At 37.4% G+C, this 72,089-nt stretch overlaps 3 protein-coding genes across 3 annotated transcripts; 1 reads left to right on the forward strand and 2 right to left on the reverse strand.

The window, feature by feature from the left end:
- Positions 1-16,000: 16,000 nt before the first annotated feature.
- On the reverse strand, positions 16,001-16,495 carry LOC115213223. The gene has a single exon (XM_029782157.1). It carries the CDS (start codon positions 16,493-16,495, stop codon positions 16,001-16,003), a length of 495 nt encoding a protein of 164 aa, XP_029638017.1.
- A 17,376-nt stretch (positions 16,496-33,871) lies between these two features.
- LOC115213092 (collagen alpha-6(VI) chain-like) lies at positions 33,872-46,004 on the forward strand. Its single transcript, XM_029782013.2, has 3 exons — positions 33,872-33,972; positions 42,970-43,533; positions 45,203-46,004. Exons 1-3 carry the CDS (start codon positions 33,906-33,908, stop codon positions 45,775-45,777), a joined length of 1,206 nt encoding a protein of 401 aa, XP_029637873.1. The 5' UTR covers positions 33,872-33,905; the 3' UTR covers positions 45,778-46,004.
- A 14,245-nt stretch (positions 46,005-60,249) lies between these two features.
- LOC115213224 lies at positions 60,250-60,969 on the reverse strand. The gene has a single exon (XM_029782158.1). The coding sequence runs from the start codon at positions 60,967-60,969 to the stop codon at positions 60,250-60,252; it is 720 nt and encodes a 239-aa protein (XP_029638018.1).
- Between the last annotated feature and the right edge of the window lie 11,120 nt (positions 60,970-72,089).

The raw sequence follows: 72,089 nt of genomic DNA on the forward strand, positions 1-72,089 counted from the left end.
TAGACCTCTTGCTAGCTTTTCATCAACAGAATTGTTCTCTGTTACATTAATTGAATGAAGAAAAAATAGAAACAGAAAGAAAAGAAAACTTTCTTTTCACTTACAGAAAAACAAAGGCTCTCTATTTTAGATGGTAATAAAATGTTGCATTTACACCTTTCTCAGGAAGAGAAATATGAGCATATGTATGGTAAGTATTAGTGCATTGTCAAGAAAGGTTGGTGGAAGAAGACAAGAAAGGTTGATTGTGCTAGTATACAGATGAGATTTTTCTTAGTTATTCTGATTAGTTTTGGTTTGTAGCATAAATTGGAAATAAGTACTGTTTAGAGAATGATTGTTTTTAAGCTAGTCCAAGAACTTGATACTTCTCAGCATTCACCAGTTGTGTGCTATCTTTATACATGCATGAGTGGTTGGACACAGCTAAATACAGACTACAAAAGGAATTCTTTTTAATCATTGTTTGACCAGACAGTCTGAATAAGTTATAAGCAGCTAGAATCCTAAGATCTTGCTAAGCATTTGGTATATTTTTCAGTTAAGTTTTTGCTTTAAACTGAAGATGTATAAAACTGTGGTTGTTACATCTATCCCAAACCATTGTGAAATCTGCATTCTGAAATTCCAGAAGCTATCCTGTGTCTAGGATACAAACACATTTGCAGTCAGTCAGATAAATATATTTACAATACCATATTCCCAATAAAGTCTTTGACAGTGCTTGACCTACAAGCATTGAAAATAAAATTCTCTCAGTGAAATTTCATAGGTGTGGCCATTTTATTTGTATGAAATAAGAATTCAGAATCTCTAGACAATTTGTGAAATGATTAATAGAAACTATTAAGATACCCAAGAAAGGGACAAAAGCAACATCGAGAAAGTAGGCCTTAAACGACAAACTTTTAGTATGTCCTCTGAAACAGTATCATTATATCATGAGAACAAAAAGCTAAAGCCATGTCATTTTCAATATTACTGATCTATACTTATTCTACCTAGAGACTGTTTATGCTCATTTCAAATTGCCTAAACTGAGATCCACTTAACCAAAGCAAGAAGTGTTACTACATATGATTATTCGTCTCAGTAAATGATACACTGGGACTGGCTCCCACTGTTTGGAACTTTAAAATTTTATAGAAATTGGTGAAATTTTGATGCTTTCTTTCTTCTGGATTGTGACTGGGTCAAGGAACTACTCTCAATGGTTTTAGTCAATCAGCTTTACCTCCAGTATTTAGCTGTTTGATAAAATAAATACCAGAATGAAATACTTTTGATATGGAAAGATGTCAACACATACACACACAGATTCTGTTTTCCAAATTATACTTCCAATATATTAGCCAACCTGGACTTAAAGTAGAAGACATTTACAACAGGTGCCATACAGTAAGATGAGATTCAAAACTACATGGTTACATGCAGACTTCTTAATATATGCCTGTATGTTTAGGGCCTATTTTTTTCCTTAAGTACATTGCTAAGAAAGTAAAGCAGTTTTAACTGAGGATTGAAACAGCTGTTGTGGAGATTAATTTTAGTATGTTTGTTGAATTTGCTTATTTACTATAAAGCACTGTTCATTTACTCCTCATCCTGATGACTGTAACAACTCTACCAAAGAGACCAAGTGAGATATACAGTCCAAAAGTAATACTATGTATATGAAGAATGAATTGGTGTTGAAAAAAATGTCAATGAATTAGAGCCAATAGTGAAATGTAAGGGTATGTAGTAGCACTTTGGATATCAAAATAATGATAAGCATTTTAATGCAGGAAATAAAAACCAGTCAGAGGAAACTAGTTGTGATCTACATTGGCAAGAATCATTTAATAAAGTTCACATAAATTTCTATGCCATAGAGAGACATGAATATTGACTATTGCTGTAGGGGGACCTGAATATTTGAACAGAGTATTTCTTCAATTGAAGAGAGTTATCTCTTCTATTTAGGAACAATATGTTATGTTAAGTATATTATGCAGAAAATGTGAAATATAGTGTAACCATGTTCAAACATTTTGAATGCATACCTAGTATGATTATATTGATTGAGCATAAATTGGAAGCAAACTAGAAATATTTAATTGTGCCTTAGAGGGATTTAGTTAATGTCTTGTACTTTTAGGGTTTTCCCTTTACTATCATATTGACTTGGGCATTAATGTTGATATACTTTATTATCTTTCCATTTAATCTATTGTGAAATGATTCAATCTTGGCACTATTAACTACCGAGTAATGTGTTCATTTCCCATTAGGTTCAATGAATTATTTTCTCTTATCAGCTGTGATTCTAAATATTTGGTCAGGGCATGTTCAATGAGATATGAAAGTATATGAATGTAAACCTCTTTAGCTGATTCAGACATTGACTCTTTTTCCCAATCACTAAATCAGTGATGCCAATTATCATTGTACTTTCAACAATCACATATCCAGAAAGTTGAGTTTTTTTCATTATGGTATACTATTTTAAATTTCCATCAACTTCTAAATTTTCAAGAAATTTTTAAAGTGAACTGTGTTAGAATAAAAAGAGTGCATTTTTATGAGATTTTTAGTTCTAAAGGAGAGGATTAACCAATTGTCCTATGAAGAATTTCTTACCCATTTATATTAGAAGTGTTCTCCTTGTTAAATATCCCAAGCACACTTAACCAGCTCAATCCTATAGAAAACTGTAATATTGTTTCTATTATTACTCTACAAATATACCCCTTCAGATGGCCAATATTTTATAGGGACTGACAACTGGAAGAGCCAAGTCATTAAGAGCTCTGGTTCACAATATTACTTGGAAAGTAGCCCAGACATTGTTGCTGAATAAAGACATAGGTCTGTTTGAAGACCTTTGCCATGCTGGAACTGATAGGATCTGAACCTGGGATACAAGGGACTAATGTTTTTCAGTTGTATTGTTTGAACATGTTCTTTTTTTTAGCCAATGAATGGCTTAGGCATTGATACCATATTGTTTTCAAATGTAATCTAATGTTGCAATGAATACTTAGATTTAATTGCAACAAATATTGGCTACATGAAGACTCATCAGCATCTTAGAGTGATAACTAATAATATGATGGCTGTAGCATGCTAAAGGCTAAAAAAATTGATCTTATTGGTTTTATAAAAGTAACATTAAAGATATTCATTTTACCAAGCATGCAGGTAATATGGCTGATAAATTAATTACTTTCACATTCTTTAAAAAATATTGTTAAAAAAAAAGTAAAGCTCAATGTTGAAAGGAAGAAACTAATCTAGAGTTAAATATAACAAGTGCCTATGCTGTTTTATTCTGAAGTACAAATTTCTATTGAAGAGAAAACCTTGTTATTATGACAAACAAAAGATTATTTAGATAAGACATTCTAGTTTAACTTTTAATTGAACAGATATGGTAAAACTGGACTGTATCAAATAAGTGTATGAAGAAGTTTTCTGTAGCCAAGATATCTGAATAGTTTGATTACACAAGGATAATATCGACAGCTAAACAAATGAAACCTTACACAGTATTGGATTAAGAGTATGGCATGTAATATGTACAGACTTGAAAATACAAGTTAATTAGCTTTTGGTTTTTCCATCTCTGTCTCAGTGGTTAAGAACAGATAAAGTCATTAAATTACAAGCTAGATAGCCTGTACATGTAGTCAGATGTTCTCTGCCCACAATGATTATGATAAGATAATACACTTGTTGTTTTGTTGCGATGCAATTTGCAAAGTAAATGTAAAAGATTGAGAGGTGACTATAAAAACCATTTCAGTTGCCAGGCACCATTAAAATACAATAAATATTTTGGATTTTTTGTAGACCTTATCACCATAGTTTGATTTTGGGAAGTTAAATTCATGCAAAACCAATGGATAAACAATTCAAATGCAGAGTATGTTAAACTGTCCGAATGCTGATAAGTAGCTACAGGGAAGTTTAAAAATTCTGTTTTAAAAGTTTTCAGGTTAAATCAGTTGAGTTGTATGTACACACACAGCATGATTAAGGGATCATACATTCTATGTTTATTTCTCTAGAAGTAGTTGATAGCTTCCGTTATTTTGGTGACCAAGTCAGTAGTGGGGGTGGGTGTGCTGAAAGTGTAACGGCTAGAGTAAGAATAGCCTGGGCAAAGTTTAGGGAGCTCTTACCTCTGTTGGTGACTAAAGGCCTCTCGCTCAGAGTAAAAGGCAGACTGTATGATGCATGTGTACGAACAGCCATGCTACATGGCAGTGAAACATGGGCCGTGACTACTGAGGACATGCGTAAGCTCGTGAGAAATGAAGCTAGTATGCTCCGTTGGATGTGTAATGTCAGTGTTAATAGTCGACAGAGTGTAAGTACCTTGAGAGAAAAGTTGGACCTAAGAGGCATCAGATGTTGTGTGCAAGAGAGACGATTGCGCTGGTATGGTCATGTGGTGAGAATGGATGAAGATAGGTGTGTGAAAAGGTGCCACACCCTGGCAGTTGAGGGGACCTGTGGAAGAGGTAGACCCAGGAAAACCTGGGTCGAGGTGGTGAAGCACGACCTTCGAACTCTAGGTCTCACCAAGGAAATGACCAGAGACCGAGACCTATGGAAGTATGCTGTGCGTGAGAAGACCCGGCAAGACCAGTGAGAACAATCAAAATCAAATCATATATCAGAAAGCAGGGGTTAAGTGACCCATCCGTTCGTGTCCGCTGTCAGCCTCGTCTGGCACCCGTGCCGGTGATACGTAGAAGCACCATTCACTCGTGGCCGTTTGCCAGCTCTGCCTGGCCTCCGTGTCGGTGGCACGTAAAAGCACCATCCGTTCGTGTCCGTTGCCAGCTACGGCTGGCCCCCATGCCAGTGACACGTAAAAGCACCGTCCGTTCGTGGCCGTTTGCCAGCTCTGTCTGGCAACCGTGTCGGTGGCACGTAAAAGCACCATCCGTTCACGTCCGTTGCCAGCCTCGGCTGGCCCCCGTGCCGGTGACACGTAAAAGCACCGTCCGTTCGTGGCCGTTTGCCAGCTCTGTCTGGCCCCGTGCCGGTGACACGTAAAAGCACCATCCGTTCGTGGCCGTTTGCCAGCTCTGTCTGGCAACCGTGTCGGTGGCACGTAAAAGCACCATCCGTTCGCGTCCGTTGCCAGCCTCAGCTGGCCCCCGTGCCGGTGACACGTAAAAGCACCGTCCGTTCGTGGCCGTTTGCCAGCTCTGTCTGGCCCCGTGTCGGTGGCATGTAAAAGCACCATCCGTTCGTGTCCGTTGCCAGCATCGCCTGGCCCCGTGCCGGTGACACGTAAAAGCACCATCCGTTCGTGGCCGTTTGCCAGCTCTGTCTGGCACCTGTGCAGGTGGCACGTAAAAAACACCCACTACACTCGCGGAGTGGTTGGCGTTAGGAAGGGCATCCAGCCGTAGAAACACTGCCAGATTTGACTGGGCCTGACGAAGCCTTCCAGCTTCACAGACCCCAGTTGACCCATCCAACCCATGCTAGCATGGAAAGCGGACGCTAAATGATGATGATGATGATACACACACATATCATCATTTAACGTCTGCTTTCCATGCTAGCATGGGTTGGACAATTTGACTGAACCAGATGGCTGCACCAGACTCCAATCTAATCTGGCCGAGTTTCTACAGCTGGATGCCCTTCCTAACACCAACCGAGAGTGTAGTGGGTGCTTATATGTGCCACCAGCACGAGGGCCAGTCAGGCAGTACTGGCAACGGTCATGCTCAAATTGTGCTTTTTATGTGCCACCTGCACAGGAGCCAGTCCAGCGGCACTGGCAATGACCTCACTCGAATGTTTTTTCACATGCCACCAGTACAAGTACTTGTAAGGTAACGCAGGTAACGATCACGCTCGAATGGTGTTTTTAATGTGCCATCGGCACAGAGGCCAGCTTGTTGCTCTGGCAACGATCTCACTTGCATGGTACTCTTAGTTCTCCACTAGCATGGATGCCAGTCATCGAATTTGATTTTGATTTCACTTGCCTCAATAGGTCTTTGTAAGCAGTGTTTAGTGTCCAATGAAGGAAAGGCACACAAGTAGACTGGTTACACCCCTGGCAAAGGCCACAAGGTTATGGTCTCATTTGCATATATATATACATACATATATATATATATATATATATCCATTAGTGTTGTCAACACTTCATGTGTGCATACATACAGTCAACCTGTACCAGCAAGCAATGTGTAATCTGATGTCAAATTTGTTAATCCAATTTTTTAAACTAATTTGGGGGGGGGGTAAATAAAAGATAATACTGAATAAATTCAAAAATACCATACATCTTTTGAATTCTTGGATATAGCAATTCAAGAATATTATTTCTAAAAAGATCAAAAGATGAAACTACAATTAGATAGCATTGGATTTATTCAGTGTTGGCTTTTATTTACTCAACTATTGTCCTCTTTTTAGCACTGTGTAAACTGTTGTCTGTTTAGACATTGTATAATTATTTCTATTTTCTTTTTCTTTTTTGTCAGTAATCATCACCATTAAGAGTTTATAGTGGAGGCACATGGCCTAGTGGTTAGAGCAATGGACTCGCGGTTGAGGGATCACAGGTTCGAATCTCAGACCAAGTAATGTGTGTGTTTATGAGCAAAACACCTAAGCTCCACATGGCTCCAGCAGAAGGTAATGGTGAACTTCTGCTGAGTCTTTCACCACAACTTTCTCTCACTCTTTCCTCCTGCATCTAGCAGCTCACCTGCGACAGACCAGCGTCCCGTCCAGGTGGGGAACCTATCCGCCAATGAAACCAGCCCTTATGAACCAGGCATGGCTTGAGAAGAAATAAACAAGAGTTTATAAGTTTCAGATGCATTTAGAGGATAATTTTCATTCATTGGTTCTGTATGAATGTAACATGACCAAACATGAGCTATAACTTTATTTCCTATTGAAGAGGAATATTTATAATAACATGGCTGTGGAATAGTGTTATAAATATTCCTGATCAATGGGAAATATTCATGGATAGGGAAGAACAAATAGTGTATATCTACAGGTGTTCTTTCCTGGAAAAACATCCTTCCAAGGAAGATACAACAAGCTCCTTAAAGTATCAGACACTATTAGAGAAAGAAGAATTTGCTTTGCTGAGTATTAGAGAACTAAAAAGGTGTTGGTTAGTGACATCCTACTGAGAATACTTTGAAATGGTTGTCCTACAAAGACACCAATCAATTTAAGCTTGATGATACTCAGTATCATGAGAGGAATTATCAAATACCTTGAAAGAAAGTGAGTGGGTATTAGGGTCATGAAAAACTCCAAGCAAGCTTGACCTACTCATGAGAATGAAATCAACAGAAGCTTTTCACACCTTCCTTAAAGTTTTGATAACTTTTCTCACAAGAATTAGGTATTCTTCAATTTTGCCTATTCATACAAACCAGGGGAAAAAAAATGAAAATTCTTTCAGAATGGTGAAAGAAGAACATGCTAATATACTAAAGGTTACCAGTCTTTCACATCAAGCAATATCTACTTTGCACTTCCAATAAGTTGGAATATTCAGAATACATGTACAGAAAACAACATCGAACCACACTGTGTAATAGACAATGAATCTGGAATGGTAAGAACTAGAACACTGAAGCAGGCAATGATTTTGATGAAATCTACAAATATAGTGAGAAAATGTGTTAGATTGATGATTTTAGCTTCTACTTAGCTTCAACTGAATTTTTACTAGAACCTGTCAGCAGAAACTGAATTGGCTTTTGTCATACATTTTAAAATAATATTAAGACCAGAGGTTGAGTTGATTAAAGGTATTGATTTGTGTGGAAACACCTATTAACACGTTATTAGAAACACTGATCAAGTGGTTAAGACATGTAACTAAAACCCTTCTCTTTCCAAAGACTAAGTCCTTTGTTGATGATGGAATGTGAAGCTATCCACAGAAGCCAAGTAATAAGGGAGTTGAAATGAGTTGTGGGCACAAGTTGCACACTGAAAACTAGCTTATTTGTATGGGGTATCTTAAATACAAATGGTATTACAACAAATGATCCAACTCTCAATGCCTTCCTTATAGTCTAGTGGAAAACTATGCAACTCATACAAAATTTAATCATAGTTTAACTCTTGATACTAACTCGGGACCACCTCTCATTCTCTGGTACCAACTCTCTGTTTTAAAGTGATCTAAATTAAAAGTTTCAAATTTTCAAGTTAATTCATGTTCCAAACAATGTTCCAGCACAATTATGACTGCCATTTTACTAAATTCTTCATAACTTTCAAAATTAATTGAAACAAAAGTAGTATATTTCAACAAAATATGGTAACAAAATGTTTAAGGAAGATCTAGAGAGAACCTTTCTTTTATTCTTTTATTTGTTTCAGTCATTTGACTGCGACCATGGTGGATCATCACCTTTAGTTGAGCAAATCGACCCCAGGACTTATTCTTTGTAAGTCTAGTCCTTATTCTCTCAGTCTCTCCTGCTGAACCGTTAAGTGATGGGGACATAAACACACCAGCATCGGTTGTCAAGCGATGTTGGGGGGACAACACAGATACACAAACATATACATACATATATATATTATATATGACCAGCTTCTTTTGTTTCCGTCTACCAAATCCACTCACAAGACTTTGGTCGGCCCGAGGCTATAGTAGAAGACACTTGCCTAAGGTGCCACGCAGTAGGACTAAACCCAGAACCATGTGGTTGGTAAGCAAGCTACTTAGCACACAGCCACTCCTGTGCCTATACCTATCAATGTTATTATCAAAGATGTGACAAAGACTCAATGTTAATAAGTTTATAGTCTAATAATTGCATATGTTAATCATCATACATAATAATTTCTTGCATAAGGCCATCAATTTTTGTAGGGAAAGCATATGGTTGATTGCATTAACCTCTCTACTTACAATTTCTTAACTGGCTAGCAGTATTTAATTTCAGTCTACAATCCTATGCATAATGAGTTCAAATTCCACCAAGATCGACTATACTATTCATCCTTTCAAAGTCAAATAAATAAAGTACCTTTCAATTATTACGATTGATTTAAATTCCTGCAATGCATCCCTAGATGAAAATGGAAAATATAACAGAAGAGAAGCTGCGAGATCAAAGTTAATCTCACTCAGAACATTGAACATGCACGTTTGGGCATCCAGCTTGTCACTTTGTTTCAAGTTTAAGTTTCAAACACATACAGACGCACAGCAACATTTCCAACACAGTTCTCTTGATATCAATACTAACAACATAAAAATTATAAAGGAAAAAGTAGGAGTGGCTGTGTGGTAAGTAGCTTGCTTATGAACCACATGGTTCCAGGTTCAGTCCCACTGCATGGCACCTTGAGCAAGTGTCTTCTACTATAGCTTCGGGCTGACCAAAGCCTTGTGAGTGGATTTGGTAGACGGAAACTGAAAGAAGCCTTCGTATATATGTATGTGTGTGTGTATTCGTTGTGTGTCTGTGTTTGTCCCCCCAACATCGCTTGACAACCGATGCTGGTGTGTTTACGTCCCCGTAACTTAGCGGTTCGGCAAAAGAGACCGATAGAATAAGTACTAGGCTTACAAAGAATAAGTCCTGGGTCGATTTGCTCGACTAAAGGCTGTGCTCCAGCATGGCCACAGTCAAATGACTGAAACAAGTAAAAGAGAATGTTTGTTTAGTTGTTTTATTTGGCTGAATCATTTCCAGTGGCAACAAGAAACATCAGTTTTAAACATTTAATACATAATACATCAAAATTTATCCCTGCATACCTTCATTTTGAGTTGTTTTTTTCTTTTTTTGACCAAGAACATATTTCTCCTATTTTCACATCTTACCAGACGATCGCTTTCCCATTTTCTTTTTCAACATTGATCTGAAAACCTTCGTTTCGTATTTCTCGATATATAGTTTGTATTACGCATTATTTTTACTTAATACTTAATTTTAAAAAATAAATACGAAAATTAATTTAATGTTTTTTTCTAAATTAGAAATAAGCAATAAAAAAACTTATAGTGATAAGAAATATGAGCGAGTCTATATTCACACGTCAATACAGTCATCCGAATTCCACAACACTATAAAATGACAGCATTCCGATTATAGCAATTCAATTAAACACTGTTAACGTTTTCGTTACGCCTATCAGTTTTCCATAGAAGAAAAAAAACTCTTTGGTATTCTTTCGTTACAAACAGCTAGTGTACCTTGGACAACAAAATGCAGTTCCCTCTTTTTAAAGATGGTAGATATAATTTCAAGGAGATTAGGATTGTTGTTTCTAGCAGAGTATATTAAGAGTACTTATTCTATCGATATTAACGACAGCTTTTATTTTCTCCAGTTTAGAAGTCGTGTGTCACTAGATTCTGTTTAAAAGTTACATAGCGTCTTGTTTCGTACAAAATGAATTATAAATGATTCACCGAATTAAAAAAATTTATGGAAGATTTAATAAAATCCAAAATCCAATGAAATTCGTTACTGTGTGTATAGGAAATAATTCAATCAATTTGAGGTCTCGATAAGAGCAAGGAAGAGTGTATAAAGAACTTCGAGGAATGTCACTCGGAAAATGGTTGTTGGATATCAGCTTCAAGTATCGGGAACCTTTACCTAAGTATGGAAATAATCATTAATCCAATGAGTTTTCATTGTTAAAAAAAAAAGGTTTAATTCTCTTAAAACTATGTTGGCTATGTGTTATTCGACGGACGGATGAGCGCATATAGCGTAAGTCAACGTAGCGACCCAGCACTAACGAAACATTTATCGATTTTACTATGCCCAATTTGTATTTTCCCCTGACGATAGATGAACAAGTTCATGAAAAATTGAACTGAGTAGTAACATTATATGAACCGCTGGTTTTTACAAGCTCGTAATATGTAATACAGGTAGTAAACAAAAATAAAATTGAACAGAGTGGTGACATTTAGTTGAGATGACCTGGAAGTTGTTGCTCTTCGATTACTATCGCAAACAGTAGTAGCTTTCTTCAAGTGAATACAAGTCGTTGATTGGTAAAAATTACCCAAATACGACAACTTTAACACGAAATAACTTCTAAAATACGAAATTTTGTCAAAAATGTTGAAAGTAAACCGTGTTCAGCATGAGAAATTACACCAGCATACGAAGTTTCAATAAAAAAAATCTGTGAGCGAAACTGAACAGATCCCTTTCTAGATATATGATACCATTATTCAATGTATTCTTCCTATGAGCCACAGAAAGAAGCCTGTTGGTGATTGCTTGACCTGGTGGAAATAGGAGACAACTTTCCCTCAAATCACGTCAGACCAATGCATTCGATTAAAAATTGTACAAGGTGGAGCCCCAGCACGGTCACAGTCTAATTATTAAAAAACAAGTAAAAGATAAATGATACTCTTCTAAAAATCTGCTTTTTTATGCTTAACATGTTCAGAAATTAAAATCCTTGTACTCTAAATAGATAGTTGGGCGATGATCAAAACTTCTGTTATCAGTGCCTGAAAACAATGTCCGTCTGACGGTGTGTAGATAATGGTATAGACTATCTTTGGAAAACGTGGGTACGTAGAATGGTGCACTGAAATGGCTCAACCGAGATTCCGGTTTATTTAATTCCTACTCTGTTCACAAGGAACTGAGTATCAGTGGGCTCTAACATACTTGATTTAGTGAACCGCAAAAATTTTATTAAAATCATACACTGCGGTCTGAGAAAAAGTTATTATCTAAGTGACCAATTCCTGAGCAAAAAAAAAAAAAAAAGCAGCGGAAACAGACCTGGGATGGATTTTTTCAGTTTGGTTGCTAGCGCCTCCAAAAATTAAAGCTTACCGAAATTTTTTAATTCGACACAATAATACACTTGTCCAAACTAAATTGCTGGAGTAATTTCATTTTTTTTTCTGGAAAATATTTTAAAATAGTTACAGAGGTTTAAAGTTTGATCATTTTTCATCCAGTCAAGAAATAGGGTTTGGAAGCTGTCATTTTGTGCGTGACAGCACATTTTGTCGTCAACAATCTGAAAATAGCATGTAATTTTCTTTCATGTAAATAAATGTTTGTGTTAATTTAAAAGATTTATCCAAGAAATCTTATTTAGCAGTTATTTTTAGCACACTTCACAACCACCTCAATGCTCAATGAAAGAAAGAAACCATAATAAAAACGAAGTTACAGGAGTTTGCTGCTATAATCACACAGAACACAGCGTCAAATTTGTCAACACGTACTTCCTCGAAGATAAAAGATTTTTCAAAGACTGCTGCCAACACATACTTCATTGCAGATAAATGACGTTTCAAAGACTGTTACTACGGCAACAAGCAAAAGAGTTCTTATGTTCCGCTTCTTACTATTGAAACAGCCATGAATGTGTCTGTGGCTTAAGATGGCTAGAATTACCAAAATTTTCAAACTTTAATTACTGGTAACTCTTAACTTACTGATTTATAGAGAAAATTACTTTCATGTCATTAATTAGCCGATAAAAGTATATTATTACACTGAATATGAAATCAATTTGAACGAAAAAATGACGCTGGCAACCAAACAGAAAAGATCCTCTGAGGATCACTAGTGTAGATAGGTATGGGGGGGGGCGGTACTTTTAAAGGGGCACCACTTTTGGGTCTGACATAGACAATGTGTTTTTTGTGGGGTCCGGGGGCGGAAAACGGAAGGGCCGCCGCGGGCAGCACACACTCTAGGTACGCTAGTGCCCGAGATGTAAATTAATTAAAAATTAATTAAAAATAGATTTCGGTGGAGGAGGTGAATCTGATTTTTTCTTTTTATTGAATGGTGTTAATTCAACGACATATTTTTTACATTACTGGATTTTATTAATATAATCGTCACCGCTTATCTCAAAATAGCTGGAGATATATCAGTTTCTCTACTGATTGAAGCACCCGTTTGACTTAATTTTCCATGGAGCAGATAAATCTGGATATTTTTTCCAGTCATACTTTTAAGCAAAAAGTAAATAAATGCAACCGCCATCGTTAACTCCAGTGAATATTCCACTTGTTCAAGCGACAAAACAACTGACTCGTTGAATTATAGATGTATACAGTTGCATATTCGCAACGCTTGGTTCGACCCAAACTTACAGCCGAAGGTTGGAACACAGACTTTCACTACAATATTGTGAAGTGAACCATCATAGCACCATACTTCCCAAATATCTATGTACAAAGCAGAATCTCCACCCACTACGTTACTTATATTTTGGCCTGTTGATACTGAACGTACACTTGAGTGAAATTCCTCTCCTCTCCATTATACATACATACGAACGTAGTAGATAACAGCTAGCCTTTGGACACATCTTGGACCCTGTTGTGTCCACTACTCTGACTGGTTGGTATTGGCGCAATTTGTCTTTGGGTCTATCGCGCGCCAATATGCAACCCAACCAATCGCAGCCTTCAAATAAGGTCACGTGTGACAGCGTGCTTTTCTACCTCAACTGAGCCTATAACTCCTTATAAAAAAAAACATAACTTTTCCTCGTCTCGATGTCTTTGGTTTCAGACCTTTTAAGGTCTAACCACTGACCACACAAGACACCGCCAGTTCAAGCGACAACACAACAGCAGCCACATGGAGACTCGTCAACTTCGTCCAACAGCATTCAGCGACCTCCATCTCTGTCGCCACCATTTGTCCTAACGTCAACATCTCTCTACGTACTCGCCCAGGTTATAACACTGCGCTGTTCGTGAATTACTTCACCATGGATCAACAGCGAATATACAACCTGCAAGAACTCCTTGCTAGTACCAGATATCATACCAAACAATAAACAGTACTATATATATATATATATATATATATATATTATATATATATATATATATAGATAGATAGAGAGAGAAAGAGAGAGAGAGAGAGAGAGAGAGAGAGATTGCCAGTAGAATTATAGTTTAGCATCAGTTCAGTTCTTTGTAGATCTAAAATCAAAGACGTTCCACCCACGATCACCCTGCTCTTCCCATAGGGCTTTCATATCTTGGAATATATTATCTAATGTACCCTCACTTTTTTCTTGAAAACTCCCTAATTGGTTCATGTCTATCAATAAAGTTGCCGTTGTTTCTATTTAGCCAAAACTGAGCTGTATGTTTAGCGGCGTTTCTGCTGTATCCCTCTTGCCTTTTTGCATATCTGAAACTATATTGTCCTGCGCCTCCTCATTTTTTCTTTAAGATGGTAAGCTGTTGTTAGAGGGAATTTTTGCTGCTATTTTTAGTAAATGGAGTGACGGTGTATAGGTCCCATCGTTGGCTCGTGAGGTTGTCTGTAACTCAAAATTGCGTCTAAGTTGACTTCGATTTTGCCACACAATCGAGATCAATAGTACGAATACTATACTGAAGACAGTCTTAGCAATATTATAGACCCTCAGCGAAAGTGATGCATGGAGTTTTGTGTACACAACCATGGCATACTATATAGATTAACACTGAGCCCTTGGACCTGCCGGTGCTAGGATAGTATGCAGTCTACCACGGTGTCAAAGAGTATAGTCAGGGCTATCTACCTTATCTTTCAGATATTTCAGAGATTAAATATCTTCAGATATTTCAGAGATAAAACACTTCGTACATTGTAAAGGAATTACACAAATAAGAAATATTGAATCTTATATTATTTTATATGATAAAGAAATTACACAGATAAATCAAGACAATCTATTTTAACGGTAAACACTTATTATGTCATTAAGGAACAATAGAAATAAATCATCTGAATTTTTCCTCGTCGTCTTCCAGTAGAAATGATCAAGATGTGACTGGAAAAGTTCAGTACCAACGCCTCTCATTTTTCTCAGAATCATAGTTTTAGCATCTAACCATGATCGCTCAATGGCCTGAGCGTGTGCTCCGGTCACTGGATCCACATAATGTCGTTGATGGTTCACTGTCAGAGGGTGATAACCTTTGGCATTTAAATTATTAAAGCGGGCCACTCATCTGAATGAACTACTGAACCTTTTCCACATTCTCTCTCAATAATTGGGATCAAACTGTTCCCGTCACGCCGTATCGACAGTCTGAGCCTTGTTTGAAAACAAAAACCCACGACCCACCAATTTTACTACCAGGGTTTCTGTTGTTTCGTTGTTCTGCATTACTGTCTTCGAAGAAAGGAGCATTGTCGGCATTCAGAATTCTTTCTCGATTGTATTTCCGTCGACCAGCAAATCTTGCTTCATCAATCCGAATGGGGCTATCGTTTGTTCCATCCATCTTCCCTCATCATTTATGTATAATGGAAGGGGAGGTTCATGATACCGGTAGAGTATCATCTTCTCCCATTATAATTATTTTCTGTCTTAAGGATCTGGAATGCGAAAGAAGAAACTCACGAGCGGATGCAATTCAATAATCGTTTATTGTGATTTCCGATCTTGTGTCCCGTTCCCGGTGTCCAACTTCATGGCAGCGCATGACTTGTGATATTTCCATTCATGTGAGGTACATTACCTCTGGAGAATAACAGATGTGGTTAGAGCGGGTTAGAGTCCGCTGTAGCTGCCTGCTTCGTAGTGTCCCTCAGCGTATGGGAGCTGGAGAAGACTAAGAGGTTGAATGTCTTTCGCACCTGCTTAAGTAGCCGTTGTCGAGCAGAGTCTCGTTGTGGTGTCGCGCATGGCAAACGGTTGTACGCGAGATCTCACTCTTGTCTCGGACAAGATAATGGCTGCCAGCGAGATCTCGTACAAAATGGTGCTGGCTACTTGTGCCACGCTACAAAGGTTCCCCACTGAGAACGCTAGTGTGAAATTAGAATGACTGGAGCAGGCACAAGAAAACAAAGATGGCCATCGATCGCAAACAAGATGTGGCACAAAATGTGATTAGTTGAGAAAAAAATAATTACAAGTGATATAAAAGAGACATGCACGAAATTTTTGACAAAGTTCAATGGCAAGGCATTGGAATTGTTCAGCACATGAGAAAACAATTGTCTGTCTCAGGAAAAAAAAATGGTTAGATGTAAATAGTTCTGGTGCGTTTTGGGGGCCAATGCACAGTGCGGCATGTCCTAGTGACATAGGGTTTGCTCGTGTTAGGTTGTGGCAACGAAGGTGGAGGTGTAGTTGATGGTGTGGTCAAAGGTACATGTGTAGGTGGTTGTAAAAGATCAAAGGTGGGCGTGGTTGGGGTATCATCAAAGGATGAGGACACCTCACAATGTGCCCTTTTAAGTTTGTCGACCGACACAGTCTCTGCCCGACCATTGATGTCGAGACTTTTGGGTGTGCGTGATAGCACACTAAATGGTCCTTTATAAGGAGAAACGAGAGGTCCTTTGACAGAATCATCCCGAACAAAAACATGAGTCCATTTGTCAATGTCCGGTGGGACGTGAGAGGGAATAGACTGGTCAAGCGGATGCATGAGTTGAAGACTTGAGAAATACGAGCGAAGTCTGGTGACATATGACTTTGGATCAGGATGCGATGAACTGTCTGGCACCAGCATTGTACCAGTGAGTGCCAGGACAGTACCGTACAGGAGTTCAGCAGAGAAAAAACCTTAGTCTGCTTTAACAGCAGTGCGACAACCAAGAAGAACAATTGGCAGGAATTCTGTCCAAGACTGTGGGTCAGGAGTGGTACGTAGAGCGGCCTTCAGTTGCCCGTGAAAACGTTCGGCCATCCCGTTGGAAGCTGGATGGTAGCTGGTCGTACAAATGTGATGAATGCCTCGGATTCGTAACAATTCACGAAATAAAGAAGCTTCGAACTGGCGTACACGATCAGTGGTTATTTTAGCTGGGATACCAAAGCGAGCAATCCAGTGAGAAACGAAAGCTCGAGCAACTCACTCAGCGGAAATGTCCACTATTGGAATGGCTTCAGGCCAACAAGAGAAACAATCGACACATGTCAGTATGTAAGAGAAACCGCGACTGACAGGCTATGGTCCAACCAGATCAATGAGGACATGGCGAAAGCGAGTCTCCGGAGGGGAAAACTGTCCAAGAGGAGCACGGATGTGCCTGTGGACATTAGAACGCTGACATTTCACACAAGAGCGTGCCCAAGCGGTGATCATACGGTGCATATTAGGCCAGAAGAACCCGAGCCGTAATAAGCTTCATCGAGGTAGCGATGCCAGGATGTGATAGTGAATGCAAAGCATAGAAAACAGAATGCTGGTGGTTCGCAGGTACAAATGGTCTAGGAGAACCAGTAGCTGTGTCACAAAGGATTGTGCCCTCTGCAGACGGAAGTGGAAGATAGGCAAACTTGCAACAGGACAGCTTGGTGGAAGTTAGATCCAATGTTTCCAGAGCTGGCTGATCCTGCGCAATGGCAGGTCTGAAACCAAAGACCTTTTAAGGTCTAGCCACTGACCACACAAGACACCGCCAGTTCCAGCGACAACACAACAGCAACTACATAGACACTCGTCAACTTCATCCAAGAGCATTCAGCGACCTCCATCTCTGTCGGCACCATTCATCCTAACGTCAACATCTCTCTACGTACTCGCCCAGGTTACAACACTATTCGGGAACTACTTCACCATGAATCAACAGCGAATATACAATCTGCAAGAACTCCTGTACCAAGTGACCCAGGCAGCCACAACTTCATGTACGACATGTACTGCAACCGGCTCTGCATCATCACCACAACTTCTTGATAAAGTATTTCAACTATCGTGTACAATTGACTACGAACTGGTGTTTATCATTCTTGTGTCTATGAACTTACTCCTCACTTCGATGGCTATAGACTCTTTCACTGTCTCTTCTCCATCGCCATCCTTATATGTTCTTAATAAGCATACGTCTATGCTTACATACATACGCATACATCTTATTCTTACGACGGCCTATCTATTACTCTGTATATATGACGCACACACAATCACACATGTTAATATATCAATAAATCTTCTCTGAAACATTCTACCCGGTTGTGTCTCTACCCAGTTGAGTCTCTTATTTTCCTCTGGCACATATATGCATTGTTCTATTTATATTTATTGTATCGACCAAGTGATGTACTAAGAAGCCATTTTCATCACCTCACTTTGCACCAACATCACAAATCGGCGACCCTTTCCAGCTCCTTGAAACTACAAAACAATTATAATGGGAGAAGGAGGTATTCCACAGGTATCTAAACCTTCAGTTCCATTATACATGATAAACTATGGCTTCACACACCTCGTGGCACATATTGAACCAGTCAGTTATTGTATTTTTAGATTTTCCTGTTAGAGTCACTGCTGTGTGCCATGACAAAAAAAAAATAATAGTTTTAAAATCAATGTCAGATTTTAAACTTAAGGAAAGTCATGCATACTTTTACTGTTCCACATACAAATTTTATTTGTCATGTGCGAATTAACTGGTTGGTTTCTTTTTCTGGAAGCCCTAGTTTATCCAGAATGTCAGTTAGGCATTTACTCACAAAACCTAATGCACCAATTATTATTGGCATAAATGTGAATTTCCAGCTGATATTAGTATCTTGCATGTTTTATCGCCTGTGGAGTGGATTTCTTCCATAGACCAGTCAAGTATCCCAAATGTTGGAATCAGTACTGGTATTGCAAACGTATTGTGGGACATTGTCTTGTTGTAAGAGGGGAGTTCTGACTGCTATATTTTTCCAAGTTTGACATAATATTCTTGTGTCACTCTATCTTCATTTACAGTACCTTCACATGATGTGTATTTCCTCAATGCCTAGGTGCTTGTAGCATTCTTTGTGTGGCATAGGAGAGATAGTGAGGCCTTTGATGTACCCGTTTTGGATTTGGGGGTGCTGATTTTTCCCCATTCAACAATCACCTTTGTATAGGGCAAATTTCATTTCTATGTCAGCTGAAAATGTTGTTAATAATTCCAGATGTTTTTTGGCATTGTTAACATTTTTAGCATAAATCTTGAGATCATCCACAAAGAAATTATTAATTACATTAACACTTCTGGCAGTTGCAGACCCTAGCATGGAGCCATTTGATTTTTGTAGCAAGAATGATAATGGATTTAATGCCAAAATGAGAAGAATTACTGAAAGACTACCAAAACTATCTACTTTAAATATTCCTTCCGAAATATTTATAATATTGGAGATGATTGTTCTGTTCTTAGTTCTAAGTGTAAGAATTGTTATGAGGGTCTTTATAAGTCTCTCAATAGCAGTAGATATGTATGTATGTATGTATGTATGTATGTATGTATGTATGTGTATGTATGTATGTATGTATGTATGTATGTATGTATGTATGTTTGTACGTACATAGGCGCAGGAGTGGCTGTGTGGTAAGTAGCTTGCTTACCAGGCACATGGTTCCGGGTTCAGTCCCACTGCGTGGCATCTTGGGTAAGTGTCTTCTACTATAGCCTCGGGCCGACCAATGCCTTGTGAGTGGATCTGGTTGACGGAAACTGAAAGAAGCCAGTCGTATATATGTATATATATATATATGTGTGTACATGTGTGTGTGTGTGTGTGTGTGTCCCCCTAGCATTGCTTGACAACCGATGCTGGTGTGTTTACGTCGCCGTCACTTAGCAGTTCGGCAAAAGATACCGATAGAATAAGTACTGGGCTTACAAAGAATAAGTCCTGGGGTCGATTTGCTCGACTAAAGGCGGTGCTCCAGCATGGCCGCAGTCAAAGGACTGAAACAAGTAAAAGAGTAAAAGAGTATTTATTTATGTATGCCTGTATGTATGTATGTATGTATGTACGTATGTATGTATGTGTGCAGATTTGTATGTTTTGTTTTATGTATGTATTCTCATGCATATAGTTGCTTGTCTAGACATGCTCATATACATTTTAAATGATAAACTTCTGGAGAGTGTGACAGACTTTCATAGTTCCAGTGATGGATTGGATCTATAGTCTTTGAATCAGCTTTCTTCTTTCTAGTTTTGAGAAACCTAATTTCTCAAGATTGGCATTTAGACAGTGTGTTACATACCCCAGAGTCCCAATAACTACAGGTATAAACCTGAACTTGTAATCTGGATAGAGTAACAGCAGATTTCTCAATAGTTCAGCATAGGTGTTGTCTTTTTCTCTGATCTTCAGCTTTATGTTAACATCTAATGGGCAGTTAATTTCCACAACTGTACACAGATTTTCTTCTCTATCCCAAATCATTATATCAGGTCTATTGTGCTTACATTTTATTGAAGGTTTCACCGGGGTATTCCACCAGTACTCTTTTTTGTTTTGAGTGACTATGGCTTCTACTATATTGTGGGTTCTTATTTCTTTGTCTACAGGGTTATTCTTCCAACAGATTTCATTATATAATGTCCTAGCTACAACATCATGTCTCACTGGTGATATCTTCAGTGTTAACTCCACAAAGTCTGCATCAATTGCCACATTTTACTGGTTTTCCTGCATCTCCATTCCTTTTGTACATCAGGTATTTTATTGATATTTTCTGTTCCTGGATTGCAAATGCTTACCCTTCAAAGTGAGAGGTAGTAATCCGGCTATTGGTCTATGATAGACTGCTTTGATGATCAATGTTACTATCATCTCGGAGCTGTCTACTAACATATCCATACATAGTCTTCTTATATATGCTCATCCTTTCATCTGATGATACGTTATGGTAGAGTCGTGTGACTTCTTTGGTATATAAGGTTATCAGACAAGGTATGTTGTTCAAGGAGCTGCCTTCCAAGTCTTATGATGTTATCAGCCTCATGTATGCAAACTTGATCAAGGGATGCACTTCAACGCTTGGTGGTTAAAAGATGTTGTCAAAGGGATTTGATATGACATTTGAAAGCATTTTGGATTGATGTTAAGCCTCTGCCACCTTGTTTTCATTTTGGGTAGAGGCAGTCTACATCACTGTTTATGTGGAAATTATATGTTCTTGTTGGTATTTTTCGGGTTTTCACATCAATGGCTTGGATCTCATCAAGTGTCCAATCAAGCAGCCCAAATGTTGGTATGAGTACTGGCACCGAAAACACATTGTGGGCCACTGTTTTATTGAATGCAGAGAGTTCCTAGGTCCAAATTTCCTTTATTCGGTTATAATATTCTTTAGTGACACATATTTTGTTACAAGTGCCATTGTAAGATATGTTTTCATCCACCTCTAGATACCTGTAACATTCCTCATCAGATATAGGGAAAACAGTCAAGTCATTGATGGAGATGCAGCTAGTTTGGTTTACAGTTTCCCCACTTTTCACAACCAAATAACATTTTTCCTGACCAAACTCCAACCCTTCATCCTTTGAGAATGTTGTAATTAGGCCAAGCTCTTTTTTATTTCAGGCATATTCTTTGCATAAAGTTTAAAAGAAACAGTGTGTAACTTTAGTATTTCTGTTTCCTTGTGAACCAGTGAGATATCCTTCAGACTTCCTTAACATGAATGACAAGGGGTTTACAGAAAGTATAAACAACATCACAGAGAGGCTGTCCCCTTGGAACATGCCTTTGTGATACTGTGTTCTATCAGTGATAATACAGTCACTCTGTGTTTAATTTCAAGATGTTGGCCCATGGTGAAGTCAGGTCAGCTATGGCTTTGACTATTCTCACTGGAACTTTAACAAGTTGAAGGGCTTCTAGAATCCTTGAGTGGGGAACAGAGTCGAAGGCTTTCTTGTAATCTAGCCACATTGAAACTAGGTTCCTCCTATTCTCTTGCACCTCTGGCATTACAGTTTTGTTGATCAACAATTGCTCAGCACATCCCCAGACTCCCTTCTTCCCAGGTGCTTGTTCTGTTGTGCTGATGTTATTGGCTTCACAATGGTCCTGAAGGAAGAGGTTTAAGCATGCTGTATATATTTTACACGTTAAGTTCTGGCATGCAATTGGCCAGTAATTTTTTGCCATGTGAGTGGTTCTGCATTTTTGGATCAATTTTGTCTCTGCCAGAGCTAACCAGTGTGGTATGCTACTGTTCCCATTGAAAGCTTGCTGGTACAAATTGATAAGATATGGTCAGTAGAAGGTTATCTTCTTGTACTAAAATCCAACAATCAAGTCTCTTCCAAGTGCTTTTCCATCCTGGAGTTTCTGGATCACAGTTGCAAGAGTATCACCATCAAAGCTGTATGTCTTGGGTGTAACGCAGGAGCAATAACTTTTTCGAATTTCTTCCAGCCACAAAGCATCTTGGTCACTCCAGATTTTCCTCCAGAAGGTTTTTATGTCTTCTTGTGAAGGAGCTTCTGTGATGTTCACTGCTCCTCTTCTCATGTCTGTCTTTACTCTTTTACTCTTTTACTTGTTTCAGTCATTTGACTGTAGCCATGCTGGAGCACCGCCTTTAGTTGAGCAAATCGACCCCAGGACTTATTCTTTGTAAGCCTAGTACTTATTCTATGGGTCTCTTTTGCCGAACCACTAAGTTACGGGGACGTAAACACACCAGCATCGGTTGTCAAGCAATGTTAAGGGGACAAACACAGACATGCAAACATATACACACACACATACATATATATACATATATACGACGGGCTTTTTTCAGTTTCTGTCTACCAAATCCACTCACAAGGCTTTGGTTAGCCTGAGGCCATGCAGTGGGACTGAACCTGGAACCATGTGGTTGGTAAGCAAGCTACTTACCACACAGCCACTCCTATGCCTGTATAATGTCTCTGTATACTACTTCCTGCTCTAGTTAAATTTTTTTGTTCATTGTTTTTCTCTCAGTTATTCTCTTCTGATGCTGGAGTTTCTCACCGACAACACTGATTACCCTCAAGCACCTGCTTAAGGGTAGTCAGTCTGCAAGTGGGTGTCCTCTTTCTGCTGTCTCCAAACATCATTTCTACCTCCTTCTTTACTTTCTGTTGGTGGCACGTATAGTGATTTGCTTGTTTTGGATGCAATAAGCATCATCACATGACTGATGATCTTCTGTAAATCAGTTATCTATTTCTCTGTCTTAAAAACCCATGATGGTATTTTCTTTGTTCTTTCGGTCTTTTTCACTTTTTGAATGTCATTCATGTACTGCTTTGCAGTAGTAGCCAGAGCATATAGACTGGCGTTAATCTGCCAGAATGTGGCTTCCATCACACTGCTGCAAATACTCATCACTAATTTTAATTCTGTATCTGATGGTTTTTTTTACTTACTTTGGTAGAGAATACTCTCTCCTCCAGTATGTAAGCGAGTATGTATGTATGTATGTATGTATGTATGTATGTATGTATGTATTTATGTATGTATGTGTGTGTGTGTGTGTGTGTGTGTGCGTGTGTGTGAGTGTGTCTTTGTGGCTTTGTGTTTGTGCTTGTCCTCGCCCACTTGACAACCAGTGCTGGTTAGTTTACGTTCCTGTAACTAGTAGTTCGACCAAAGACATTAGATAGAAAAGTAACCCCGTCTTAAAAAAATAAGTACTGTGATTGGTTTGTTCCACTAAACCCTTCAAGTTGGTGCCCCAACATGGCTGCAATTCAATAATTCAAACAAGTAAAAGATATGGACATCGAAAGGTAGAAATGATAAATTGATCTTGTGGAGATTTGAACTCAAGAACTTCGTCTGTTTGATGTTATGAAAATTGAAATAAGTTAAGGGTGTATGAGTTCCCGTTTGGAACAAGAAATTTCTAATATTGACACAAACCCACACAAATTTCCTGAAGGTATCGACTTCACTTCATGTTTGGCCCTTATTTTTCCAATCCCAGAAAAATGAAAGTTAATTCAGATATAATTTGAACTCAAAATATATAGAGAAGAAACTAAATATTATCAGATATCTAGCCTGATATATTACCATTTCTACCTACTGACAGTAAAGTAAAAAAAAAAAAATGAAAACTTTATACAATAACTGTGACGGAGAAAGATTCATGGGAGGCAACTCTTAAAACAAGGAAGATAAATCTGTGAAACGCTTTATATGTGATTATTTCCCTTTGTGTTCTCTTTTTGTTAATACTGTTAGAGTTAGGGTAATTCTACACTTAATGGTTCTAAGGGGGGTAATCACCTTGTAAAGTATTGAGTATTTTTCTCTTAATACTTCATTTCCATGTCAAAGGCTTTCTTTTTAACATTGAATCGATGAAATAGTGATCACGAAAGGGATACTCGTGCACATATCTTTGTTTCTTAATCACAGTGTTGTGTGTGTGTGTGTGTGAGAGAGAGAGAGAGAGGGGAGGGAGAGAGAGGGGAGGGAGAAGTGGATGACAGAGACATAGGAAGAGAAATGAATAGGTTGCGTATGGGATGGATTCACACTTCTGAAATTATGTAACTTCTCCAAATAGAAGATATTTGCTGAAATGCCTGGAAACCGAGTTTTAAAAAATCTGGAAGTTAAGAATAATATCGTAAAGTAATTTATTTAACTTACAGTAAAGCTTTTGGACAAACATTCGGCAGAGTAGTTACACCACGTAAATCTTTTTGTTTTTGCTTTTAACCTTTTTATTTTTCTCGAAACACAGACGATTCCCATTCGCCAAACCTTTTTTTTTTTTACTTAATTTCAATTCTTTCCACTATCCAACCTACCATATAAACCTAAGCTTAACAGTAACCTGAAACCCTAATCTCAGGTGCTAACCATTACAGCGAACACAAATCCTAAATCCTAATTCTAAACCCTAATCTTAACCTTAACCCTAAGCCTGTCCCTAAAGCTTTAACTCCAATTCTAATCCTAAGCCTTAACCTTAACTTTAACTTCTAGCTCTAACTCTAACCCACCTTCTTTTTGCAGAATCGTGATATCCTGTGTTTAAAGTATACATTTCTTCCAAAGTTTGGAAACGAGGAAATGAGGGCGGGTACGTACTTCGATATCACAGGGTGAGAAAATATAGATAAAAAATTTGAAACTTGAAAAAACATTTTATTTACAGAATTGTAATCTTCGTGGTTTAAAATGTAAAAATCAGTAGAAATTTTCGGGGTGAGGGTGGGGGGAGAAGAAGAAAAGAAAAAGAAAAGATTTAAACTTACATGGGTGTTTGTCCAAAGCTACCCCAAAATTGCGAAATATTTAATGCAATGCGCGTGCGCTAACTTTGAGTGATGTGCCGGTGATCCTACTGTGCACAAGGGCACAATTCCTAATACAATGTGCATGAACGAAAATTTAGAACCCAGTACACATACATTTATATTACATAAGCAGATATTACTTAAATCAATGAACATATAAATATGTTTATTGATTTAAAATATTTTAAAAAGATTGTTAAAATATTTCGTGTTTTGTAGAAGTTTAAACAATTTATTGCAGATAAATTTTAACAAAATCTTATGTGGACCCCAGGTGAGAACCACTGATTTAAATAAATAAATCGTTCTATCGCTCTTTATACCAGCTTATTACATTACCTCACTGGTCTTTACCTAACTATTTTTATTTATTAACTTAATATATATAAATTTATTTTTCCAAACCTTTTAAAAAATATATTTAAAAAAAATACATTATCTATAATCATTTTTTATATATTTTTTGTTTATATATCTAAGCTAACAAAAATAAAAACTATCCACAATTACCTCCCGTTGACCACTACTTCTTTTTTCGTAAGCAAGCGTTTTTATCCCCTAAATAAAAAAAATATTATTAATTTTCTTTATAAGAGATCATCTCCCAGTTCTCTTATTGTATACATAATATATTAGCTTCATTTATTTATTTATTTCATTGTTACCGGATTTTCCAAATGGATAGAAACGTTATTTATTTTGAAAACAAATGACCAATAGAATTTCTTTTGACTTACTTCATCAATACAAAATATAGTTAGGGATGTCAGTTTTCTTACCAAGATAAGAACGTATAATAAACACATTTTTAAATAATCCACAATTATCTATTATCATGTTTTATCGAACCCTATTTGAACATAGGTACATTAGTGCGTGAATATAGATATCAATATATTAATTATACAATTACATATTTATATACTTTTTTCCGCGTGTAATTACTGCATAGATATTTACATACATTTATTATATATATGCGTGTGAATATGCATAAGCACGTATGCAAGTTGAGATAATTGTGTCTGTCTATAGACAAGTGTTCTAACGTATTTATATTTATATGTACACATCCACTTATATGCATATATCTATAATTCTATACTTTTAAATTTTTTATTTATAGATTTGCACACCAATAAATTTAAGTAAATGTGTACTTCTACCTCTATAATAACAAATTCTAAATATATTTACCCCATAGTAAATTACTATATATTATCTATCTATATACATCCTAACTATTATCCAGAGTTTATTAATATATGTGGAGGCGCAATGGCCCAGTGGTTTCGATTCCCAGACCGGGCGTTGTGTGTGTTTATTGTGCGAAAACACCTAAAAGCTCCACAAGGCTCTGGCAGGGAGTGATGGTGACCCCTGTTGTACTCTTTCGCCCCAACTTTCCCTCACTCTTTCTTCCTGTTTCTTGATTAACGCTGCGATGGACTGACGTCCCGTCCAGCTGGGGGGAACACATACGCCATAGAAACCAGGAAACCGGGCCCATGAGCCTGGCTAGGCTTGAAAAGGGCAAATAAATAAATAAATAAAAATATTAATATATATTTACTTCCTTTCTAAATATACACTTCTTCAAGCTTCCGGCATGCTGAGTGCTTTCCATCCACGTCTTCTCTGAGGTACGAGGGTCAAGCTGTTTTGGGAGATCATCAGGAAGAGAGGGCTCACATTGTACGAGTTGACAGTGAGCGCTCTCCCAAAACAGCTGGGCTCTCGTATATATATATATATATATATATATACATCCTAACTATTATCCAGAGTTTATTAATATATGTGGAGGCGCAATGGCCCAGTGGTTTCGATTCAGGAACTGAAACATGTTATAATGTATATATAAAAATTAAAAATTGTATAATACAGCAGCATTTTCGAACTTCATTTTTTACAAATATATATATATATACATACTAGCAGAGACCCCCGGCGTTGCTCGGGATTAAAATGGCATAGTTTGTATATAATATATTATAGTTATGTTGGAACAGGTGATATGGGAAAGTGCAGTGTTGACAACAAAACATTTGTGGAGTAAATGATGGGCTAATTCAACTAAGCAACATGCTATGCGTCCGTTAGAAGTATTTCAGGCCCTAACCTATGGGGGTTATGTGATTTTTGAACGCACCGAAAAGCTGTCAGTGGATAAACTCTCTTTTGCAGGAGCCGGCGCTGTGTCTAACACGCGCCATCATCTGAAATGTTGACACCTCATTCGGGTTTGTTATCCTACATCACTCATAAAGTAAATTTGAAGGAACTGTGGTTGTTCATTTATGGGTAACAGGGAACCAATGAGGTGATAGACTTGCCCTTGAACTTTGACGTCGTCGTAAATTCATGTCTATCTTCTTAGATGCACCAAACGATGTCATTTGCAGAGTAGTAGTGTCTGATATTGTTCAGGAAATCCTTTGACTGGATGGAAATGCCTTCTAGAAGATCCATAAGAGGTTGAGAAGGAGCTGGTAGTGCTGGCAATGTTACCTGAACGCATGAGCAGCACATACCATTTGTTTCATTTGAAAATTTTGAAGCTCTACAGAAAAGACAATTTGTGTTTAGCACACCAATTTAGACATTTATTATTTGTATAAGAATGGGATGGATCATATCTGAAAACAGCTTCAGGAGTTGTGAAGAAAGAATTTGTACATAGTCTGTTTCTATCTATCTATCTATCTATCTATCTATCTATCTATCTATCTATCTATCTATCTATCTATCTATCTATCTATCTATCATGTACATTCGGATGTATGCATGGATGAATTAATCAATTAATCATGTAAATAGGGTGGAGTTGGTCTGTTAGGTGTTATGCAAAATTTACTGGAACTAAAATTTTAGGCTGAATGTTCGCCGACGAAGCGACTTTTCGATGCACACTTGTATAAGAGAGCATTACAGTAAGCACTGAAGCCGCGGGTGCGAGCCCGGGTGAATCGATTGCATGTGCCTTAACCTTACGCACAGATATTTATGACGTTTTACATGAGCAATGATCAGTAATGGTCTTCCTCTACTACGAGTGGACATCCATCATCATATATATATGTATATTATGTATATGCACGCACGCACACGCACACACACACACACACACACACACACACCACACACACACACACACACACACACACTCACACACTCACATTATCGGCGTAGCACACGTGAAAGGAAATTAATTTTCTCCGGACACTATCACGCAGCAAATATGGAGTATAAACAAAGCACATGTTCTATGTATGTGCGACCGAGAATGTTTACATTACTAGAGCTGCTTTTTGTTCGTAATTTTGTTGTGTGTGTGTGTGTGTGTGTGTGTGTGCAATAATATGAGGCAACGATGAAGTAAACAAATAATGCATGAAGGTCAAACAAACAGAAGGCGTGGTTGAAAGAGTGAAACAACTATGAAAGAATTTGTGCAATGAAGATAAACACGCCAAGAAAATAAACAGTAGAGATTCAAAGCTTTTTCGAATTAAATCCTTTATCAAAGAGAAAAAACCGAAATAAGAGAAATAAAAGAAAACGAAACAGCAAAGAGTCTATGAAGTTTGTTTACTTGGCAGGCCCAGTATAAAAAGGTAGGTTGAGAATGGAATGGTAGAACTAGAAATGGAAACAATCTGAGTGACAGCGAGAGTAAGTTTGAGGGAGAGCGAAGGAGAGCATGCAAGAAAGAAAGAAAGTGGGAAGAGAGAAAGGGCAAACGAGAGAAAGGAAGGGGAAAGTAGTAAAAGAAGAGAACGATTGAGAGAGAAAGTGGGAAGTGGAATGAGGAACGCAAGATATCGGTGTGTTTGTATGTATAGTGAAGTGTAATTTTTTTTATTTATGTAAGAATAACAACTAATATGTGCCAAAGAATATGAAGCTCGTGTGTCTATGTGAGTAGCCGCCATTGTTACAATATATTTCCAGCTAAGAGTGTGAAGATATATATGCATTACATATATATGTAAAAATACGCAGATGAACAATCACATCTCCTACAAACACACACGGACGCACGCACACGTACGTACATACATACATACATACATACATACATACATACATACATACATACATACATACATACATACACACACACATAAGCGCAAGCATACACGCGCGCACATACAAACACGCACACACACATACACGGCGGAATTCTTTCAGTTTCCGTCTACCAAATCCACTTACAAGGCCCTGGTCAGCTCGAGGTTATAGTAGAAGACACTTTACCCAAGGTGTCACGCAGTAGGACTGATCCGGGAACCATGTAGATGGTCGGTGGGGCGCGTTTTTTGCAATACAAGCAGTTTCTTCGACTAATCGTCGAACTGTTATCACAGATCAATCCATGATAAACATAACATGGTTCACAATTTACTGTACCGTATTATCTGGAGGAGTGGTGAGTGAATCAGTGATAAACAAGGTTACATGTTTTAGGCTGATAAATAGGTTTCATGTGAAAGCATTGCTCACCAAATGTCAATTGACGTTGCAATGTAAACTTAAATCGATTCAAAGGCTTAAATGAAGAGGAATCATTGTATCAGTATTCTGAAACTGGCAAAAAAAAACCCAATTATTTTCCTTTCTTTAAACTCGGATCATGCACCAGATTTAATGGGAAAATATATGAGATAGCTTTACAGTCATGATTTGTTTAAGGTCTTTAGCTTCGTAACTTTAATTCAAAGAGGCGGCACCTGGAAATCGGCACCTCAGAATCAATGACATTAGTTTCATTCTTTTTTCCCCACCTATATTTCAGTAAATGGAAGATAGAAATGTGGTTAAAAGCATTACTGAAATATATGGTTCTGTAGTGGTATCGAGCATTCGAAATCCTGTCAGCCTAGTAACAAACGATGGCTACGACATATCTGGTGATTTAAACCCTTATTTCAGTCAATCGTATTTCAGGTACATTCGTATGATAGCGAGGTTCGAATGGAAATTTCGACGCAGTTTCCCGCATAAACATAATCATATATGGAGACGCGCAGGACAAGCAGTGCAGACGTTTGAGAGAAGACAGAGGTTCCGAGAGGATGCAAAAGTTTCGTCGAGGATTCTTGGTCAGCCATGCCGCTCAACCTCGGGTTAAAAAGAATCACCTCGCCTTTCACGAACACAGGATATTCTCAACTCTTGCCTCTCGTCAGCACTAACATATAACGATATACCTCTTGACAGACATACATTATCATACACTAGCTATTGGTATTCAGTAGTACAGCCTCCGGTTAGTAAGCTTTGTAACGTCAGAGTGGAAATAAATATGATTCATTAAAATTAAATATTGTGGTTCATTTTGAGCCTGAGCAACTATCCAGCTCTCACCTAACCAAAACCTACAACTCCAACGGACTAGTAAGACTGGATTTAAAGAAGCTAGTACATGGATTAATATAGTTACAAGTAAAAGAAATAGAAGGGATTTGGTGTGTTTTTCCTCTTTTTTCCCCGAGCAATATAACTACCAGTGCTCCATGTGATATATATATTCTTTCAGTTGCAGTAGCCGTAGGGCTCCGAAAATACACCCAAGGTGTCACGCAGTAGGACTGATCCGGGAACCATGTGGATGATCCCTTCCTTTTTCCGAGATGAGATTAGAAACCGAATCTAAGGATTCTCGCTTGTTTGATCCACCACTGGCCTAACAAGCGCGAAAGAATATTTTTTTTGTCCTGTCAAAAAGTGATAGAGGGATTTCCCTTCGACCTACGGCCTGAGCTGTGTCATTTAAGGTTCAAGTGGACAGGAGGCGACCTACATAGGTAGAAATTATTCCAGTAGTATGTCCGTCCTTCTAGATGTCATGACCATTATAAATACAGTTAGACATACGACAGGAGGCAGATAACTATCACTAGGCGAACAGTCAAGAGATAAGCAGACAGCCAGCAGTTAACTTGCGCCAGTCAAGCAGCCAACAGAACCACATATTCAGCATGAACGACCCAACACAGTAGCAGTCGCAGAACATAAAGACACAACCCTATGACTAACGCACACACAGGCACAAAACATGACGGGTTCTACCTCATTACATCGACACAGTATTACCTTTGTTTATTTTCTACTTCACCAGCTCGAAGCAAGTTGGTAATGTCATGTAGCGAATTTTCTGGTATATACTACAAGTGTCAGTTAAATAAATTATTTAAACCACAATCCGATGCTTTCCCATTGTTTTGCTTTGATGTAGTCCACATGCCTATTTCATCTGCTACCCCAACGACAGCATTTACTATACCATCCCGCTACACGCCATTCGGTAACTACCAATAACTGAACATCCGGCCGGTCCACGATGCACAAGTAATGTGCAACAATCTTAAGAACTTAACTTACTGATTTAGTTTATTGACTATCTGCCTTTTCTTGGATGCAATTTGAAAAATTAACGATTACGTGTATTTGGTGGGACGAATATCTTATATATGAATAGATGTCCTCCGAATAGGAAGGCATATAAAGTCCTGCAAGCAAACAAGTTACTGATAGCTTTATAATCAATCCGTTTGTAGAAGGTTAAGTCCAACCAACTATTCTGCCACTTATTTAAAGTGTAGACCCTGAAATGACACCACTTAGAAAAGGATCCTGTTTGAAACCTTCCAATCATAATCCACCACCTTATCATTTTTCTTTTGATCGTTTACGAATATGTTTAACTGATACACAATAAACCATTTGTCACGAGCAGATCTGGGCTGTGGCTGAAAATTGTTATCCAGTAATGTAGAGTTGTGAATTATTGTTCTTTTGATAACCTATGTAACACCAGACGGTTAGTTATTTACTCACCTCATGGGAATGTAGGAACGTGTTGTATTTTCGAATAATCAGAGCACTGATAATTTATTATTTAATCTTCGTGTGACTGTACAAATGCGGAAAATTTGCAACGAAACTTAAATTGATAACACTGATATTGCTGGAAATTCAGTTAATAGGCAAAATAGGGAAGCGACACTTCAATAGATAAGCGTCTAATGTATGTGAGACACCAGTTTCATGTAATTCCGGGGCAGGTTTAATGAAGTTCGGTGATAAGTCAAGAGTACTGATTAGACTCTTATAAAATATTATGAAATATTTTATTCAAGGAGTAATGACCGTTAAGTTGGAATTATTATTGTAAATTTAAAACTATCGTTGTAACGTTGTTATAGCAACTGAGTTTTGTGAAAGAAAAAATAAAATATAGTTATTTTGGTCGTTGTTGAGTGCAGAGGGAAGTTTATAAAGTTTGCCAGTTCCGGGGCAGGTTTGTTCGGTAATTAGTCAAGAGTACTGGTAGACAGTATAATTTTTCTTTTTCTAGGAGCACTGATTATTAAGTCGGAATTGTTATTGTAAAGTTAAAACTATCGTTGTAACGTTGTTATAGCAACTGAGTTTTGTGAAAGAAGAAACAAGATATAGTTATCATGGTCGTTTACGTGACAATTTCACTGAAGGAACGTTTAAATATTTTTTTCTTTTACGAAAACAAATCCAACTAGGACACTTTCACTTCAGCTATGCTAACTACATAAACCAGAAAGACTGTTTTAAAAGAACTGGGCAACCAGACAGCGAATAGCGTATAAATTGATAGAATTATCGAATAATAGATCCACTAATTAAATATTGGTTTCTTTTAACTATATCACCAAAGTTTTCAAAAGAAGTGTTGTGGATTTGGACCTTTTCGCTTTGACTAGCAGTTTTTTAAAAATAATTTCTAGCGGTGTCATATGAAATTGTCACCCATAATTATGACCCTAGTATCGATCTATTGCATTTCAATATATTTTAGGGTTAGGGTTAGGAGTGGGGGAAGGGTATATTTTTTCTTCACAAATGTAAATAAAACCAATCTGTTTCTCAAACGAGGGACATTTTCATACGGCACAGAATGTTTTCACCTCAATAGACGCCATTGATTGGTTGAAATTGCAGAAATTGAAGAAAAACAACAACAAATATCTTACAAACTATAGAATTTTCTCAATAAAGCCAAGAGAAAAAGATGTTTTATAAACACATTCTACCAGTATGCGAAGTTTAAAAGTGTTTAGTTACGTGGAAATTATTTTAAAAAACTGCCGTTCAAACCGAAAAGATCCATTGGTTGTTATTTCTACCAGAACAATGCTCTCACGTTAAATAATCATTTGAAAGATATAAGGCAGCGAGCTGGCAGAACTGCGCTCTGAGTTCAAATTCCGTCGAGGTCGGCTTTGCTTTTCATCTTTTGGCGGGGTCAATAAAATAAGTACCAGTTAAGCACTGGAGTCAATGTAATCGACTTACCCCACCTCTGACATTGGTCAGGACAATATATATATATATATATTATATATATATATATATATATATATATATAAATACTATCTTGTATCTAATCCATCGACTACCTGGTGTACTTTCTATGCAATCATTTTGTTGTTTCGGTTATTTCGCTAAAAACTACAAAACAGAAAAAGAACAAAATGTCCAGCAGATAAAACTTTATCAGTTCATAAATAAATGCCACCACCCTTACTCACATGTATGTACATGCACGCACGTGAAAAAAACTATATCTTTGTGCAGATATACATGTTACGTATAAATATTTTCACACACTTTATGATTCTAATATATGTACATACAAACTTACATACATGTATGTGTGTATGTATAAATATATATATATATATATATATATATATATATAATATATATATATATATATACACACACACACATATGCGTACATATATATATGCACACACATGTATATACATATATGTATATCTACACACACACACACATATATATATAAATGGACACGTAATACTTGAGTAATCTATCAAATAATCTGACAGCCAGAACATGGCTCCCAAATTATATTTAATATTTTTCATTTGCATGGTATTGAAAATCAATTTTGCTGCTTCACGTAAGTCGGAATTCATTATTCCCATACATACACGTCGATCTATTAATTTCATGATGACTATTAATGACCATTTTGGTCACAATCAGTAGCCAACTTCGATAATAGAATTATAGAATGCATACATGGTGGTTGTCTACTTTTTATGCAGAGTTTGACCACTTCCTGTAACTACACCTTAGAACCATCATGGCTTCTGAAGTGGTTTTTTAAACCAGACTATGTTTTAAAAAGACACCCTCATAGATTGCAAATCCGATTTGGGCTACCAAGAGCTGCAGTTAAGTCCTGATCTTTGTGTCTTTTAAGTTCTGATCCTAAATGTCTTTTGAGGCCTCCGTTAGATTTGCAGACCATCTGGCATACATTTGCATTGAAAGGTGTGCACAGACATATAGGCAGAATAGTTGGCGGAGGTTCGTTTTCCATGGGTTTGCATAATACATACATACATACATACATACATACATACATACATACATACATACATACATACATACATACATACATGCATGCATGCATGCATGCATACATACATACACTTATTTAATTTTTTTATCCGACATATATATGTCAGATACATACATAGGTATGTGTGTCAGATATATTCCTTCATTTTTGTTCCTTCCATTTATTTAATCTTCATATTTCAGCAGTAATTTTAACAAATCGCTCAATAAAATATTCTTCATTATTCACGACTTTTGGTCAACGTTGCCTTAACGATAGAAAACAGCGTGTCTTGGTTCGAAGAATTCATCGAGGCATGTTTTCAGTTTCACGTCGTTGAACGAAACACTTCGCTGAATGTTGGAGAGACACCGAAAAAAAACAGTGTTAATCTAAAGGCTTTATATCAGGAAAATACGGTGGGTACGGTAGAATTTTCCAACCGAAATCTCGAACAATAGTTTTGGTCAAATTAGCGACGCTGGGGCGAGTATTGTCGTGTTACAGAAGCATGCCGTCGACGGTCGGGACGTTTCAGCTGGATTGCTTCAATGAGCCGGTACATCAGCAGAATGTAAAGCTCTACCATGACCCTGTGATTATCTCCTCTACTTCACATTGACATAAAAACATCGGTTGGCAATGTGGTAGGGAAATCTCATTTCGTGTTAACGCGGAGAGTGGTGTCGAGCGAGTAAACTGGCGGCGATAGAGGAGCGCCGGATCTGTTTCTTTCGTTCAGAGCGAATGGTAACCCTGTATTGAGTTTTTGAATGTGCTCATCAAGTGAAGGTGACGGACGACGGTATCACAAGCGCAACCCATCTGCTGGGTCAATTCCCTGATGAATTAGAACGGATACAAGTTTCAATGGGTTTACTTTGAACTGAGAGATCAAATTACCCCTTCTTGAAGTGTGAAAATCAATTCTGTGCAGTTCTTTCAGCGATTATGCCTTCTATGTTCACAGCACAGAGCGGCTTTGGCAGCTGTGGAACTTTGCATTTCAAGTGAAGTAAAGCAGGTATCGAAATACTCATTTGTTATGTATTCTTTGGGTTGCGTTGGGACAATAAACAACTCATTGAAGGTGTTATTATGATTCTACGTGTTTATTTACTTGGCATGTTTACAAACTGTATATGTATAGCGGAGTGATACACACTGTGCGTATCCGCTCTAGTCCCAATTCATACTGTTTACTAAATGCACTTAACAAAATAGTACTAATAGTGGGGATGTATTCATATATACGTATACCTACGCATACACATCGTGACCTCCTCCTTCGGTCATGAATGACCATGGAATTGCACCTAGAAAGTTACCCTCCGAGGTACAAGTCTGGGCAAGGTTATTTTATGGAAGACTAGCAGTCGCCCACACATACCAGCCTCCCCTCTCCACGCCACCGATGTTATCAAAGGGAAAGGCAAAGGCTGACACAGCTTGGCACCAGTGACGTTGCAGCTCATTTATTAATGTGCAAGTGGCTGAGCACTCCACAGACACGTGTACCCTTAACGTAGTTCTCGGGGACACAGAGTGTGACAAGGCTGGCCCTTTGAAATACAGGTACAACAGAAAAGGGAAGAAATAGTGAAAAAAAGTTGTGGTGAAAGAATACAGCAGGGTTCACCACCACCCCCTGCCGGAGCCTCGTGGAGCTTTAGGTGTTTTCGCCCTGGGAATCGAAACCGCGATCCTACGACCGCGAGTCCGCTGCCCTAACCACTGGGCCATTGCGCCTCCACATAAATATATATAACACCCCATAGATATGAACATATAACATCATTTATGTTTTTGTACTTGACACTCATCATATGTCTGAAAAGCGGTAAAATTAATTCAAATTTAAAACACGATAAACGAAAGTTGCAGAGGAAGATTAGAGCCACAAAAATAAAACATATACACTACAATAAAATATTTTTGCCTTAATTCGAATGACATTGCAAATAAACAAATGAGTTAATCTCATAGCCCAATCTATCTATCTATCTATCTATCTATCTATCTATCTATCTATCTATCTGTCTGTCTGTCTGTCTGTCTGTCTGTCTGTCTGTCTGTCTGTCTGTCTGTCTGTCTGCCTACCTGCCTGCCTGCCTGCCTGCCTGCATGCATGCATGTTGAATTCCGTGATAGAAAATTCAACAAAAAAGTACTCCACCTTGTGAGAGATAGATATTATTTATCTAAAGGACACTATTAAATGTTACTAATAGTTTCGTATGTTGAGAAATATCTCAAACATATTCTTCAGGCACAAACCACACATCATAACGAACTAAAAATATTGAATAAGAGGAGAAACGCAAAAAAAAAAACTGAGAAGACAACATGTGTGTGTGTGTGTGTGTGTGTGTGTGCCACCCACCACCGCTTGAGAACGGTATTGGTGTGTTTACGTCCCCATAACATGGCAATTCGAAAAAAGAAATTGATAGAATAAGTAGCAGGTTTTTAAAAAAAGTACTGGAGTTGAATAATTCGACTAGAAATTCTTTAAGGCGGTGTTCCAGTATGGCCACAGTCTAATCATTGAAATAAGTAAAGGATAAAAGGCAGTATATATATATACACACACACACACACACACACACACACACACACACATACACACACACACACACACACACACCACACACACACACACATACATATATATATAATACAAATAAGAAAATGGAGAAACAAATTTAGTTTGTTCATCAACTTTCGGATATTAGAATGTTGGATTTTTATTCATTTAACAAAATGAGAACCTCAATAGCATACATATATATCTTATAATTCAATACATATAAGATAAGAATACAAATTATAAAAGTTGTAATATAAATCATTGAAATCATTAAAATCACTTCTTACAGCTGTTTCAGCCTATGGCTAAAAATAGCTAATTTTATTTCTATTGCCTATGGTTGTCAACATAATGAGGGTGTAGGCATTTAAAAATACGGTACTTATATATATATATATATATATATATATATATATATATATATATATATAAGCATAGGCCTCATCAGAGGTTACAAGGAACTTTAAAAATATTAATATTAATACATTAGACATGATATATATATATATATATATCCATGTAAATACTGAGTTCAAAAACTCTTCTGGGTAGAAAAAGTCGAATGCTATCTGTAATTTATGATGTCGAGCGTTACTCCAACATGGCCACAGTTAAATTACTGAAACAAGTAAAAGAATATATACCAAACTGGAGGAAATCACCCACTTAGGATTGGGCAGTTGTCTCGCTGACTTTGGACCCCTCTCCGTTGAATTATTCTAAAACTATTTTAATTATGACTTCTACAGTAAAATGGGATGTAACTCTATTTTCTTTTTTCTTTTTCCGTTTTTATTTATCCTTCCACTTTTAGCATCAACTTTCTCGTTTTTCTCGTGGTTTCTCATGTGCCAGCATCCTAATTTTCAAAGAGAACAGTTCATGTACTCAGAGCATGCAGATTGCTTCGCGACACGAGGGACGTTACAAAACTTGCCCGGCCAAGTATTTTTGTAGCTCTTACAACATTATGCCTGGGTGTTGAGGCAGTTACTCAACAACTCAAATGTGGACGTAATATATCTTGATTTTGCAAAAGCCTTTGACAAGGTGGATCATGGTATGATATGCCACAAACTGCATAATCTTGGCATAGCTGGAAAACTTGGAGAGTGGCTACATAATTTTCTGAAAGATGGGAGCTAGGAAGTAGTGGCTAATGGAGCCACCTCTATGAACACACAAATAGTGAGCGGTGTTCCACAGGGCACTGTCTTGGGACCACTGCTTTTTATAGTGGCCCTCTCAAATATGCCCTCAAGTGCCCGGATAGCTACCCTTGCAAGCTGTGCAGATGATACGAAAGTCTCGCAGAAAATACAGAACCCCAACGATGTTGCACACCTGCAGCAGGAGTTGGACTCAAGTTACAGATGGGCTGAGGATAATAATATGCAGTTTAATGCTGAAAAATTCCAATCCCTGCGCTACCAGCATCCAAAACTGAATATGAAACTCATAGGGTACACCGGTCCACCGGGAATTTCAATCCCAGAGCCTAAATCAATAAGGGAACTGGGTATCGACATGAGTGATGATACCTCTTTCTAAGTGCACATTACCAGGATGGCGACAAAGTGATATGCTATTATGCTAATCAACAATGTGTCAAATGTCTGAATTAGCGGTGTCGTTAATAATTTTTCCTTATCTCAATGATGCCGGTGACATGTATTAAAAGTCCCCTCATAGAATTATATTCATGATCTTCGCAGGCCCTTCTCGACAGGTTAGTGAGAAAGGCTAGGAATTATACACTACCTGAACATCTGCAGGATATAAATGTTAGTGGAGAGGGAACTGACTGTTTTGGTGTGAATGCTTTACAATTAATTAAATTTCGATAAAAGCACATTTCTGACCAACACATCACCCTCATAGAAGTCGAAAAATTGTCGAAGTATAAGGAAATAAGCAGGGAATGGGGCATGAAATTAAAAAAGAAATAGAACTTGAAACTATTGGAGCACAACATCATCTGAGGTTAGCCTTCCACCCCAACAAACTGTGCCGACTGGAGAAGTTGAACTAAGTGCTTCAAACTGCAGACGAGACACTCGTTTATTACCCAGCGCCTTCTTCGCCAACAGTGGTGCAACATACCTATTCATAAGTAGGCAGTACTTTACCACAAGAGTGATTCAAGGAAAGTTAAGTATCATGTATCTGACAGACCACAATGTCCGTAGTGACAAGAAAAACACACAACTCGTCGGCTAGAAAACTATTAAGTGAACGTCTTAAAATCTTTGAATAGTCGTTGGATTACAGCAGGAAACATTGTCTTTTGGCAAGTGTTTATCAGTGAACAATTTCCTCTTGGATAAGTTAGAAATCGATAATAGTTATCAAACTTGCGTGAGATAAAATATTTATTAGTAATAAATTTACATATTACCAAGCCAATATATATATATATATATATATATATATATATATATATATATATATAATATATATATATATATATATATATATATATATATATATATATAGGTAGGTATAATAAATTCAGGGTGAATACTTGATAAATGTAAGCACCTGTATATGCCAGCTAGTAGCAGAGGTGAGAGGATATATGTATCAAATGAAATAAAAACAGAACACAAAGGATGTCGCGGTACACATGTTTCGAGCTTTATAAAACAACTTTAACAAGTTACAGCCAGTTTGTGAGTTGCTAGCTGATCTCATATGTTAATGACATGTTACTACGGCTGGCTGTTATAAAACTGTAGTCTTCCACTCGTAGGAGAAAGCTCCCAGTCGGAATTAAACATTGTCTTAATGTTGCTTTTCAAAGTAGATCTTAGCCAGTTGAGAGTCACAGTATTGACTTGTTCGTAGCTATTTACTGTAATTTAAAGTAATTTAAACAAACGCGAAAAGATGCGAGAAATGTTTGAAGTTGTGTTAGAATGATGTAAAATGTGTTGGTTTAATTTCATTTGAACAGGATCTTTCATGACAAAATTATTGTGTTCGTCACCTGACATGACATTCTACATTTGAAGATAACGTTTGCTGAAACATAAGATGGCCAGTGAAAAGAATCATTAGAGTTCATGATTCCATTGCCCTTGCTCGTCATCTTCAAGATTCTATGACCACCAAGGGTCATAGAATCATGAAGATGCACATTCCGTTGGATTTTGAATGTTCTTGAATGTTGTGGTTCATGTATTCACCTGATGTAAACAGTTTTTTCTAATTATGTAATGGTTCCATTAATCAATTAAAAATTCGTTGGAAACAGCTGTAGTGAATTGACACATTATCCATCTGTTGTTATTTATTCATATATATATATATATATATATATATATATATATATCGGGGAGGCTCCAGGTCATCAGCGTCACTCGAGCTCATCCCAAATTTCGCATAAGACACATGCCTGCTCGAAGAATTTCACGTTTTCCCGCTTTATTTCTAACCACAAATGGCTTTTTTTTTATATATCTAGTACGATGTTTTTCTCTGTTTTTAAGTTAAGGGTAAAAATAAGCAACCCTTCAAAACACAACTGCTCTTTACACACAGACGCACAAAATAACAGCAATCAAAGAACAACAGCGGAGTGTTCATCAAACATCAGCTATCTGACTGTCGCCTGTACTTTTGACAAGAGATGCCACTTAGCCTTTTACACCTACCAGGCTCGTACGTATTAGCCCGAGTTGCTGGATAATTTTTCGTTCCTTTAAGAATATTGTAGAACGGAAACTTTTCATAGACTGGAATGTAAATGCTAATCTCTATAGAAATTTGTCTCAAGCAAACATTGAATTTGAATTACTTTTAATTTTTACGATTATAGATAGCGACTTAGGCTGTAACTTCTGAGCCCGAGTCACGCGCGTGTGAACGATGTCGAGAGAACTTCTGCTACGAATGATATTTTTTGACACAGGGCACTTCTAGGACACCACCAGACGCTAAACGAAAATAAATGAACTGCGACCAGGTTCAATAACAGGAGCCTGAGTTATTGGCTGCAATTACATACTTGAAATCAGTGTCGGCAGAAATTAAATCAGCTTTCAAATACACGTTCACTTTACTAAATTTATACTCGGGCTAAGCCCGAACAGCCCGAGTCCCGGAGCCGTCACTGATATATATATATATATATATATATATCTGGCGGCTACCTAGCAGGCCAGCCCTGCCAATATACACATATATTTGAATTTTCTCTGACTCCTCAGATTTTTTGAATGCTGGACTACTGGTTTTAAATTGATATTAAAATTAATATTAATTTATCTCCCTCAATTTTTAAATATATATATATATTATATATATATATATATATAATATATATATATATATATATATATATATATATATGTATATATATACACATATATACATATATATATATACATCATACATACATACATACATATATATATATATATATACATACATACATACATACATACATGCATACATATATATATATATATATATATCTTTATATATAAAAGTAAGGTTGTGTGCTGTCTGTCTCCTACGATTTAGATTCCTAACTACTCCCACATTTTGCGGTGCAGTTTAACCAAAAGCGGGTATCTTATAGTCGTGATTCATATCAAGCCCTTCTGGGTATTAGCGCGCGTCTACGATGAGTCTACGAATTAAAAAAAAAATTTACCATCAATTTTTCCCATTTTTAATGCATTTTTGGTATATATAAGGGAAGTAAGTCTCTAAAAATTTATTATTAAATCTCAGAACGTAAAAAGCTACAGTAACACCCCCCCCCCTTTGTGGTTAGCCATATTGAGATGGATATTATACTTTACATCTCTAAAAATGCTTATATAGTTATTTCCCTTACAAACCCGAGCAACGCCGGGCGATACTGCTAGTATTGGAAGCACTCCGTCGGTTACGACGATGACGGTTCCGGTTGATCCGAATCAACGGAACAGCCTGCTCGTGAAATTAACGTGTAAGTGGCTGAGCACTTCACAGACACGTGCACCCTTAACGTAGTTCTCGGGGATATTCAGCGTGACACAGAGAGTGACAAGGCCGGCCCTTTGAAGTACAGAAACAGGAAGTAAGAGTGAGAGAAAGTTGTGGTGAAAGGTGTTTTCGCTCAATAAACACTCACAACGCCCGGTCTGGGAATCGAAACCGCGATCCCACTGGGCCATTGCGCCTCCACACTGCTAGTATATATATATATATATATATATGTATATATATATATATATGTATGTATGGATGGATGGATGGATGGATGGATGTGTGTGTGTGTGTATATATATACACACACATGCACACACGCACACTCGCGCGCACACACACACACACACACACACACCACACACACACACACACACACACACACAATAAGCTAAGAAAAAGTAATTTCAAATGTGACTATGGTACCAAATTTGGAGAAATAAAGCAATTCCTAGACAGATGTAGACATACATAACTAACTATTAGGATATCTGGTTATATCACTAGATGTTTAAGCATCATCTTTCCTTTTTCGTTTCGCTTCCGCCATAGTGCTTTCGTTGTCGTCGTCGTCTTCGTTATTGATGTCGTTAAGTTTCAAAAACGCGGAACAATATTCATTATTTATTTAAGGATAGAGGCGGCGAGCTGGTAGAAACGTTAGCACGTCGGGCGAAATGCGTAGCCGTATTTCGTCTGCCGTTATGTTCTGAGTTCAAATTCCGCCGAGGTCGACTTTGCCTTTCATCCTTTCGGGGTCGATAAATTAAGTACCAGTTACGCACTGGGGTCGATATAATCGACTTAATCCGTTTGTCTCTCCTTGTTTGTCCCCTCTATGTTTAGCCCCTTGTGGGTAATAAAGAAACAATTATTTATTTAAGGAATTTAATAGATTAAAAAGTAAAGAGAGCTGGCAGCATCAAAGTTCGTTTGCTGCATTATTTGTCTTATTTTTATTTATTTATTTTATTTTTCAGGTTGTGAGGGCAGCAAAGTGGATATTTTCTTCATACTTGATTCTTCAGACACTGTCACAGATGAAGACTTTCAAAACGAACTAATATTTGCGACTAACTTTGTCCTTGGCATTAAAACCATTGGAAAGCAAGGAATACAGATAGGAATACAGACATTTGCAGCAAATACCCAAAACATTTTTCATCTTGATTCACATGATAACAAAATTGATATAGTAACTAGAATTACACGTATAAAACGCTTGAGAGGAATGTCTAATTTACATTTAGCTTTAGAAGATGTTAAGAAGTATGGATTCAGTCCGTCTCTGGGTTCCAGAGGTTTGGCTCATAAAGTAGCTATTATAATAACCAATGGAGCTATTTCGAATTGGCCATCGGCTAATTTTGAAGCTAAAAAGCTTATTCAGGATCATGTCCAAATTATTGTCATTGGTGTTGGCACGAATCTAAACCCCAGAATCTTTTTAGGTATCGCGTCCTCGGGGAATGATATCTTCATTGTGCCGAAGTTTAATGCCTTGGGAAATCTTCAGCAACAGATAAAACAATCTACTTGTAAAAGTAAGTGACTTTTGTAAAATGCTTTTTATAAGAGATATACTATGTGTCAAGTTTTGAAGGGACGTTACGAAAATCCAACATTATAGTTATTGATTCCCGATATACGAAATCGAGATAGTATTTAATTAAAATAGCCATCTATGTATCATACACTGTCAATAGGCCAGTTACTGTAGTATGTATCCTGAGATAAACATTTCTCATGGCCTTCGTGTTGAAAACACAATAAATATCAGTGAGATAGAGAGGAGGAGGGGAGAGGGAGAGAGAGCGAGAGGGGAAAATTCATCCTAGCAGTGACCAGCGAGAGCGGCTGACACATTTTGTCCTTTTTGGACCGTTTTAATGGCTGAAATGCAATGGCGTTCTCGCTGGTTACTGCTAGATTAGTGGTCCTTAGCCGTTTTTTTTTTGTTTTTGTTTTTTTTATCAACGAATCCCTTTGATTACTATTTTATTCTAGTGAATTCCCACAGCCATTCGATGTTTAAAAACTAGTTTTATAGAAACTTCTTCCAAAATTCCTATTTTGTTCTCCACACTTGTGTAGGTTGAACTTGTGTAGGTTGAACCATGTAAAATGTTAGAGAAAGAAAGCTAGCTGTTTCTTGCAATACATATCAATATATGCATCTAGAGCAAAATCTTTTCAGGGGCCCTTAAAATACTATTCTCTAGGGCGGGTAAAATTCCCGAGATTAAAATATTATTGTGGATCCTTAGTTTACTATTTTGTAGCGTGGACCCACAAATTCTTGTATAGATCCTCAGGGGCTATATGGACCACAGTTGAGAACCACTATGCTAAATGAATTTTCGCCTACCCCGAATACTTAATGTTTCTAACACATGAAGTCTATAATGGGATGTTATCTCGGGACAAATACCGCAGCAAGTGGCCTATCGACAATGTGTATGCATTATGACACATAGATAATTATTTTTAACTATTGATTTATTTTGACTAGGCACAAGTCGATATAGAAGTAGTACCTTTTATATCCAATGGAGGTGGAACTCCCATTTCATCTGGGAATTGCGTGTACATTCAGATACGCTATGAATTGTAGAGCTTTCTGAAATTCTAGAACATTCCAAGTTAATTAGTGAACAGCAGTATTTAAGGTGTTGCTAGTTGATTTCTCATCAACTCATGTTGTAGCTGATCTTATGTGCTATTATTTTCTGCGATGAGCAGAATTCTTACAAATGGTTCTGAAGAAATGAAAACTAGTTATTGGAAATATGTATTATAAACTACGATGTGTGTTATGTATTACGATTTTTTAGAATAACCTCATAGAGCAAAATATAAGAATAACAACGATTTTCCGAACACTGATTGTCCGGGATCTCTTATAATAATCCACACTAATAACTCACGAACATGAAGAGAAAGACCCTGCGGCTACCAGTCTTGCACAAATTAGTACCTTGCACAATAATGTATTACTTGTGTCATTTATACTAATGTGCAGGTACCTGTAATTTATTTAATCATTTAAGTTAAATTTAATCATTTCAGTTAAATTTAATATTTGTTCCTTGTTTCGGAAAAATCAGTAATACAGAATAGCTTTGGAACCGAAGGTTCTGAAAAAACGATGCTGTACCTGTATGTAATTTTTTTTTTCTATTCTCCCAGTAATGCAAATTATTTCCTTTCTAGCTTGCAACGTAATTCCAAAAGATGTCATTTTTGCTTTGGATACTTCTACGAGCATAGACGTGTCAAAGTTTACAGATATGACGAAATTTGTGTCGGACTTCGTTCTTCAAACAATTGTATTCGGTCAAAACGGTACCCAGGTCGGAATATATACTTTCTCTGATTTTCCAAAATTAGAACTTCCACTGGGTATAGACGACGAAAAGCTTTCCTTTATTAGTGCGCTGAAGGGCTTATCTCTGGTACACGGTCAAACAAACACTGATTTAGTTTTAGATGCTGTTCAAAAGGATGGTTTCAGTACGGCATTTGGGGCGCGACCAAATGTAAAGCATGTGTTGATCGTTGTTACCGATGGTGCTTCACAAAAGCCGTTTGAAACTCAAATAGCAGCCAGAAAACTACACGCATTGAACGTTGAAGTATTCGCCATTGGAGTCAGTAGTAGTGTTGACACGAACGAGCTATTTAAAATAGCATCGTCACCTCAAAATGTGTTCATGAGCCCAAATTTTCAAGTATTAAGCCAGCTTGTAAGTAGTATCAACAAACTGGTATGTGTAACGACGAAATAATTCTCAAATGATTGACAGCTTTCATACGAATCATTGCTACTTGCCAAATAAAACTTTAAAAAATTCTGAATCAATGATATATAAGAGACTCAAAGGTTTGAATACAATATAACGTTAATAAAGTTTTGTTTTCAAAAAATTCATATCTAGAAGGAAGAGTACCAGATATCTTGGCTTTAGGAAAAATCATCATTATACTGGTTAACGAGCGTTAGGGTCACTAATTTCTTAAAAATTCTACGTCTAAAAAAGAAAATTAGGTATCAAAATATACAGTTATATGTGTATATATATAATTGTATAGATATGTCTGTATGTATATATGCATATATGTACAACTATAAAATAATAATATGTATATCTACCAAGTTGCATATATAACTGCGTTTGTTTCTTTACGAGCATGCGTACTTACAATCCACTCAATGTTTTTAATTCCTGTTAATAAATGTATGTCTACGTGTGTTACTGTTACTGTAGGATGGAATACTAAAATAACCACAACTAAACTGTAATTACAAATAAATCCTGACTGATGGTTCGTAAATTTAATGCTCCAAAATTCTTATTCCTACTTACTATAAACGGTAGCAACATTTGCTAACAGCACTTTGTGCAAAGAATAAGAAGGCAAAGCTTTAGGAACTTTGATGACAGAACTCATATTGAACTTGTATTTCGTTTATCGATATGTCTGAAAGGATGTAGGTAATGAGTAAACTTATACTTGAATGTGTTCTCAGTGAAGCTAATGTAACTTTTTTCAGTACCGCTTTGAAGATTACCTTCACACTATGCAAATGCTTTTGTGAGAAACATACCATCAAGATGATAGAATGTTATGGTATTACTATTGGAGTAAGGTGATGGTTTACGATATTCATATTCGAGGATTTATTTTGTTATTGATTCTAACTATGTCAGAATCCAAATTTTTGGATACGACTCTAGCTGACTTCGATGTTATGTTCATTGAAGAGTTTATTTTAATTTTTAGTGTATTGGCCACGATAACGAGGGCTGAGACCATGACCTGAAGGCGCGCTGAGATCAGAGGTATTTATGCTGTTCACGCTCTTCTCGAACAGTTGCAAGTTGACGGGTGTAGGAAAACGTGTGCGTGGAATGAATTTTAGAACGCCGATGTTTTGGGGTAGAAGGACTAAGCAGAGTCATTAATACGGAGCCTGGATGTAGAAAGGAATAGAGACGAGTAAGTCGGTGATGTTTGGCTGAATGTTGCGATCAGTATGTAGTAAGAGTAGGAAAAGCCCATGTAGTAGCAGTAGGAAAAAAAAACATAGACCAGTAGTTGGAGTGTTTGTGAACGACGTCACACCAATCAGTTGAATGACCTTTTATTTTTAGATGCGATCTAAGATACTTGTACATATAGCAGCAACACCACCTCAATTGCTGGAACAACATTTTGGGTCCCATAAAAGTAGTTGTGTGGAAAATGTTGCTTATAAGATATAAAAAGCTTTCAGCAATATTTTATGACATTTAAACAAAGCTAAGTGCGTAGTAAGGCTTAAACCAAATGATATTTCTGTTTCTGTGCAATTTTTCTTATTATATTACAATACTGGCTATATTGTAGTTTTTCCCTTGAATCCGTTCTTTTTTACACGTAACATCTAATGATATAAAATACTATTAAAAAGAATTTTCGCCTTGAAGACATGTTTGAAATTCATCTGTTAATGTAACTCGCTAAGATTTTTTTTTAATATATAACTATGCGAAGAATGTATGTTAATGTATTTTGCCAATATTTTGCCCAGATAAATGCTGGTTGAGTAGATCTATAAGTAAAAATGTTCCAATCATGACTCACCGTTCTTTTTGTGAACCTAGGACAGTAATTAGATTGCTTAATGTACCCTTCGTGTCTCTCATTTTCCGAAATGGTAGAGTATGATTTGCAAGAGAGGGAACTACTATTTCTAATAAACGATGTGACCACCTCGAGTCTGGCGCTTTTTCCATTAAGTTTTCTATCGGGAAGATGTTTGTGAGTCTTTGAATCTAAAGTTATTTCTCGAAAGTTTAATAATCTCTTGCTGTGGCTACCAATTAGACAAACATAGAAACAGATTGATAGAAACTATCAAAGAATTACATTTAAAGACTACTATCAATATTAAAATAGCTGACACATGCTTTCTCTACTTATAAGAACCAACAACCAAATCCCCTTCACACCACAACCTACTGTCTAATAGGATAAAGGAAAAACACATTGGCTAATGTAATTCTGTATACGTTATCTTTGAAAACAAGACTAGATGCATGACTGGGAAGCTTTTGATCATAGGGCTACTTGATCGGAATTGACCTGGGGAGAAACAACACCATGATATCTAGATGATCAAATAATCTTCTCTTCTCTAGGCACAAGGCCCGAAATTTTGGGGGAGAGGCCAGTCGATTGGATCGACCCCAGTACGCAACAGGTACTTAATTTATCGACCCCTAAAGGATGAAAAGCAAAGTCGACCTCGGTGGAGTTTGAACTCAGAACATAAGGACACAAGGGGCTAAACACAGAGAGGTCAAACAAGGAGAGACAAACGGACTAAGTCGATTATATCGACCCCAGTGCGTAACTGGTACTTATTTAATCGACCCCGAAAAGATGAAAGGTAAAGTCAACCTCGGCGGAATTTGAACTCAGAACGTAGCGGCAGACGAAATACCGCTAGGCATTTCGCCCGGCGTGCTAACGTTTCTGTTAGCTCGCCGCCTTAGATGATCAAATAATATAACGATCGGCTGATAAATCAAACCCACCAATAGTGGAAATAGGGTCTGGGATGTATTTTGATTCATATTTAGAGATCTCAAAAGTGTTCACCAAGGGTAAGCGAAACGAACCCCTGTAGTTGGGGTTCTGGCGCACTGTATGACCCTGTAGGTAATTTTTTTTATATGGTCAATACCAAAATTATTTTGTTATCATACATTGGGTACAACTGTCACACACGCACTCACATAGACTAAAATAGAGAAACTATTACAGAGGGTGATAAAGAACATGTGTAAGCAAGAGAAAAAGAGAAAGAAGCGAAAAATAAATAGAGAGAGAAAGGGGAGCGAATTGGTTGAAAACTACAGGTGTTTTTAGAGAAAAACCCGTATAAAACACCGTTTTGCCCGCTTTCTAGCTTTACGCGGGAGCTCTGAGAAAAATTTTATAGTGCATGACCATCCTTGGCACATAAGTAATGTGTGTATAAAGTATGGTGAAAATCGGTTGAAAACTGTAGAAATGCATACGTACTACACACACACATACACATACATCCTTTGTTATACATATAAATGTATATAAGTTCGGCAAAAATTTAGATTCAAATGAATATGGTACTTAATTTAGATGCACCAGAATTTTGTATGGTGTTATCCATAAAAATCCGTGGGGTGATTATAATCAAAATAAGCAACAAGAATGACTCCGGTAATTTGGTACGATCGTTTCGTACTACATCATTTTATTAAATGTTGTAAGTATTACAACAGATTTAAGATGCTGAGTACTCATCAGCCAATTATAGAGGTTTTCCATTAATATAAAAATTTTCAAATCAAGTGGCAACATTATAGAGAAGATAGATATACAGACAAAGATGTGGATTTAAATTTTAAGAACATATGAGGTAGTGAAGTCCTTCCACTGACTGACTAAGATATGGTTGTTCCTAACTGCTGTAAGGTTAGAAGCAATAAAGATTTTTTTTAATTGTAGAAATGGAGTAAAGGAGGTTTCAGAACTCCATAAAAGGAATTCATGTTGAAGACAGCAATTACCACTAATAAATGCCAATTACTGCTATTTGATGAGAGAAACTAGGTCAATGTCAAATGGTCCTAATTCCATTCACAGAGAGTGTAATTTAGAGAAAAAAAGGGGGGAAAAACCTATCACTTATTATTATGAGTACGCATAGTATTTTTTAACTGGGGGAAAGCCTTATTAATTTTAGAAAAAAATTCCAATTTCAAGTTTGCAGTGAAGTTTTTTTAGTCATATATGAATGTGAAATTGAAAGCTAGTATAGTATATTTCTTCTTATTTGATTATAAAGAATTAAAATTTGAAAAATATAGGAATACTCACAAAATTATTATTTAAAGTATTTAAACGTTCAGGTTGTGCAATGTATACAAAATTCTCCCAACTCCAGACGGTTATTCAACAGATTTGTATTACTCTGATGTTTTAAAATTTCATAAGTTTCCATAGAACAAAGTTGACAACCATCCCTACTATTTCTATAAGGTTGCGCCCTTCTAACTATATCCCATTTTAGGTTGAATTCTATATTATTTGTTTTTAGTTCCCAAATTTTGCTAGATAGCGTTGTGCAACCTGCCTTATGTTTGAGCCTAAAAGAGGAAAAATGATTGTTAAGACGTCTTTTAAGATCCACCGAACATCCGAAATAAAGAAAGCTATTGCTAGAAGCTATTATCGTGCATTTATAAATTACGTTTTGGACCGAACAACGACCAGATACCGGACATTTTGATCTAATCCTACAATTACAACTGGGGGGATAGTGTCCAGTACTGGAATTATTTAAGAACAGTTCACTTACATTACTGTTATTTAAATTATTATTAGTATTAGTATTACTTTCATTATTAGTAATCACGTTGTTATGCAAATTAGGGTTACTAGTTATTAATCCATCATCACCTACCATACTTTTATCTATACTACCTATATTATTGGTATTGTTATTATCACTATTTACATCAATGTTGTTATTATTATTATTATTATTGTCATCATCATTATTAATATTATTTTTATTATTATTATTATTATCATCATTGGATATATATGTATATATATATATATATATATGTGTGTGTGTGTGTGTGTGTGTAGATAGATAGATAGATAGATAGATAGATAGATAGATAGATAGATAGATAGATAGATAGATAGATAGATAGATAGATAGATAGATAGATAGATAGATAGATAGATAGATAGATAGATAGATTATTAGAGCAACAAGATATGTACCAACCCATCTGGAGCAAAGTATGGCTGAACTTGAGGAGATAATGCAACTCCTTAATTCATACGCTACAAATGATCACGATATCTGGGACTATGTATGTGTGTATGTATACTTGCGTACACACACGGCCTAGGCCGACCATTTCCTTGTGAGTGAATTTAATAGACTGAAACTGTGCGAAAGCCAGTCGTGTATATGTATATATCAAGTGATCACGTGACCGACCAGTCCATCAGATCGCTGGTCACAATGCGTTCGCATTGTTTTAGCCTTCGAATGACGCCACCCCGCTGGCTAAGCGAGCAGGCCAACAGAAGAAAGAGTGGGAGAAAGAGTGGTGAAAGAGTACAGCAGAGGGATCACCACCCTCTGCCGGAGCCTCGTGGAGCTTTTAGGTGTTTTCGCTCAATAAACTCACAACGCCCGGTCTGGGAATCGAAGCCGCGAGTCCGCTGCCCTAACCACTGGGCCATTGCACCCCCCCCCCCCCAATATATATATATATATATGTGTGTGTGTGTGTGTGTTTGTGTGTGTGTGTGTGTTGTGTGTGTGTGTGTGTGTGTGTGTGTGTGTGTGTGTGTGTGTGTGTGTGTGTGTGTGAATATAATTATAAATTAGGGTATCTACGAGATACCACCATGCTGAAAATAGCAGCCATGATCTGACTCAAAAACCACCTTAATTGTCCATATATCAAAACGGAGAAAAACAAAGAGCCAAAATGAAATTAGTAAAAAATTACTGGATAATTCTAGATCCCGGATTTCTGACTTTGCATTTAGTAATGCTTTGCCACGTCAGTAGAATACACACAGAAGAGAAACATAAATACATATATATATATAAGTACAACATACGAATACTTACATATACGAACGTATACCTACATGTATATGCACGTATGCATCATGGCCAGTTCAAAATGCCTGCCGTTTAATTTCAGCAGTTGTTAACGGCGATAAGTACAATACTAGGGTCAAAAGCCTAATGTGCGGCGATATATATATATATATATATATATATAATATATATATATATATATACATATATGCGTGAGTGTCGCTATGTTTGCCACCCCACCATCACTTGGCAACCAGTGTTAGTTTGCTTACGTCCCCTTAACTTACTGGGTTGACCAAAGAGCCCGAAAAATAAGAACTAGGCCTTAAAAAATATGTACTGAAGAAGATTTATTCGACTGAAACAAGAAAAAAAAAACAAGATAATAAATCTGCCACCGCCTCTTTAATCAGCTTTTTAATGCGTCGTCTGCAGATAAGAAACCATGTCCTCGCATGTTATTCGGGGTTGAATTTTGCTACATTAAAAAACACAAGAGCTGAAAGTTGATTAGTTTGAAGTTTTGCACATTGTGGAGGTGCATAAATATATTTATGTTATTGTAGTTGCTTTCACATTAGGCTGTTGACCCTAGTATTGTATTTATCGCCGTTAACAACTGCTGAAAATGTGCAGAAATTATCTACTCTTAAGTCTTAATAGGACTTATAAGATAAAAAAAAAAAATTCAAACCAAACTGAAAACATAGTTAATTTTCAACACATTGCACGTTGTTAACCCAACTTGACTCTTGTAAAAACTATTTCAAGTATTAATCCACTGTAAGTTAAATTTTCAGTGCATAAAGACCGGCTCACTCAAATCTCAACATACCAACTATATATAGATAAACACTACAGAAGCTATCTGTGCAAATTGTTTTCTACATGCATGAAGGAGCATAGCTCAATGACAAATATGTTGATTGTATAAACGTGGGCACGTATCAAAAGCTATGTTGAGAAAATTGTTAAACAGCTGACATTACGATTGTAGCAAAGGCAGAGTAATTGCCTGTGTGGGTTTAAGCCATTTTAAATAATTTAAATCATAAACCATTGACACAATAAAAATATTTTGGGATCTTTACCTTTTGACCTACAGATTTAAAAAATAATTTTTTGCGAGTAAACACTTTCAAACTTTAGAATGTGTCATATAAAACATCTTTTACTCTTAGCATTTTTGAGAAAGACTTATATTTACGAAGTAATTTCACGTCAAAGTAGCCCTATTTCGGTAATTTCAACCAATCAATGACGTGTATTCAGCTGAATAAAATTACTGCCGTTGCTTGTCAACAAGAACTTCCGGCGGTGTATTTTTCGTTTGGGATCTTTTCTATTCTGAAGCCAGGACCACAGATCTTTCTACTTAACTAAATAATCTGAAACTTCGTATGCTGATAGAGTCTAGCAAAACAAGACACAGGTTGGAACTAGTTTATTTGAGAAAAATCTATTTTATGACTTTAATCGTAGATTAAAACTGCGAATTTTAACCAATCAGATTGTTTGTTTTCATGTGTAAAACTTGACTGCATTCTATTAGTGTGACGTAGAAAGCGCTTTTGTGACGTACTAGCGTTCGGAAAACTGTAAACAAACACGGCAGACGAAATACGGCTACGCATTTCGCCCGGCGTGCTAACGTTTCTGCCAGCTCTTTGCTTTTTTAATATTAAATTTCGGCGAAGTTTCGCTTGTCGTAGCACAAGTTTTCCGTCGATTTCCGTAAAAAACTTTTATTTTTTTACATAAGTAATGAGAGCGAAAGAGACTAAGAGGAAGCGATTTTATGACGAGGGAAGTTTGTCTTTGAAGTTACCGTCTAGGGGAAGCATTGATGTACATGTGTGTGTGTGTGTGTGTTTGATGGGGTGTGGGAGACAGTATGTTGTGTAAGTGAAGTGCTTCTGTTAGTGTGTGTGAAGAGACAGAGAGAGTAATGTGTGAAAGAGAGAGATAACTGAAATTTTTTACTCGGTGTATGTGTATATGTATGTCTGCATGTATGTGTGTGTGTGTGTGTGTGTGTGTGTGTGTATCTATGTATGTATGGCCAATTCATCGTAATTACGATTACGATGAATCGGCTATACATACATACACACACACACATACATACACACACACACATACTTACACATACATACACACACACATACATGCAGACATACAGAATGGAAACATTTTCAATTTAATACATGTGGCTTATTAACTAGTTTTAAATATTGTTATTAGAAGGTGGCTGACTTGTTTACATTTAAGATGTTAAATACGTCACGAAATTGGTGGTCGAGACGGAGTAAATAAAATAAAGCCGAATGACGGAATATCATAGGTTAAAATTCTAATTATTAAACAACGTTAAACTTAGAAGTTACAATTCCGTTTTCATTCTGGTTTACAATTAAGTTTACTTTTGACACATTCTACCAGTATACGAAGTTTCAAATTGTTTGGTTCAGTAGGAAAAATTTGAAAAAACTGGCCTCAAAATAGAAAAGATCCTTCGTTTGTCACTGTTATTCATGACAACCCTAACCCTAATTTATTTTTTAAATCTGTACGTCAAAAGGTAAAGATCCCAAATTTAGTTAAGAAAAACATCACCGAAAAAAGTCACTTTTTATTTTAAAACTATAAATAAATTTAGTAATAAAACAAGAAGTAGTTTAAATCGGTTGTTAGCTGACACTATGTGAAAATTGTACACAATTTATATAAGATGACATTACATATCTATTTTGTTTTTATTGTTTTGGCAATAAGACTGCGGCCATACTGGGGCACTGACTTGAAGAATTTTCATAGTCGAATGAATCGACCTCAGTACTATTTTTAAAGTCTGGTACTTTTACTATCGGTTCTTTCGCCGAACCGCTAAGTTACGGAGGACGTAAATACACCACCACCGGTTGTCAAGCGGTGGTCGGGAAGGGGGAAGACACAGACACAAAGATGCGCGCGCGCACACACACACGCATATACACGCATACATATATACGACGAGCTTCTTTCAGTTTCCGTCTACCAAATCCACTCACAAGGCTTTGGTCAGACCGAGACAATAGCAGAAGACACTTGCCCAAGGTGCCACGCAGTGGGACTGAACCCCGAACAATGTCGTTGGGAAGCAGGTTTCTTACCACACAGCCACGCCTGCGCCTTATATTGACAATTCATGGCATGTACAGATTGAAAACACCTTACATAGTAAGGCATCACATGCATATTAAGTATTTTTTATGTTCATGACTAAGACAAAAATTCCTGCCGACGCCACCAAAATCTCAGCCAAAGTCTTGTGGTTCTCCCATTGAGCAACATACAAGTTGCGAAGGATTTCTTGTTGCTGACTTTTATTTATTTTTTTTCAGTACATATTTTTCCTGTGATACACACACACACACACACACACACACACACACACACACACACATATATATATATATATACACATATATTTTTTTTCTGGATTCTATTTTCCAAGTCTTCGAAAGCCGTTTTAGCTGCATTAAGTATATTTGCCTTCTGGAAAATTTAACTTGCTTTTTGTTTCCATATCATTCAGTAGAAACACGGTTACAACACTTAAAATGTATAAAAATAACGCAAACCCTCTTCCTTCCTCATCTCTCTCTCTCTCTTTCTATCTCTCCTCTCCCCTTCCTCTCTCTCTTACTCAGATCAAATGCTATCAGAAATCACTCATGTTTGATGACTTAACGTGAAAAAATAGCTTGCATCTGGTTATTTTTAGGCACTTTTTGCAATATGCAAAGTGTAAGCTTCTGCTAACATTTTTGAACAGCTTTGATCAGCCCCACCCAAGTTGACTTTTACTCTACAGAAATGTAGAGTTAAATCTGGAACCCTAAGGAATTAGTGAGGCCTTAAAAAAGCTAGACAACATTGAAAACTCCATGTGAATTAAACAGCAGAATCGAATTGCTGGCAAATGTTCACAAGTATTTTAACCAGCAATGAAAGGCTTACATTTGCAATAAAGATGTTGTTGACTAGCTCCAAGTTAGCTCTGGTTAAACAAATCTAAGATTAAAGTCAATCGAGCTGCAACCATTTCGTCTAGGACCCTTTAATTAATATTTTATTCGGGTGGACCTCCATAGTCATTCGATGTTTAAAAACTAGTTTTATCGAAACTTCTTTCAAAATTCCTATTTTTTCTTCCACACATTAGCTTGTGTAGGTTGATCTATGTAAAATGTTAGAGAAAGAAACCTAGCTGTTTCTTGCAATGCATACCAATACATGCACCGAAAACAAATTTTTTTCAGGGGCCCTTAAAATATTTCTGTGGATCCACAATTTACCATTTTGTTGTGTGGGCCACCAAAAATTTTATATAGACCCTCAAGGGCCTTCTGGACCCCGGTTGAGAGCCACTGCTCTAAGGCTAACATTCAATAATTAAAAAAAATTTTTTAGGTTTTTTTTTGTAGATATAGGGTGTGATTTGAGGTAAGTTTAGACTGCTATTGCTAGCAGGCCGGACGATTACGTAGAGCCTCCTTCATGAATCCGTCATTCATGATAATCAATGACGAATCTAAGAATTACATCAGTTAGAGTAACTGGCATTGGCTAAATGTTTGAACTAAAATTGGACAGGAATCAATTTGCGTAACGACACGAAAGAAATTTTTTTCGAGTTATAGTCTTAATTCTATATTACATTCTATCATGACTGGGTACATGAAGTGTGTAAGAACGACCGTGCGAAAGGAGAGTTGACGACTGAATGACTCCTTTAATACACCGCACGGTCGCTTACAATAAACGCAAAATGGATAAATGAACGTGAGTGCCAGCAGGAAAAGAAAGACGACACAACCATAGAATTTTAAGAGAAAGGTTTTATTTAGGCGTTAACATGAGTGTGTCTGTGTGTTCGTCATAAGTACATATATAATAATAATAATAAATAATAATAATAATAATAATAATAATAATAATAATAATAATAAACTGAAAACAGAAACAATTCCTATCATAGTAGGTGCATTAGGCATGATAAAAAAATATTCAGACAAATACATAACAAAAACACCAGGACTTACAAACACATATAACATACAGAAAATTGCACTACTAGGCATTGCACACATCCTACGCAGAACACTTTCCATACAATAACCATCAGAGCATCACAACAAATCACAGCACATACCCAAGGCACACAGAGCTGCGCTCGGTAGTGAAGTGAAAGCACGCTATAAAAATAAAACTACTGAATAATGATAATAATAATAATAGACAGGCCGTCATGCATACATAAAGTGTATGTGTTTAAAAACAAGGGTGTATGCGTGTGAGATAAAATACAGAGCATAGAAAGAGTCTATAACAGGACGCTAGAAGTTCAGACACAATGAAGATAAATACCAGTTCGTAGTAAGGTACACAATAGTTGAAGTGCTGTAACAAGAACTTGTGGCTACAATGCAGAGCCGGTTGAAGCACGTGTCGTGTAAGCGGTTGCGGCTACTATGCAGAGCCGGTTACTTGATACAGGAAGATCTCGCAGGTTGTATTTGCTGTCAACCATGGTGAAGTAATTCACAAACAGTGTGGAGATAGAACCTGGATGAATGATGCTGTGTACGTAAATATGTTTGGCGTCGTTAAGAAGACGGGGGCGACGGAGATGGAGGTCAGGAATGCTGCTGGACGAAGTTGAGTCTCCATGTGAGCTGCTGTTGTTGTCTGTCGCTGGAACTGGCTGTATGCTCTGTGGTCAGTGGTCAGACCTTAGATGGTCTAGAACCAAAGATATCGACTTGATGAATCGCTGAAGTTTTATAGCAAATTATCGGCTCAAACGGAGCTTTAGAAAAAGACTGTGTCACGGGACCTTATCAGAAGGCTGCGATTGGTTGGGTTGCACATTGGTGCGTAATAGAGCAAGAGACAAATTGCGCCAATACCAACCAATCAGAGTAGTGGACACAATAGAGTCCAAATTCCCGAAGGCTAGCTGTTATCTGCTACATCCGTATTCATGTTATATATGTCAGAGAGAGAGAGAGAGAGAGAGAGAGAGAGAGAGAGAGAGAGAGAGAATTTCACTAAGCGTCCGCCACAAGTGAAAGAGAAAGGAGAGAAAGAAAACAAGAAATCAATAGATGAGCTTTGTTATCAAGGGAGGTCTTTATCGTGTTCCCTCAAACCGCACACAAAATAAATATTGAAATGCGCGAGTTGATTGTATTTTTTTATGTATTATTAGTAAGTAACTGGTGTTGCCTTGGTTAATGATTGAAAAATAAAATGACGAATGGCAAACATCAGATCCACAGAATAAAGGTGAACTTTACACAGCTCAGACGAACGAAACAACAGACCGAACTGACAATATATTACGTTGTTCACAAGTAAATTGCTCACCGCTGTTATTAAAGCAAAATATCAAGCACCTCAACTTGAACACTATAATGTAATAAAAAGGAATCGATATTTCAGCAGTTATGTCTGAACAAATAGGAAGAGAAAGAAAGAGCGAAGGAGAAACGGAGAGAGAGAGAGAGAGGGGGTGAGAGAGAGACAGACAGACAGACAGACAGACAAACAGACAGAGGAGGAGGATATGAAATCGATAGAAGAGAATTGTTTATCAAGGAAAATCATTACCGTGTTCCCTCAAACTGCACGCAAAATTAGGATCATTATCCAATCTACTTGATGCTACTTAACGAGTTTTCTTTTTAATTTTAAGTATTGTTTACAAATTTTATTTTTGGTTGGTTCGATATATTGGTACCATTCACTATGACAACTATTATGAACCTCTTCAATTCTTTCTGTTTTTTTGTTTTTTATGGAAACATTATTCAAGAAATCGAAAAGACATATAATGGTAAGCTAATGTTGAAAAACTATTTTGTGGTATTAGTTATGGCTATTTACTTTCTGGTTTTAAATCCTTCCGAAGTTAGCTTTGTTTTTCATCCTTCCGGCGTCGAGAGAATAAATCACCAGTCAAGTATTGGAGTCGATTTATTATTCTCACAATGTATCCTAAATATGAATCTAGATGTATAAAAGATCGTGTCACCATTTTGCTTTCAAACACTTCTGCCATGTTGTAGAAATGTGAAAAGACGAAAAGAGAAACCTTGAGTCCAGTTGCAACTGTCGCGACCCAGGATCCGGCCACTTGACCAACGATGTATGACTAAATCTATTGTATATGAGGCAGAAGTTACTGCAACCCTAAATAATAATAATAATACAACTGATAAGAAGGCCTATATCGGATTAAGTGGAGATGAATTTAAAAATCGCTCTTCAAATAAAAAATATCGGATTAAGTGGAGATGAATTTAAAAATCGCTCTGCAAATAAAAAATATCCTCCTTCCGACATAGGACAAAAGTAAAGCTACTAAGTTGGCTAGCTACGTATGGACTTTGAAAGACAACGAAACGCTGCATGTGATTAAATGGCAAGTGATTGAGAAATCCATACCTTATGTGAATGGATCGAATAAATGTAGACTTCATTTGGCTGAAAAGGTGCAGATCCTGTTTAGATGTAAGATCCCTAACTCTCTATTGAACACCAGGTCAGATATTTTCAGTGGTTGCATGCATATTTTGAAGAATTGGAAAATTCTGTCTATTCCTGACTGACTTGGTATCTTTCCAGCTTTATCATTTAAGGTCTAAGGAGGACAGCTCTTCTACCTTTTTGCTTTTTATTTTTTACATTTTAGTTTCTGTTTTTCACTTTCCGTTGTTTACTGTCTGCGTTTTCTATATGCTGCCTTCTCAAGTTTTTCACGTTTCTTCTATTATTCAATTTCTTTAGTTCGTTATATTTGGTTGGCGCCTGAAGAATATGTTTGAGTTTCTCAACATAGGAAACTACTAGTAGCGCTTTAATACATGTATGGTGACTTTAAAATAAATAATGAGTGTGTGTATGTATGTACGCTTACATATGTGCACACACACACACACACACACACACACACACACACACACACACACACACACACACACACACATGATATGTTTCGAACTTGTGGGTTAAAATTGATCCAAAAGAATTGGTCGTTTGTGATAGCAATATCGAGGTCTTCTCGGATGTCTGGTTGTTTCAAGTTAGGGGCGCTAGTGTTGCAATAGATTTACAATGAATGTCGAAACAGACTGACATTTAGTTTTACAGTAGACATACAAATAAATTTGAGCATAGATTTTAAAATAAAATAACATGTAGATTATCAATATATTTACAACACTTGCATAATAACTACCTTAGGATTTTGTGAATCTTAAGTTTGCAGATCTTGATAACGACATTTTTGGTCTTTCCTTGTGGGGCATAAATAAACGAATGATTCGGATTGCCGACTCTCGAGCATCCCACATAAAGTTGGCTATGGGAGAAAACTGGTTCCACAAAGTTCAGACCTACCACATCCAAGGATTGCCTCTGGGCCTTGTTAATGCTCATTGCAAAGCTCTGTTTCAACGGAAATTGCAGGCGCTTGTACTGGAAAGGCATATCCGAGAGAATAATTGGAATTCTAGGAATGAAAACAGGCTCACCGCTTGCTTTACCAGTCAAAATTGTTGTCTCCATGACTGTTAGCATCATCTTCTTTATTATAAGTCGTGTGCCATTGCAAAGCTCTGGTGAATCGAGATTTCGAAGCAGCATAACTGGTTCCCCATTCTTGAGGTGAGAGGCCGGGTGGTGTTAGACAATTCAAGAATTCAACTGGATAATTCACAGCCTCATCGATGTTGAGTACAGTGTCAATAGAATTGTAGATGTGATGCTCACCTGGCAACTGTTCCAGAAGTTTGACGCTCAAATCATCAACCGCCACATTCTTTGGAACTAAAATGGCGCGGGTTTTCAGCCAGTTGTAATCTGTAAACTGATTCCCCAGGTAAGGAAACACCTTATTCATTAGTACCTTTAAATCAGATACCATATGTCCAAAAGGCAAGTTTACCCGGCCATCCTTCTCGCCAACCGAAGTGCCATTACCGACGTCCAACAGTTGCTTTGAAAAGGTTCTATTTGCATCATCACCATTGAGCTGCAGTCTCATGTTAGTTGTGAGTCTCAGCTTTTGCACACTGCTCCATAGGTAAGACGACTTTATGCTGGCATTTATCTCATCACTTCTTATCCCCTTTAAAACGACGGGAAAGGTTTGTCTAAAGTCTCCTGCAAGCAAGACTGTGGCTCTTCCCATAAGCCTGGCGTTGTGTCTCAGATCGTGAAGTGCCGTGTCAAGAGCTTCAAAGGAAACCTTATGGCTCATTGTCGCCTCATCCCAGATGATCGACCTGCATTCACTCAGAAGTTTGCCTTTTATAGAACCACGACTGATGTTGCAGTTTGCCTTCTCTTTCTTAGACAAAGGGAGTTTGAAACAGTGCGGCCACCACTTAGCAGAGTTGCAGTTATTCCACTTGATGCTACTGCTATGGTAATGTGTTTCATTTGGCGCAGTTTAGCCAGAAGAAGGATGATGACAAATGTCTTGCCAGTTCCACCAGGAGCATCCAGAAAGAAAAGACTTCCTCTTTCACTTTCTATGCTCGAAATAATGGTCTTATAAACACCAAGTTGGTCCTCCATCAGTTTGTGTTCGTTATCAGCTATGTACTCCGTCATTTCCTCGATGTCATAGCTGCTTTCTTGCAGGTACTTAATTGCGAGATTGTTTGCTCCGGTTGAGGCAGACCAAATGTGGCAATGCCTTGACTTCCCATAGCTTGCACTCGGGTGTCCAGGTCAAGTAATGTCTCATTCTAAATGGCGTTATTGAACATGGCAATTTCCGCTGAGGTTTGCCTTTGAATCCTTTGTAGGATGTCCACTGCCATGCTGGTTTTATAGGTTGCCCAAAGTTTGAGAGGTTTACCCAAGCCACATGTCATCAACATGATAGAAAATAGCTTGTACAGTTGACTTGGTGCTCTACTGACTGCTGCCTTCTCCAATGTCTGGCCCCAGTGAGCATCGTCCTCCAGTAGTCCATGTTTGGCGCAGGCTTCTCTGTAGGTCGTGCAGACTTCCCCACTGTGTCTTCGAAGGTCTGACAGTGTGCAGCAGTAGACGCAGAAAGAAGCACACCTTATGATTAGGATGTACAGTGTACACCCATCCGATGGCTCCACTTCTGAAGACAGCATATTCTTCCCAGCCCTCAACGCGTGCTCCTTGCTTGTATCTGTTCCATCTATTGTGTGCCCAGATATAGTACACAGGAACTTCAACATACAATAGTGTTCAGGCAAATAGATCACATTGGCATAATTTGAAGAAAGCTGTCAAAGTGGTTTCTGGTAGATTCACTGCTACGTTTCGAGCATTGTCTTCTGTGAAATATACACGCTCCCCATTTTCAAAATGAACAGATAGATTCACCACTGTTGGATGCCGCTCGTGGATTTCGAAGCCCTCCTTAGAGGAAATATACCTGCCCAACTTATATTGCTAAATTTCATCTGCCTACCTGCCCTCCTGTTCAAGTCCCAAAACCGCCATATCTGAGCTCGTATTGATGTATTTACATACAGATTTAATACTTTTTATAGAGTTGCATGACTCGACATTAACATGGGCCTGCAATGTTTTAGACAGCAATGGGTTGTAGGGCACGATCCACTTGTTGTCAATTTCCATTCCTTGACCATTAACTTTGAGCTTGGAAACGTTTAGGATGATCAAAGGAAAATGAATGGGTTATTTCCTTTGGCTGTTAAAGGAAAATATATTGATTACATATGTGGACCCCTTCTGGGGGCCCTAGCCATCCAATTATATATTTTTATTAAACTTCAATGAACCTAGTAACAAACTGGATGTTACATTAATATGTTTGCAAAATTTCACGAAAATTCGTTAACGAGTGTAGACGACAACTTGACAAAAACAGACATCCAAACAGACAACTTGCGTTTATATATGTATATAGATAATAATATCCAAATATTTATTTGGGTAATACAATTCTACACTCAATATGTACTATAGTGTCGTCAAAACATTATGGGCGACGAGATAGTCAAACTCACGACATAACAGTTGATAAAAAGCATTTTACTGTTTTTGTTTTTGTTATGAATTATTAATGTTAATTTAACTTTGGTGTAATGTCTTTTGCTTTCTGTTTGATTTACCTCGTGGAGAGCAAATAGGTATGTCTGTAACATAGAACAATAATAATTTCTTCAGCATGTCGTATATATATATATATATATATATATGTGTGTGTGTGTGTGTGTGTGTGTGTGTGTGTGTGTGTGTGTGTGTGTGTGTGTGTGTGTGTGTGTGTGTGTGTTTGTGTGTCTGTGTTTGTCACCTTAGCATTGCTTGACAACCGATGCTGGTGTATTTACGTCCCCGTCACTTAGCGGTTCGGCAAAAAGAGACCGATAGAATAATTACTGGGCTTACAAAGAATAAGTCCCCGGGTCGATTTGCTCGACTAAAGGCGGTGCTCCAGCATGGCCGCAGTCAAATGACTGAAACAAGTAAAAGAGTAAAAGAGTAAAGAGTATGTTAGCTTGTGTCGTTGCTTGCTTTATACTTGAGTGTTCGTTAATATTATTTATCATGGTTTCTATTATTTCTATGAACAGACTTTCTACGTTTAAGAGGCGTTGCCTAAGTTGTTGATTTCTAATCTAAAATATTTCTGATGATGACCTTATTTCGTATATCTCAGGTGTGTCTAACTTGATAATGTTGCCCAACTTTTTAGTAGCCATGTCACTCAGAGTCTTTAGTTGAAATATAGGCCAGAGAGTGTCATTGCGTGTAAGTATTTTTATTGTTCTGAAGAGATAAACTGCATTCACTTCTCTTTCAATGTGTGGAGAGAAAATATGAAGTATGTATGAAACAGATTCATGCAAATTTAGGATCTAGTCTGTTTCAGTCCCCTTTAATTTTGCTCAGATTGTCTCAGATTTGGTGTATCGATGCAGTTCTGAATGGTGATTACGCTCAACCAATTACCTTATCTCGTAAATTAAAGAATCTGATGTCATTTGGAATTAAAGTTTGGAAAATTTGTGTAAGTTTAGCCAATCAACAGACAGCGTGGCATTAACAGTAGTAACCATGACAACTGCAAGTTGTGTTGGTTCTTCATATTACAAGATTCACTTCACCCGCACGTTTTGTTTGTGTATATCACTGTTTATTTTTATTATTATTTTTCTGAAAAATTTTATAGTTATCAATTAGAATATAGATGGTCATGGTCACATTATAGATCGTGATTCGTGTAGTGTGACCATCTAAACGTCTCATATCAGAAGTCTGAGATAATACATATAATGTGCCAGTTGGAAAAGAGAAGAGACACAACCGAGTAGAAGGCTTATGAAAGATTTATTGATATATTTACATGCATCTGTGTGGGTTGTATGTTTGCTGTTGACCATGATGAGGTAGCTCACGAACAGCGCTATTTTAGAACTTGTGCAGTGCTGCTGGTGCTGTGTACGTAGAGATGTTGACGATGTTGGTGAGAGACATGATGGTGGCGACGAAGGTGGAGGTCGCTGCAATGCTGTTGGACGGGTGTTGTCTGGCGTCGACGCTGGAACTGGCAGTGTCGTGTGGTCGGTGACTAGACTTTAGAAGGTATGGAACCAAAAGACTTCGAGACAAGGAGAAGTTGAGCTTTATAAGTCACAGTAAGCTCAAATTGGGGTTTAGAACAGACTGTCTCACATGATTTATTTGGAAGCTGCGATTGGTTAGGTTGCATATTGGCGTGACAGAGTAAGAGACAAATTGCGCGAATTTTTCGAGCCCGAAAGGATGAAAGGCAAAGTCGACCTCGGCAGAATTTTAACTCAGAACATAAAGGCAAACGAAATACCACTAACGTTTCTGATAGCTCGTGCCTTTTTTCATATATATTTTACTCATGTAGGGACTTTGCTTAGTCCTGCTTGAGATTTGAAACCAAATCCACTCGCTTGTTCTTTGTCAAAGTGACCAGGAAATCCTCTCCACACCAGATGATTGATGAGGAAGCACTTGATTCCCAAGGACCTGTGCTGGCCAAAGAAAGGTTAATCCTTTGCTTAGGGTTTGACCTACATTACTGACCATAGTCTTTATAACAGAGAACACTTCCTATCTCTTCCACTTTTTTGTGTCAGCAGACTAAGGAGCAACACACTCTTCTGCGCCAGCCATGACCAAGAGCAACGCTTTTCTTTGGTCTTAGCTTGGCGTACGAACAGAAGCTTTCAGCTGCAAGAAAGACGATGCCACCTTTATCCTTTCTTTCTTTCTAGTCAGCACCGTGCATTCTTTACTCTTTCATCAACTACTAACCAGCGAGCCAACCTTGTTGTCACTGTCTCTAGAATCGCCGTTGTCTCTTTAACTACCTGTCGGGCAAACGAATAAATATATGTAAATAATATTTCTTCCTTCTTGGTGTTGCTTCTTCAATGTTCGCTGGTTACTCCGACGCAAGAACCTTCATCTACATGCTACATTCAGTAGTGGGCTACATCATATCGACCTAATATCACATCTTTCATCCAACCCACTACAATTGGTGATCCTGAACTGAAAGATCAACAGCCTTCGTCTAACAGCCGTTGCCACGTATGCTTCCTGACATTCTTGTACATGATTGCCTCTACTTCACCAACTTCATTGCATTTGGAAAACGAAGACAATTTTTTGTTCTGCAGTAACCCAAACTCAAGAACTACAGCCGTCACATCATGCTCGTCACATCGAAGACAAGAATAACAACTTCCACTATATGCAGTTTCCATTCCGACTATCACATAACATGAAGGAGAAGAACTCACTGACACAATGGAAACCCACCATGCACTTTTGATCTGCCACAGAATGCACTCCACTACGTTGCACAGCCACAAAATAAACATCTACAATAAAAAAAACGCAACGTTTCGACAGCCATCCAACCCAAAACTACCTGGATGAAAATATGGGAGTCCGCACACGCAACTTTTCAAACGCAGTCATGCATTTAACCTGCATGCCATGCTCTTCTGCATCAGTCATGACCAAGAGCAACACTTTCCTTCGCCCTTCGCTCGTCATACAAAGAGAAGCTTTCGGCCACAAAAAAGACGATGCCATCTTTATCCTTTCTTCCTTTCTAGTCAGCACCACGCATTCTTTACTCTTTCACTCTCTACTGACAGACAACCTTTTTCTACACTATCAACTACTAACCAGCGAGCCAACCTTGTCACTATCACTAGAATTGCCAGTGTCTCTTTAACTACCTGTCAAATAAATATATGTAAATAACATTTCTTCCTTCTTGGTGTTATTTCTTCAATGTTCATTGGATACTCCGATACGAGAACCTTCAAGCGTTACATCTACATGCGACATTCGGTAGTAGGCTACATCATATCGATGTGATATGGCACATCATCACTTCAGACCACTACACATATATTTTGTGAAGTTTTTCTGTTTTTACCTTGCTTGGAATGGCTGCATGCACATTCAAGCCATTTAATTGTAACCACTTTGAAGAAGATTTTGAAAACAGAGGTGGATGCAGTAAATAATTTGTAAGAAAAGGGTATTATCCCTAAAAAAATGAGGTGCAGTAAATCTAGGCACAACATAAGTAAGAAAGTGGTTGTGGGAATTTAAACTGGCAGTGCACTCGCAATGGTTGCAGCAAATGTTTGTCAGTAAGGACAAGGACATGGTTGGAAGGTAGTGCTCTTCCTCTTATGACTATATTGTTATTTAATGTGTCTTTCGCTTTTAAAATGTTAGTGTGAGGGAGATTTGGCTGTTCATCATCATCATCGTTTAATGTCCGCTTTCCATGCTAGCATGGGTTGGACGGTTCAACTGGGGTCTGGGAAGCCAGGAGGCTGCACCAGGCCCAGTCTGATCTGGCAATGTTTCTACGGCTGGATGCCCTTCCTAATGCCAACCACTCCTTGAGTGTAGTGGGTGCTTTTTATGTGCCACCAGCACAGGTGCCAGACGAGGCTGGCAACGGCCATGATCGGATGGTGCTTTTTACGTGCCACCGGCACTGGTATCACAGCTACAATTTCCATTGATGTTGATCGATTTTGATTTTGATTTTGATTTTCACTTGCCTCAACAGGTCTTCACAAGTAGAGTTTTGTGTCCCAAGAAGGAAAAGGTATGCATAAGCGGACTGAGGCTGTTATTTCTAGCAAATTGAACAACCACACAGATTACCTCATTGGCTCATTTGCTGATGTGTATAAGTAAACAAAAACTAAAGGAAATGGATCTTTGTCTGTTTTTAGGATGATTATTCTAGTTGTATGATCAACTGAACTGGTTACACATTCAACTGGTATTTATTTCATTGACCCTGAAAGGATGAAAGGCAAAGTCAATCTAGGTGGAAATTGAACTCAGAATGTAAAGCATTTTGTCCAGTGTGCTAATGATTCTGTCAGTTTGTAGTCTCATGCTTACACATTATATTAACATATAACAGGCTGAATACACCACAGCACACATGTACCCACAACATGATCCATAAGTACAACCCAGTGTAACATGGTTAGGCCTTTTAATTACAGGCCCAGGATCTAGTTATAGTGTAATTTGGCTGAGTATTCCATAGATATATGTAGCTTTAATGTAACCCTAGGACAGAATCAGCGTGGTACGTGATAAACATAGTCAGAGTCTCAACTGCATGTTTCTCAACTATTTAGAAAAATACACCATTCACTGAAAATTTGTGGAAAATCACAAAAAATTTAACTAAATATCAGATAAATAATTCTATTGACAGCGAGCTGTTGGTCGCAGATTTCAGTATTCCCCCTTATTGGTAACATATTTGATATGAGACTAGGTTGGCTCTTTAAATTAGTTGTACTTCATTTGGCAGGGTTCTACACAATTTCTATTTAGACAACTTTACCCCCAATGCTTTGACCACCTGACAGATTAACTATTAAGTCACTCCCAGATGTGCTTTTATCCTCTCTGTGCCATTTCAACTGCTACTATATGGCTTCTGCTCTTTGCAGCTAGCTGAGCTCACCTCACCTCCTCTTAAACATACTCATCCCACTTGCCTCTTCTCTTCTCATCATCCCTCTTATGTCCACCCCACCTCATCCCAACCCACCTACATGGCCTCACATTTATCTCTATGCTCAGTCCTTTCTCCCCACAAATGGCTTCCAGCAGGAAATCTCTCCTTCCTCATATCTTCCCACAGATGTTAGTTTACAAAGGTTTACAAGAAACATCATTGTCATTAATCATTAATCTCACTTATCTAGATGGTCCGTGAAGGGCATGGGCACTGTCCCTTCTTTCAGACCAAACACGGATAGAAGATAAAACAAAAAAAAAAAAGATCAGTCCAAAACTAGGCTAAAAAATACTTGCTCAAGATGTGATGGAGTTGGATCGAACTCAACACTATGAAGTGAACTTGTTAATCACCTGTCCGTGTGCCCCTCTCCCATCCCTGCCAAAGATGGAGAGATAAAACTGCTCATGTGGTGGGCAAGTAATGTATTTGATAGGTTTGGCTGAATGAATCAGAATAGTTATTTCCTAAATGATATGGAAGGAAAAAAGGGAACAGAATTTAAGGGTGGGATGTGAAAGAGAATTTTGAGAAAATTTTCCATTGTATCAAACAAAAGAAGATTAAAAACAAAATGAAGGAAACCTGCCTACTTCACTTTTCCTTTTCTGTGAGGTATGGAACTTTGAAGGACCGTTGTTCCAAAAATTCTGCCCAGAATGGATGGAGTACCAGACTAAATGCTTTGTTCTATTTAGTTATGCTCCTCTGCATTCTGAGTTGAAATCCCACAAAAGTCAGTTTTACCTTTAATTCAACAGGTATCAATAAAATATATTACACTAGCTTGTCAATAACAACACATTTCTCCATTCTTTTTGATTATCTTTATTCTTCTATTGTAAAAGGGGATTATCATATACACCTTTCTTCCCTTTGTTTTTGTATGAGTGCATTACAGATGCATCTTTGAACAGTTGGGGAACAGATCCAGTTTCTCAGATCAAACAGATCAATTTGCACAGCTTAACTTACAAGTTGTCTGCTACCATGCTTGTACACCTCTATGGGAATATCATCTTGTCCAGGAGCTTTACCATGGGAAAGTTTTTTGAAACCAGCTCTTTCTCTATTGACAAGAAAAGTTGAAATAAAACTGAACAATGACATGTATGTATGTATGTAAGCATGCATGCATACATACATACATACATACATACATACATACATACATACATACATACATACATACATACATACATACATACATACATAAATGCTAACAGCAAATTGGTCCACAGAGCTGTTGATAAGAATTGAATTTACCACATCAGTCACTAACAAAATTAGGCTGTCAACAGGAATATTTCAATGTGACATAGTATCTCTAAAACTTTTCCTCCTAGTAGCAAAGACCTTCTCAGTTTTGTTAAGGAGACAGAAAGGTTATATGATAAAATCTACACAGCGGTGGATTAACCATTAGGCAAAATAAGCACCTGCTTAGGGTACCAAAGAAAGTGGGGCACCACAGAAATAAGCAATGGTGTATTGCACAAAAAAAATTACTTTAAACTTGCTAAAAATAATATTCAGAGTGTCTAATTTCTACTTAGTATAGTAGTAACTGTGTTGCATAAGATTAATTTTGAGGATCTAATCAAAGACTTTGGTAAGTAAAAAAAAAAATTGGAGAAGATTTGTGAAATATAAATAAAGTAAAAGTACAAAAATTCACAAGATCCAAGTTTTCCCTCATAACTGTATGTATATATGTGTGTGTGTGTATATATATATATCGGAGTGATATCGAGATTAAACAGGCGAAATTACTAAGATGATCCGGTTCCCAACTGAAGATTAGAGGCTTCGAGTGACCCGTCGGTTTTTTGTGCCGTCTCCTTGTGTGTTTTTGCGTTCTTGTCCCACTTGGTAATTTATATTTTATATTAAATTCTATACATATATATATATATATATATATATATGTATTTGTGTGTGTGTGTGTGTATATATATGTGTGTGTGTATATAAGTTATTACATATGTGTGTGTGTATATATATGTGTGTGTGTGTGTGTGTGTGCTGGAGTAGGTACATAAATGTGAAACAAGGTGGAAAAAATAGTATTCGAATACCAGAGGTAGAGTAATAAGCTTTATTGAGTAACAGTTTTTGTGATATTTTTACTGCTTTTCAATAAAATATATATGTATATATATAATCACTCTCTCTCTCTCTTTCTCTCTCTCTCTCTTTATATATATATATATATATATATATATATAGACAGATAGATAGATAGATAGATAGATAGATAGATAGATAGATAGATAGATAGAGAAAGAGAGAGAGAGAGAGAGAGAGAGAGAGAGTAATAACGAGTGAATGAGAAAAACGACGGAAGGGTTTAAAAATGCGTAAAAATAATTGAAGATAAATGAAACAAAATTGAAGCCAAAACATTAAAAATTATTGAAAGTGGGTAGAAATAAACACTACGTAGTGTAGTAGTACTACGCTAGGGTATCTGTAGAAAGTTGAATGTGATTTCGGAATATAACGAGGAAAAATTCAGATCTTGGGAATTTTCTGAAAGTCCTTTCCCCACCTCAAGATTTTCCCCACAAATTACTTTATAATTGTAATGTATGCTGTTTGAAAGGTATTTTTATATAAAATTTCATTGAGAAAAAACCCCATTTTCCTAAAAGTTACAAGTAAAAAATCGGATCTTGTGAATTTTCCGAGGTCTTTTCCCAACCCCCTTGGGGAAGATTTTCCCCACAAATTTCTTTATAATCGTAATATATGCCATTTGAAAGGTATTTCTATAAAATTTCATTAAAAAAAACCTCATTTTCCTAAAAGTTATGTGGGTGTAGCGAGCGAGCGACCGTACGTAAAGGAGATGGTGACAGAAATGTCTCCTTTTAAACGCCGCACGGTCGTCCCACAAAGAAGAAGCTAAATATAGGGCATAAAAGAATGAGTGACAATGAATAAGGAAGAAGACACAACCGTTCTACTGTTTGAGAGAAGAAGTTTTATTTACAGAATGTGTACATAATGATAAGAGCGTGTGTGATTGCTAGCAGAGTGTTAGTCTGAGTGCGTGCGACAAGTGTGTCTGTATCTGTGTATCCGTTGTAAGTACGTGCGACATATGGTGTGTGTATGTGGGTGCTTAAAGAAGAACAATAAAGAGCAAATAGAGAACAAATAGAAAATGTTCAGACTAGATGGCGTTAATTACCAGTTCGAAAGATACACAATAGTAGTTAGTTCTGTATCAATGAAGTTGGTGACAAAGAGGAGAGCGGTTACTACGTGTGTATAAGTTGTGGCTTCAATCCATTGCCAGGTTGCTTTGGTATAGAAAGTTCTCACAGGTAGACAGGAGCTGTTAACCTTGGTGAATTCACAACAGCGTAAAGTTGAACCTGAGCAAGCTGCTGTGTACGTATTGTTGAAGCCGACGGTGGAGAAAGGCGACGTTGAGGTGATGGCGACGGTGGAGAACAGTCCTGAGATGCTGCATGTTGGTGCCGTCACAGAAACATTGGCTGAAGTCGCTGGAACTGGTTGAGTCGCGGGAACTAGCTGGTCTGGTTGTGGTCAATGGTCGAAGACCAAAGACAAGATATAATGAATTGCTGAGGCCTTTTAAAGCAAAAGGTAGGCTCCAGTGAAAATTAAAAAAACTGTGTCATGGGACCTTACCCGAAGGCCGTGATTGGTTGGCTTACACACTGGTGCGAAAGAAGACTGCACCAAAACCAACCAATCAGGGCAGTGGACACAACCGGTCCCAAGCAGCCGAAGAATGGCTGCTATCTGCCACGACATCATTTCTATGATCTCTCTCAAACAGTGAGGATATCACCGAGCTACACTACAAGGGAAAAACACGGATCATGTGAAATTTCCGAGGTCCTCTCCCAAGCCTCCCGTTGCTTTGCGCGCATTTTTTTTCATATTCGTTTCCTCCAAATTTTTTAAAACCCGTTGCACTATTTTTTTCTGATTTTTGTTTCCGGGTCAAGTTGTAAACATTAAAGACATTGGTTAACTACATTATTTAAATAACTTACTGTTAGTTTTGTTTCATTTTGAAAAATAAAAATTTATTTTATGGTTTAATATTGTTTATATTTTGAATTACATATATCTGGGAACATCAAAATCTTTATGGGTTTTAATATGGCTCTGGATCTACAGATATGCGAAAGCGTAACGTCACACATTACCTTTTTGTTGATGTACTCGAGAAGTATTTACATCAAGATACAAAATAGGACAATATTTGATCGTCAAATGAGAACACGTTATCGACCAGAAAAGGATTATGGATATCAATG

Source organism: Octopus sinensis, linkage group LG6 (assembly GCF_006345805.1).
Source record: "Octopus sinensis linkage group LG6, ASM634580v1, whole genome shotgun sequence".
NCBI lineage: Eukaryota > Metazoa > Mollusca > Cephalopoda > Octopoda > Octopodidae > Octopus > Octopus sinensis.

What these genes read in the sequence shown, in the direction of transcription:
- LOC115213223 (XM_029782157.1), bottom strand. Translation starts at nt 16,495, where the DNA reads ATGCTGGTGCCAGACAGTTCATCGCATCCTGATCCAAAGTCATATGTC.
- LOC115213092 (XM_029782013.2), top strand. Translation starts at nt 33,906, where the DNA reads ATGGCTCCCAAATTATATTTAATATTTTTCATTTGCATGGTATTGAAA. An exon ending in AATCAATTTTGCTGCTTCAC is followed by an intron (nt 33,973 to 42,969) that starts GTAAGTCGGAAT and finishes TTTATTTTTCAG; the next exon opens with GTTGTGAGGGCAGCAAAGTG. An exon ending in AAAACAATCTACTTGTAAAA is followed by an intron (nt 43,534 to 45,202) that starts GTAAGTGACTTT and finishes TTTCCTTTCTAG; the next exon opens with CTTGCAACGTAATTCCAAAA.
- LOC115213224 (XM_029782158.1), bottom strand. Translation starts at nt 60,969, where the DNA reads ATGAGCCATAAGGTTTCCTTTGAAGCTCTTGACACGGCACTTCACGAT.